The 72,089-nt window shown below is 36.4% G+C and overlaps 1 protein-coding gene across 1 annotated transcript; it reads left to right on the top strand.

The window, feature by feature from the left end:
- Positions 1-36,925: 36,925 nt before the first annotated feature.
- LOC149160817 (uncharacterized) lies at positions 36,926-51,985 on the top strand. The gene is made up of 2 exons (XM_089434714.1): positions 36,926-37,283; positions 51,385-51,985. The coding sequence occupies exons 1-2, from the start codon at positions 36,926-36,928 to the stop codon at positions 51,864-51,866; spliced, it is 840 nt and encodes a 279-aa protein (XP_089290840.1). The 3' UTR covers positions 51,867-51,985.
- Positions 51,986-72,089: the final 20,104 nt, after the last annotated feature.

The following is a 72,089-nucleotide window of genomic DNA, read 5'->3' as shown; positions in this document are numbered from 1 at the left end:
TAAGAAACACAGAAAGCCTTAAGGATGGGTAAGAAGATCAAGGTACTAGAAAAGGATTTAACTCTGCAAAAGCCACTAGGATAGACCAAGGAGATGCTCTGGGCCAATATCATTGACTCTGTCAATGATATTTGGCCATCAATTCGAGTAATATTTGAACAAGCTGAATTGGTAAAAGTGGCCACTAAAGAAATTGAAAAATTAAAGAAAGATTTAGGAGACCAGCCTGAGGATGCTAATCGACTCATCCACTTCCTGAATAGCAAAAACAGAAGTGAGCTTAATGAGCTTGGTGTAGAGGATAGAACTGAAGCCATCATAGAAGTGAAAAAGGTTCTTTCCAAAAGAAACCTTATGGTTAACCTAGAGGAAAAATGCCATAACATGGAGGTGGGGATTGACAGATTCATGGCCAAGTTTCAGATTTTGATGGATAAAGGCCTTCCCAGTCCTATGGTCATCCATGACAAACTTATGACCCAATTGGACTACACTGATAGATTAAGGAAATTTACCAAGGAACAAGCAAGCACTTCAGGTATCAAAGACTTGCCAACAGGGAAAGTATTGTATGATACTTTAGAGTATCTATTTTTTCTAGAGCATGAGGTGAAACATTTGTTTGTCACTAGGCCTAATTTTTCCCAATACACAGAGGTAGACGAGATCTTATAGAAGAATGCTCAAAGTAAAGTTACATGAGGATGAATGGTGGGAAAATATGACAGATTTAATATAAGTTACCATAGTAAATCTGAAGGCTACCAGATGAAACATGTAAGAGACAGATTAACGGGGTCAAAGAGTAGCAAGTTAAAGAGTATCAGTAAAAGATTAAAGATAAAGATGATTCCAGTGTACAAATATCAGCCAGCTTAAAGGGCTCAAATTCAACTGCAATAGCCAGCACTACCACAATAAGAGGGACAACATGATGCAGTTTTCCATCTATCTCTCTCTTCATGCTTGAAGATATTTTTATTTCCTTAATTAAATCTCAAACTGTTATGAGATATTTTGTAATATTTTTTGTATAAATACTTCACATTTCGAAGTATTTAGGGTGGATTCAAAGACATTTTTTTAGAATTTTATCTAAAATCAAAGTGTTATTGTATCAAAGCTAGATTGGCTTTCTGGATCATGGAATAAAGCTCAAATATTTTTCAGGATTCTTGTGTAAAGAGAAAATCAAATAGGTATTCTCTCATGTGTATTATTGTTTTTCCTTGTGTTTCTTAATAATCATATGTGTTTCTATGAAATCTGAATGGTAAACTAGGAGTGATATTTCAGAAATTTCTTTAATGCACTCTGTCTTGACTATTTACATTCTTAATGTTTTTTATTAAACTATCTTAGTTAGGGAATTCTTAAATGCTCCCTTACTTCCATAGTTTCTCCCCCTGGTTTATAGCAAAGGATTCTTAATTGCCCTTTGTTCATGATCACCTATTTTCTTTCATTCTGATCTCGGTCTAAGGATTCTTCATTGCCTTTTCACCCTGGTTAGAACCATCTCATCCATTAAGCCTGAAAATTTTCCTTTTACTTTGTTATCCTGCCCTGTGAACATTCCTTTTAATGATCTGGTCCAGTTAAGTTATCCTTTGATTGACTCCATAGCCCAATCGCTTGAATACCTAGCTCTATCCATATGTTCCAAGAATTCCACCACCCAACCTTCAATCCAAAATCAAAATCCTCATGAACACTAAGAACTAGCATAAAATCTAATAAAAAACAAAGTTAAATCATAAAGAGAGAGCCCTCTCTGGACTTAGGTTAGCTAGAACCTGAGTCTAAAATATTGTTTTGTGGTTACCACGGATTATTCCTTCTTTTGATAACTTCTAGGGAGAACTTCTGAGTGATAAAAGAAGCTTCGTAGAAAAAAAATATAGTGAAATTTCCACGATGACATGTTTGAAGAAATGAAAGCCTAGAATCCAAAGCTCTGAAACCAAATGTTATGCAAGCAGCTAACAAATAGATAGATCGATGACTTAAAAAATATTCTCTTCGAGGGGCAAACCTACTTTACATTACATAAATGAATAATTCTTGGATGATACCAATTATAAGACCTCCTTTGTATATATAGGAGTCAAGGGGTCACAATATAATTAGAGCCTACATAACAATAATAATGTAAGGGAACAACATAACAATAGTGGGCTTCTATGGGGCACAACAATAAAAATAATAGCGATACACTAGTATTAAAGGGACCTAATAGGAAATTTCCTCCATGCAGTCATATCCCATAAGTAACCATCCATACCAACCTCCATTTGATTGCCTCCTGCATTTCCAACTTGTGATGAAGAACTACTATTGTTGTAGTCATTCCTAATTGGTGAATTTGGACATAGTGGGAATTGAATACGTGGTTGATTCAACCATTCTTTGTACTCTTTCTCTCTAATTCTTTCTCTTAATGCAACCTTCTCTCAAGTTGATATTGTAGTGGAGTGCTCCGAAAGATGGTAGGTGGGTTTCTCATCATCACTAGAATCCTAATTTCAAAAAATATTGAACATCATTACTACAATATCAATGATATTAGTAAGTATGCCAATGCAATTGGTTTGTTGAAATTACATTATACTAAACAATCATTACCATAGTTGATCTAGAATTGCAGCTGGAAGATGTCATGTTCCAATTGGCAGGGTGAAGAGGTTGTCCATTTTCATCTACCAACTTCTTGCAACATGTTGCTCCTGATAAGAGTTTCTGACATTTTCGAAAATAATATGGAGTAATATTTTCTACATCTAAACTCGATTCTGAATCGGGCTCCTGCAAATTTGGATACATTTTTATTCAGACTGAAATGGATTAAAAAAAAATCAATTAGATAATCAAAATATAAATAAAATCTGAGCTTACTAGATATGGAAAGGGAGAACTCCGTGATGAGCCTCAGTACTGCAACAAGAATGCTGCAATTCCTAAGGATACCAACTCTAATTATCAACCTGGGGTTTGTACAAACTTAAGAGGTATCGACACTATATCTGTAACATACAATGTGTCATTCCTTCGCTGCCATGATGTAATGGATGTTGGGTGTGGAGCCTGATTATCTTTTGTATTCAAAGGTATCGCCACATTAGACCCCAGTTCCAAATGGGGGAAAAATATTCGCTGCAGGGGGGGTCCAGGGGGGGTGGCTGCGACCTTTGGGGAGCCCCCCCCCCCCCCCCCCCTTAGCGGGGGGTTTCGGGGGCAAAGCTAAGAATAGATGTAAAATTGCCTTGTAAAAGTATAGTAATTTCTAGTCAATCTGGGTCGTTCTTTCGCAGCCCACCAATTGAAAAACTCCCTGAATAACATATCAGCTCAGTTCCAATTGGAGAAGGCCTCTTCACAGGAAAAAGACACCAGAATTAAGTCCTTAGAGGACTTAATCATTGAGTTGGGACATGATCCCAAAGATGTAAAGGCCACCGAAAGATTGATAAAGAAGAAGAATGATGATATAGCTGCTTTGAAGAAGCAACTCAAGATTCCACCATTGCATCACCCACAGACAGCAGAGGTCCTGGAGACACAAAAAGGACAAGAAGAGCTTATGGACTTAGTCCTAAAGCTAAATGACCAACTGAAAGAAACAAAGAAAGTGTTGGACACATTGATTTAGTCCAAACAAAGTGACTTGGCCACCACTTCCAGGACTACCATTCCCATTATTTCTACTACAGTGCCTTCAACATTGGCAGCATCATTGGCACCCATAGCTCCACCTGCCATAGCAAAACCATTACTACTGAAACTACAACTACAGGTGCTTCAATAGAAAAGACAGCAGAGGTGGTAAAAGCCATGAAGGATATGTCAATAGCTTAAAAGGCTTAAGGAGAAAGTGGCAAGCTTAAAAACTGATTGTAAGCTTGCCCAAATACAAGAGAGATAAGAAACACAGAAAGCCTTAAGGATGGGTAAGAAGATCAAGGTACTAGAAAAGGATTTAACTCTGCAAAAGCCACTAGGATAGACCAAGGAGATGCTCTGGGCCAATATCATTGACTTTGTCAATGATATTTGGCCATCAATTCGAGTAATATTTGAACAAGCTGAATTGGTAAAAGTGGCCACTAAAGAAATTGAAAAAATAAAGAAAGATTTAGGAGACCAGCCTGAGGATGCTAATCGACTCATCCACTTCCTGAATAGCAAAAACAGAAGTGAGATTAATGAGCTTGGTGTAGAGGATAGAACTGAAACCATCATAGAAGTGAAAAAGGTTCTTTCCAAAAGAAACCTTATGGTTAACCTAGAGGAAAAATGCCATAACATGGAGGTGGGGATTGACAGATTCATGGCCAAGTTTCAGATTTTGATGGATAAACGCCTTCCCAGTCCTATGGTCATCCATGAAAAACTTATGACCCAATTGGACTACACTGATAGATTAAGGAAATTGGCCAAGGAACAAGCAAGCACTTCAGGTATCAAAGCCTTGCCAACTGGGAAAGTATTGTATGATACTTTAGAGTATCTATTTTTTCTAGAGCATGAGGTGAAACATTTGTTTGTCACTAGGCCTAATTTTTCCCAATACATAGAGGTAGACGAGATCTTATAGAAGAATGCTCAAAGTAAAGTTACATGAGGATGAATGGTGGGAAAATATGACAGATTTAATATAAGTTACCATAGTAAATCTGAAGGCAACCAGATGAAACATGTAAGAGACAGATTAACAGGGTCAAAGAGTAGCAAGTTAAAGAGTATCAGTAAAAGATTAAAGATAAAGATGATTCCAGTGTACAAATATCAGCCAGCTTAAAGGGCTCAAATTCAACTGCAATAGCCAGCACTACCACAATAAGAGGGACAACATGATGCAGTTTTCCATCTATCTCTATCTTCATGCTTGAAGATATTTTTATTTCCTTAATTAAATCTCAAACTGTTATGAGATATTTTGTAATATTTTTTGTATAAATACTTCACATTTCGAAGTATTTAGGGTGGATTCAAAGACATTTTTGTAGAATTTTATCTAAAATCAAAGTGTTATTGTATCAAAGCTAGATTGGCTTTCTGGATCATGGAATAAAGCTCAAATATTTTTCAGGATTCTTGTGTAAAGAGAAAATCAAATAAGTATTCTCTCATGTGTATTATTGTTTTTCCTTGTGTTTCTTAATAATCATATGTGTTTCTATGAAATCTGAATGGTAAACTAGGAGTGATATTTCAGAAATTTCTTTAATGCACTCTGTCTTGACTATTTACATTCTTAATGTTTTTTGCTAAACTATCTTAGTTAGGGAATTCTTAAATGCTCCCTTACTTCCATAGTTTCTCCCCCTGGTTTATAGCAAAGGATTCTTAATTGCCCTTTGTTCATGATCACCTATTTTCTTTCATTCTGATCTCGGTCTAAGGATTCTTCATTGCCTTTTCACCCTGGTTAGAACCATCTCATCCATTAAGCCTGAAAATTTTCCTTTTACTTTGTTATCCTGCCCTGTGAACATTCCTTTTAATGATCTGGTCCAGTTAAGTTATCATTTGATTGACTCCATAGCCCAATCGCTTGAATACCTAGCTCTATCCATATGTTCCAAGAATTCCACCACCCAACCTTCAATCCAAAATCAAAATCCTCATGAACACTAAGAACTAGCATAAAATCTAATAAAAAACAAAGTTAAATCATAAAGAGAGAGCCCTATCTGGACTTAGGTTAGCTAGAACCTGAGTCTAAAATATTGTTTTGTGGTTACCACGGATTATTCCTTCTTTTGATAACTTCTAGGGAGAACTTCTGAGTGATAAAAGGAGCTTCGTAGAAAAAAAATATAGTGAAATTTCCAGGATGACATGTTTGAAGAAATGAAAGCCTAGAATCCAAAGCTCTGAAACCAAATGTTATGCAAGCAGCTAACAAATAGATAGATCGACGACTTAAAAAATATTCTCTTCGAGGGGCAAACCTACTTTACATTACATAAATGAATAATTCTTGGATGATACCAATTATAAGACCTCCTTTGTATATATAGGAGTCAAGGGGTCACAATATAATTAGAGCCTACATAACAATAATAATGTAAGGGCACAACATAACAATAGTGGGCTTCTATGGGGCACAACAATAAAAATAATAGCGATACACTAGTATTAAAGGGACCTAATAGGAAATTTCCTCCATGCAGTCATATCCCGTAAGTAACCATCCATACCAACCTCCATTTGATTGCCTCCTGCATTTCCAACTTGTGATGAAGAACTACTATTGTTGTAGTCATTCCTAATTGGTGAATTTGGACATAGTGGGAATTGAATACGTGGTTGATTCAACCATTCTTTGTACTCTTTCTCTCTGATTCTTTCTCTTAATGCAACCTTCTCTCAAGTTGATATTGTAGTGGAGTGCTCCGAAAGATGGTAGGTGGGTTTCTCATCATCACTAGAATCCTAATTTCAAAAAATATTTAACATCATTACTACAATATCAATGATATTAGTAAGTATGCCAATGCAATTGGTTTGTTGAAATTACATTATACTAAACAATCATTACCATAGTTGATCTAGAATTGCAGCTGGAAGATGTCATGTTCCAATTGGCAAGGTGAAGAGGATGTCCATTTTCATCTACCAACTTCTTGCAACATGTTGCTCCTGATAAGAGTTTCTGACATTTTCGAAAATAATATGGAGTAATATTTTCTACATCTAAACTCGATTCTGAATCGGGCTCCTGCAAATTTGGATACATTTTTATTCAGACTGAAATGGATTAAAAAAAAATCAATTAGATAATCAAAATATAAATAAAATCTGAGCTTACTAGATATGGAAAGGGAGAACTCCGTGATGAGCCTCAGTACTGCAACAAGAATGCTGCAATTCCTAAAGATACCAACTTTAATTATCAACCTGGGGTTTGTACAAACTTAAGAGGTATCGACACTATATCTGTAACATACAATGTGTCATTCCTTCGCTGCCATGATGTAATGGATGTTGGGTGTGGAGCCTGATTATCTTTTGTATTCAAAGGTATCGCCACATTAGACCACAGTTCCAAATGGGGGAAAAATATTCGCTGCAGGGGGGTCCAGGGGGGGTGGCTGCGACCTTTGGGGAGCCCCCCCCCCCCCCCCTTAACGGGGGGTTTCGGGGGCAAAGCTAAGAATAGATGTAAAATTGCCTTGTAAAAGTATAGTAATTTCTAGTCAATCTGGGTCGTTCTTTAAGCGAAGATCTGATGGTAGAAGTTATGTTTAATTTAGGGTTTTTTGCCCTAGAAGGCAACCCCTCACTATATATGAGGGAATTGTATTGCGTCTAAGTAGATCTGTATTCTGAGTGAGAAAGAGAGAGGAGATTGAGAGCGAAGAGGGTGTTACAGCGGATCTATTGTAGGTTGCATCTCTTCAGTTTGCTGGATAATATAAAAGGAAGGACTAGCTATTTCTCCATGGACGTAGCCCAAACTGGGTGAACCACGTGTATCTTTGTCTCTCTTGTTTTATGTGTTTTTTGTGTTTATATTTCAGCAATATTTTATTTGTTCCATTGCTCCGTAATATATAACTTTCTAACAACTGGTATCAGAGCCGAACGTCTATTTGGTTGATAAACTCGCAGGAAAGAAGGGTTCCTCGTTCGAGTGGGAGCAATGGTGGAAGATAGTAAGTTTAGGGTCGAGAAATTTAACAGCCAAAACTTCTCACTGTGGAAGATGCAGATGGAAGATTATATGTATCAGAAATATCTATACCTACCATTGGGCGGAAAAACAAAGATGTCAACAGGTATGACAGATGAAGAATGGAACCTTCTCGATAGAAAGGCACTCGGAACAGTACGGTTGTGCCTCGCAGCGTCGTTCGCCTTCAACATTTCGAAGGAAACAACAACGAAGGGTTTGATTAAGGCGTTGGCGAAACTATATGAAAAACCCTCGGCCTCAAATAAGGTATTTCTTATGAAGCGTTTATTTAATATGAAGATGTCAGAAGGTGGATCTGTTGCAGACCATTTAAATGATTATAATACTATTACAAGTTAGTTAAATTCTGTAGGGGTAAAATTTGATAATGAAGTTAGAGCTCTATTATTCTTGTGCTCATTGCCAGAAAGTTGGAATGGTAATGGCCATTAGTAACTCTGTTTCTGGATCTAATACTTTAAAGTTTGATGATGTTGTCGGTGCTATCCTTAGCAAGGAAATGCGACGGAAAAGCTCTGGTGAGACATTGGGTAATGCTTTGAGTGCAGAGTCTAGGGGAAGAAAAATGGAAAGAGGAAAGAGCTAAAGATATCGCAGTAAATCAATGAAAGGAAGATCCAAGTCCAGATCAGGGATAGTCTACTGCAAATGCGGAAAGAAAGGACACCTAAAGAAATATTGTAGATCCCGGAAGGGAAAAGAAGGAGATGCATAGCAAGAAAACAATCATGAAGCAAATGTGATAGGTGAGGTGTTACAAGATGCTCTGATTCTTTGTTTCGAAAATATTACTGATTCCTGGGTGGTAGATTTAGGGGCCTCATTCCATCCACACCTGATAAGAAATATTTTCATGACTATGTTCAAGGAGATTTTGGATAAGTCCGTTTGGGTGATTATAAACCCTGTAAAATTGTTGGAATGGGTAAGGTTCTTGTAAAACAACAGAATGGAAACCAATGGCTACTAAAGGAGGTAAGGGATGTTCCAAATCTGAAGAAAAATTTGATTTCAACAAGACAGTTAGGGGGTGAAGGTTGTGTGACAACTTTCACAGATAAAGCTTAGAAGGTCAAAGGAGCCCTGGTAATAGCAAAAGGCGAAAAGGTTGGTACATTGTATATGGTATTTCTAACTTTGTTAATGCTTTAACTTCCAAAGGAGCAGATTCAACATTATGGCATCATAGGGTCGGACACATGAGTGAGAAGGGGATGAAGATCCTTCACACAAGGAATTTGTTGCCAGGTTTGAAGAATGTTGATTTGGACTTTTGTGAGAATTGCATTTATGGAAAACAGAAGAGAGTCAGATTTCTCAGAGTTGGGAAAGAAAAAAAGAGCAAAAAGTTAGAGCTTGTGCATACAGATGTATGGGGACCTGCTCAGGTATCATCTCTTGGTGGCTCTCGTTATTATGTTACTTTTATTGATGATGCAACTAGAAAAACTTCGATTTATTGTATTAAGAATAAATCTGATGTATTTGATACTTTCAAGAAATGGAAAGCTTTGGTTGAGATTGAGACAGGAAATAAATTGAAGTGTCTCAGATCAGACAATGGAGGTGAATATTGTAGCAACGAGTTTGATAGGGATGGTTCAGAGCATACAATTCATAGAGAGAAGACAGTTCCAAGAACACCACAAGAAAATGGTGTGTCATAAAGGATGAACAGAACAATCATGGAGCGTGCAAGGTACATGAGATTTCATGTAGGATTGCCTTTACAATTTTGGGCAGATGCTGTAGATATTGTTGTTTATCTAATAAACAGAGGGCCTTCAAGTTCCCTGGATGGTGGTGTTCCAGAGAAGCATGGACAGGTAAAAAGGTAAACTACTCTTTTTTAAAGCCTTTTGGTTGTGAGGCCTTTGTCCATATTAATAAAGAAAATAGAACAAAGCTTGAGGCAAAATCAAATAAATGTACCTTTATTGGATATGGTGTTAATGATTTTGGTTATCGCTTATATGATTAGGAAAATCACAAAATCATAGGAGAAGAGATGTAATATTCAATGAAAAGGTCTTGTATAAGAATTAGTTGCAGGAAAAGAAACAAGAAAAGGAAAACAAGGAATACACAGTTCTTGATGAGATCACTGAAAAAGTAAAGGTGCCTGAAAATAATAATAATCAACAACCATAACAACAACAACCACCACAATAGAAACAGGCACCCCAAACACCTGAAAGTGGTGTTAGAAGATCTACCAGGATAAGTAGACCCCATGAACGATGCTCTCCTTCATTATATTATTTATTGTTGACTAATTCTGGTGAACCCGAATGTTATGAAGAAGCAATGTAGGTTGAAATCAGGAAGAAGTGGGAGCTAGCCATGGAAAAAGAGATGGACTCCTTAATGCATAACCAGACTTGGGACTTAGTCAGGTTTCCTGCAAGTAAAACTACATTGCAAAATAAATGGGTTTACAGGCTGAAGGAAGAATATGGAGGAAAACAGAGGTACAAAGCTAGACCTGTGGTGAAGGGGTTTGCACAGAAGAAAGGTATTGATTTTGATGAAATATTTTCTCTTGCTGTTAAAATGACTTCAATCAGAACTATTCTAAGTCTAGTAGCAACTGAAGATTTGCATCTTGAGCAATTAGATGTAAAGATAGCCTTTCTCCATGGGGATTTGGAGGAAGAGATATATATGCAGTAGCCACAAGGATATGAGGTAAAAAGGAAGGAGAAAATAGTGTGCAGGTTGAAGAAGAGCTTGTATGGATTAAAACAGGCTCCAAGGCAGTGGTATCTAAAATTTGACAAGTTTATGTCTGAACAAGGTTATACTAGATGTCACTCTGATCATTGTGTTTATCTAAAAAAGCAAAATGATGGCAGCTATATTATATTGTTATTGTATGTGGATGACATGCATGTTGCAGGTCTAACATGCAGAAAATAAATGTGCTCAAAAGAAAATTGGCAAATTCATTTGCAATGAAGGATTTGGGAGCTGCAAAACAAATCCTTGGTATGAGAATAACTAGAGACAGAAAAAATCACAAATTAACATTGTCTCAGAATGAGTACATACAAAAGGGGTTGAAAAGATTTAATATGCATAATGCAAAACCAGTCAGTACACCTTTTGCTAGCCATTTTAAACTTAGTAAGGAAATGTGCCCAAAGTTCCATATGCATCAGCAGTTGGAAGCTTAATGTATGCAATGGTCTGCACAAGGCCTAATATTGCACATGGAGTGAGAGTTGTAAGCAAGTACATGAACAATCCAGGAAAGGAACATTGGATGGCAGTGAAATGGATTTTCAGATATTTGAAAGGTACCACAAATCAAGCATTATGCTTTGGTGGTTCAAACATTTCTCTACAGGGATATGTTGATGCAGATATGGCAGGTGACAAAGATAACAGGAGGAGCACTACAGGATATGTATTTACTGTAGGTGGAACAACTGTCAGTTGGGTTTCGAAAATCCAAAGTGTTGTTGCACTTTCAACAACAGAAGCAGAGTATGTTGCTGCTATAGAGGCTAGTAAATAAATGATTTGGTTACAAAGTTTTATGGGTGAATTAGGTAAGGAGCATGATATGGGCACGTTATATAGTGATAGCCAAAGTGCCATTCATCTTGCAAAGAACTCAGCATTTCATTCTAGGACTAAACACATACAGCTCAAGTACCATTTCATACGATCAATGTTGGAAGATGGAGAGTTGAAGTTGGAAAAGATACACACTAGCCAGAATCCTGCAGATATGCTAAAAAATGTTGTAACTAGGGAGAAAATGAGAATATGCTCAGTTTCAATTGGTCTTCAAGTATGATGAAGAAGATGAGAAACAGCCAGGTCCAAAGAGGAGTCATTGTCCAACAAATGAAGCAGCAGTGGAGTTGCTATAATCAGTCTCCAAGTGGGAGATTGTTGGGTGTGGAGCCTGATTATCTTCTGTATTCAAAGGTATCGCCACATTAGACCCCAGCGTTGCCGCCCAAAAAATATTCGCTGCAGGGGGGTCCAGGGCAGGGCAGCTGCGACCTTTGGAGAGCCCCCCCCCCCTAGCGGGGGGTTTCGGGGGCAGCGCCCCCGAAGCTAAGAATAGATGTAAAATTGCCTTGTAAAAGTATAGTAATTTCTAGTCAATCTGTGCCATTCATTAAGTGGAGATCTGCCGGTAGAAGTTATGTTTAATTTAGGGTTTTTTGCCCTAGAAGGCAACCCCTCATTATATATGAGGGAATTGTATTGCGTCTATGTAGATCTGTATTCTGAGTGAGAAAGAGAGAGGAGATTCAGAGCTAAGAGGGTGTTACAGTGGATCTGTTGTAGGTTGTATCTCTTCAGTTTGTTGGATAATATAAAAGGAAGGACTAGTTCTTTCTTCGTGGACGTAGCCCAAACTGGGTGAACCATGTATATCTGTGTCTCTCTTGTTTTATGCATTTTCTGCGTTTATATTTCAGCAATATTTTATGTGTTCCATTGCTCCGTAATATATAATTTTCTAACAATGGAGTGAATCTAATAAAATCATATCCTAAATTAATTGAAAAAATGGAAATGCTCGAAATGGAAAATAAATTAATCCCAGGTAAGTACAACAAAGTGTAATTGAAATCCTAAGAGCGCGAATTCAAATAAATAGGCCTCATCCACATTGTAAAAAGGCATGTCCTAATTGATTTTTTTTTCCCTCAACCATTTATTTAGATCCTAGGGGTAATTATGCAACCCTAAGGGACCAAAACCAAACTTATTGATCGAATATGGGCAAGTATATACACGTTGGAATGTTTTTAAGAGATCTTGTGGCTACTACATGATGTTACATATTTGCTACATGAAGTTATAAGTCACCGAATGACCAAGAAAATCAAATCGAAATTGGATGGGATAATTTTTTTTATTGACTATCATGTCTTAGGTCTCCATTCCAAGTGGAATCACTCAAAAATACCTCTGTTAACCCATGTTCAAAGATAGCATAAAATTACTAGTCTAAAACCTAGAAATTTGAGAACTAGTGAGCTAGTAAATCTATCAAATGCTTAACCTAATCAAGTAAAAATGCAAGGGGGTGAATTTTTTATTAAAAATAATGCTTTTTATGATCTAATACAAGTGGGATCAACTCGATTTAAGCTCATTAGAATGCTCTAAAAAATAGAAGAAATTTATTGTTATTTACCACAAGGGACTTCGAGAAATCTAGATTTGGGAATAAGAAAACTCAATGATTTGGGAAGTGGCTCAATGATTACTATGACCTTCCAAAGATGTTATAATGATGAAATGATACTTTTGATCCTGCAAAATAACTTACTTCAACCATTTAACCCAATCCTACAACAAGAAATCCTTAATACTAAATGCAGAAATAGAAAAAAGACAAGAACAAGAGATGCATGTGAATAAGAAGTGAAAAGAAGAAAATTAAATGATACAAAAGAGCTCTGAGGCTCCTGGGATGGCCAAGCCTAAGGAAACTCAGAGTCTTATGAAGGAGACCAAGATTTAGAAGCTGAACATGGCACCAATCTTCATTATTTCCATCAATACAATTACATCCTTGCAAGAAATGAAAGTGGAGCTGCAAAAATACGAGTTCTCTCTATAAGAAGACTAAGAAAAATCAACCCCTAGAGGAAAATTCGACTTGGTACTTATACAAAATGATTAAGAAGCATTCCCCATGAAAAGAGGAAGTTTTCCCCACCAAAATCCATCAAATAGTGGATTTGGTTCCCAATACTAGGAATCTGCATTAAATGATAGGGAACACATTCCTAGACTTTCTCAATCATTGGAGCTCCATAATCTATGCAATAATTTCATAATATCTTCTTGATTTATTATTTAATATTAATCCTCCTATAGTAGGGAGCAAGTCCCTAAATTATATCCTCCTCCAAATCTTCATAATCTGCCCAATATTCTCACAATATTCCACAAAAATATATGAAATTATCCATAAACCTTCATAATGAACATATTAAAGCTAAAAATACATTATCTAATGCAAAAAGAGACGTTTAATGTGCTTAAGGATGGTCAGATGGGTCTTAATTTGTGTCTATTTTATAGGCCCATCATACCCCCTGTTGAAAGTGTTGCTCATCCTCTAAGAAACTTAGTGACCTCATTGTGCCTCATTCATGGTCCTGGTGGCCTCCCTGATTTGTACATTCATGCCTTTTTCCCCTTATGAAAGATGGGTTCTTTAAGATTTTTCGGTTTGTCAAGGTCTTTCACATCCTTTTCTAATATCCTTCTACCTCTTTCCACCATTTGGACACCTTTGGAACCCTCAAAATGCCCTTAGATGAGATCCTGTAGTAAATTAGGACATCTTGTAGTAATTCCTCTAGTAACTATAGGAAACGTTGTAGCAGCCTGTTTAAACCTATTTTGAGCAGAACTGATAGTCTGAGCCTAAGGTAGGCCCTCAAATTGACTTCCATGCCCCTCAATGCCATTTTCGATCGACTTTTCCATGCCTTTCTCCCCTTTCTATAACATCTTCTAGGCATTGGACAAAACCTAGAAACAGGTTAGAGACCCTTTGGAAAGCTTATTTACATCATTGCAGTTTGAGTTCTATTTTCATGGTGAATGCCTTCTTTCCTTTTGTTGTCTTCTTCGTCTCTTTTGTGGTCTAGATGATTGCCTAATGGGCTTTAGAGATCTCTATTTTGATTAGGTCACTCTTAGGCACTGCCATTTTGGATTCTAGCACAATTTGTTTCTTTCTTCCTTCTTGGAGCAACATTTTTCCTTCCAGTAGTAGTCATTCTTTCTCTTTTAGGGTCTTCTAACTATATGGGAGTGATGAGAAATGATGTAGAGGGTCTGGAGGATGATTCTAGGGCTCAGAGGGAGTAGTGTAGGTTTGTGAAAATGGAGAGGATGTACTCAGTGTGTTTTTTTCAAGAAATTTTCAGGGAGAGACAGAGTATAGGGTTTTTTCTTGAAAAATGTTAATTTTTTTATTATGAAATGGAAAGGATGAATGATGGATAGATATTGGATATGAAGTGGATGGAGGGCTTTGAGTGCTTTCGTGACTTGGCCTTTGCACAAATTTCCTCTTTTAACTATTGTCCTCACTCCTTAAAATCATCACCCTTCCTAATTTGGCTTTTCCACATTGCATGAGTGATGGGGTTAGCTAAAATTAACTATTTGAGGGTGGCTGAGACTACTGACCCATCCTTAGATTTATAAGACCTCACCTCTCATGCATTGACAACAAATTTCTAACTATAATATGCTCAATAGAAGAGGTCAAGAATATTGCATACATGTACCTACTTGATGGTTGTTGGAGAGACATACATGCTATTGTTGAGTTGATGATCGATCCATGCTTCCCTGGAGGTGCTAATTTTCTTTTCTTGCTTTTGCAGAGGTCTTCATAACTTGCTGATTCTTTGATTGATAAGGTTGTTGTGTGCAATTTTCTTTCCAGCGTTCAATATTTTGCTGGTGGAGTGGATGGAGTGCTTGCTAAGGAGAGTGTGCCTCCTTTTCAATATTAAGAAATGGCTTCATTCTGCTCAAGGTGGCTAGATCTTCTATTGTGTGAGTGAAAAAAGAATTGATGTTGAGTTATGTTGTAACTGTGCAGGTTGCTTACAAGATGGATTTTGGTTAGATGGAGTGGACGAGTGATGAAAGTGGTGTTAGGGGAACTATATCGACCTTCCCTAAAGAATACATGACCGTTTGACCCCTTTCTCCAATCATATTTCCCCCTATAGCTTCTTCTCAACCATCTTGTAGTACTACAAGATCTTTTTGTAGTAATTCGGGACAACCTCCTGTAGCATACCTGTTTTGTCAATATCTCCCAAACGGTAGAATGGATTGCCCTGAAATTTTCTGAGCCTGTTCCCATCATCCATATACGGCTCCCCATAAAAACTCTTGGCCAATGGATGCACTAATCTCGAAAAAAATAAAAAATGGTTGTAGGTGATGGAGGTCGATTTCTTGAACATTGTGCACTGGAATTTGCTTAAATTTCTAGGGCATGTTACCATCATCGATATGCATCTCCCCATGAAACAACTTTCCAAATGGATGCACAAATATCGATAAAATTCAAAGTTGGCTGTAGGTGATGGAGGTAAATTTATCAAAAAGTGTGCACTAGAATTTGTTGAAATTGATTGGGCATGCTCCTAGCATCCATATGCATATCCCCCTAAAACAGATTGGAAAATGGATGCATAGTTTTCAAGATATGACAAAAATAAATTTATGCTCTATGTATTTTTGTTTCGTCTAGTAACTACAGGATCTTCCTGTAGAATTTCAGGACAACAAGGAAAATGAGTGGTAAAAGCTTGGGAATGATGAGTGGATGGTGGGAATAGATGAGGGTGATGGATTGGTATGGCCTTGGTCCTTCTAGAGAATCTGAGCAAAGGAGGAGAAAGTTCAAGTTTGACTTCCTTTGACTAGGCTTTTGATCAACATTTCTTTTGGTGGCTAACTTGTTTTTGTTTCTTGCAGAGGTTGAAGAACACCTGCATTCATGAGAGAGAGATACATGGAGCAAAATTTTTCATTTTTTGTTCTTTTTTCTTCTAGGCTTACTAGTCGCCTCAATTAGGTTTTCAACTAGTAGGTCTACCTAGGTGCCTGAAAGGAGGTTTTCACCTATAGTCTTTTATTTTTCTCTTTTTTCCAACCCATTGACTGCCTCATGGAGGTTTTAAATCAATGAGCCAATCTCGGGTGCCTCAAAATAGGTTTTCACCTTAGATTTTATTTTTTTCTCTTATTTTTCATTTTCTATTTCTTTTCTTATCCTACTCTAAAAAAAAAAAAAAACATTTTCAAGTGTAGGAATACTTCCAATGGAGCCACTTGCATAACTGCATGACAGATAAAATCATGTGTATGCTCGAAACATATTCTTTGACATGTACCTAAGTGCAAGAGACCAAATTATTTGACTTTGATGATATCAATCACAATTGAAGAAGAGAGTATTACTGCAACTTAGTGACTGTCTGGAACCATATTTCAATACAATTGTAATGCCCCTAGTCCACTTGCTGATTTGGATCATCTTGGATGTCTTCTCCTTCCATGAAATTCAGATTTTCTTCTTTTTAATGATTATTCTCTTGAACACATAGAGGATCTAATGATAAACATGAGGGAACTTTCCTAATCTCTGATTCTGATGTCTACTCTTCGTCAAGTGCAGCCCATGATTCTTTGGTCTTCTCATTTGAATCTTCTTTCTCTGCATGTTGTCCTTCAATGATATTAAGAGAATGTCTTTTCTTTTATACTCTTCCTGAGCTATGATGAATACCATTTAGATCAAGAGGATACGCTTGGAAGTGTTGTACCTCAACATTGTAAGTGGGTTAAGCTACTTCATTTTGTGGGTTCGGAAATGGAGGTACAGGTAGTTTAGTGAGAATGGATATTTGAAATGGATGTAGTTTGGGTTGTGCTTGTGGTGGAGGTGAATGATAGAGATAACATGGAGTTGGTTATGGAGGATATTTAGAAAAATATTCAAGAAATTGTGGATGACTCACATAATTTCCTTTCCAATGTTGTTTTCAAGATTGGTTTTGTGGTTGAGATAGTGAAGGTTTCCAAGGAAAGGGTGTGTTCCAATTACTTTTAGATGGATGTGAATAAGCTTGAAATTGTGAATTAGGATCATGCATCATATCAGGTTGAATAGGCTTCCATGGTTCTCTTAGAGCTACATAACATAGTTGCATTGGAAATTGACTTGCTCCATTGTCCTCTTAGTAAACATCTTTCAACCTTGGTAATGAGGGGCAATATTTAACATCATGTGATTCTGTATGGAAAACAAAAATATCAACATCTTCTTTTTGCTCATTTTGTATTCTTAACATTTCTACTTGTTCACTTAGATTGCCATGAATTTTGATTTTAAAGTTATCAAGCAAGTTTTTAAGTTTAGCTCGACTTACAGATCTTGATGTTGATTGACTTACTCTTGCCCTTCCTCTTGATATGTGTTTGCATGTTTCACAAATTTCTTCAAATGATAATTTGTATACATCACCTTTACTCATGAAATCAAGGAGATCAATCCATTCATCCCTAATTGTTCTAAGTAAGATGGTTTTTAGTGTGTTGGATCCTAAATGAATTAGTTTTTCCCTCTTAACATTATACATGAACCTCTCTATTAGATCCTCAAGGCTTTCATCTTTTTTTTATTCATTCTAAAGATTTATTCTTTAATGTCATGATCTTTATATTTTTCTAGAAATATATTTTTCATATCATTCCATGATATTATTGAATTAGTCATTAAACTCACGAACCATTTAAGATCTCTATCCTTCAATATTGCTAGAAACAATCTCGATTTTTGAGTGTTTAGTAAGTAACCATAAGATCTACAAAGGATTTCAAATTCAAATAGAAAGGTTTTCAGATCCTCTGACATCATACCATGGAATTTGGGAAGAAAAGATGGAGGGATGTTATTCATATGCACACTGACATCAATATCTTGAATGGGAAATCCAAGAAGATCTTCTTCATTGTCATCATCTCCATCCATTTCCTCTGCCTTCTCTGTGACCTCCTCTTCTTCTGCCTGCAAAAGTGGATGGTGATGTGGCTCTTACTGCACCATGTGAGCAAATGGAGGGGTTGGGTGTCGAAGAAGTATTTTTATTTTTATTTTTAATAAGAATGCTAATGCAATGCAATTTTCTATTCTTGAAATAAAAGATGCCTAATGAAATCTCTTTTTTTTGCAGAAAATAAAATAAATCAACCAACTAGGGAATAAAACAATGAATACTTTGACATCTCCCCGACAATGGCGCCAAAAAGTGATGAGCCTCAGTATTTCAACAAGAATGTTGCAACTTCCAAGGCTACCAACTTTAATTATCAACCCAGGGTTCATACAAACTTAAGAGGTATCAGCACTATATGTGCAGCATACAATGTGTCCTTCCTTCATTGCCATGATTTAATGGAGTGAATGTAATAAAATTGTACCCTAAACTAATTATAGAAATGGAAATGATCAAAATGGAAAATAAATTAATCTTAGGTAAAAACAACAAAGTGTAATTGAAATCTTAAGAACATGAATTCAAATAAATAGGCCTCATCTACATTGTAAAAAGGCATGTCCTAATTGGTGTTTGTTCTTTCTCAACCATTGATTTAGATCCTAGGGGTCGTGATCCAACCCTAAGGGATCAAAACCAAGCTTCTTGAGTGAGCCTGGGCAAGTATATACATGTTGGAAGGCCGCTACAAGAGATCTTGTAGCTACTACAGGATGTTACAATTTTCTACAAGAAGTTATAAATCACCGAATGACTAAGAAAATCAAATCCAAATTCACTGGGACAAATATTTTTATTAAACAGGATGTCTCGGGTCTCTATTCCAAGTGGAATTACTCAAAAATACCATTGTTAACCCATGATAAAAAATAGCAGAAAATTACTAGTCTAAAATCTAGAAATTTGAAAACTAGTGAGCTAGTAAATCAATCAAATGCCTAACTTAATCAAGTGAAAATGTAATGGGGTGAATTTTTTTATTAATTAGAATTATTTTTTGATCTAATGCAAGTGGAATCAACTCGATTGAAGCTCATTAGCATGCCCTAAAAATAATAGAAATTTATTGTTATTTGTCACAATGGACTTCCAGAAATCTAGATTTGGGAATAAGAAAACTAATCCAAGTAGCTCAATGATTACTATGACCTTCAAAAGTTTTTCCAATGATGAAATGATGTTTGTGATTCTGAAAAATAACTTACTTCAACCATTTAACCCAATCCTACAACAAGAAATCCTTAATACGAAATGCAGAAATAGAAAAAAGACAAGAACAAGAGATGCATGTGAATAAGAAATGAAAAGAAGAAGCGTAATGATACAAAAGGGTTCTTAAGCTTCTAAGATGGCTAATCCCAAGGAAACTTAGAGTCATATGAAGGATACCAAGATTTAGAAGTTGAACATGGCACCAATCTTCATTATTTCCATCAATACAATTATATCCATGCAAGAAATGAAAGTGGAGCTGCAAAAATATGAGTTCTCTCCACAAGAAGACTAAGAAAAATCAACCCCCAAAGGTAAATTCGACTTAGTACTTATACAAAATTAATAAGAAGCATTCCCCATGAAAGGAGAAACATTTACCCACCAAAATCCCTCAAATAGTGGATTTGGTTCCCAATACTAGGAATCTGCATTAAATGACAGGGAACACATTCCTAGATTTTCTCAATCATTGGAGCTCCAGAATTTGTGCAATAATTTCATAATATCTTCTTGATTTATTATTTAATATTGATGCTCTTGTAGTAGGGAGCAAGTCCATAAATTATCTCCCCCTTCAAATCTTCATAATCTGCCCAATATTCTCACAATATTCCACAAAAATAAATAATATTAGGCACAAATATGCAATTATCCATAAATCTTCCTAATGAACATATTAAAGTTAAAATTACATTATCTAATGCAAAAAGAGAGGCTTAATATGTTGAAGTATGGTCATATGGGCCTTAATTCATGTCTAATTTAGAGGCCCATCACTCCCTGAAGGACTTTGATCAGCGATATGGTGCAAGCTGGAATTTGAAGAATTGGCCATTTGCATATATTATTGAGATTTTGTCCCTGCATTTGAGAAAATTAGAAATAAAAAATTGTGTGCATATCCAAAATTAATGTTGACAACCATATAATCACAATTTGAATTTCAATATAGTTTTCAAACCATTTATCAAGAATAAGACGACTTTAAGTGGAAAATGTATACTATGAATTATTGTAATTCATGTGGATGCATTCTAAAGAATAATTTGAAATTAATATTTCATTTTATGTAAAATTAAAATTTCAAATAACTTTCAAACCAAACTAATGCACTTAACAAAACAAATTGCACCGATGCGTTTTAAACATGAACAATGCGTTAAAATAATACTCGCACCAGTTTCTAGAATTCTGAAGAAAAAAATATGTCATCATATCAGTGCTCTTCTACAAAAACACACTAATGTGTTTCAAAAAAAAATATCACCACTACACACCTGTTTCCCAGTTTTAAAAAATAAAACCAAATTCAAACAACCTGGTGCTCTTATAAAAATTAGAGTGCTGATGCTTTTAAATAGAAATTGCATCATTGCGTTAAAAAAAATTAATCACATCGTTTCAAGATTTCAAAAATAATAAAAAATTGTATCATGTCGGTGCGTTGAAAAACTTTGTCAACCCACCAATGTTGGTGTGTTTGACTATCAAATGCACCGATGTGCGGAGAAATTGAAAAAAAACAATCACGTTTTTTTTTTTTCTTTTTTAAATTAAAAAATGAGTGGTAATTGATTTTTTGAAATCTAATTTCATAAAGTGATTTAAATAGCAAAAAGTTATTTACCATTTAATTATTTTACCCAAAATTTCAAGTGAGTGATTTGCAAGAGAGTCATATCAAGAGCACTGTGCAATAGCAGAATACTTTGGAGTAGATAAACTCTTCAGAAGATTAGAAGTTGAAAGGTATGGCGATTTAATCTAAAACCTACATAAAACAAATAAGATAAAATTTGTTTATTTTACTAATAAAAAAAATTACAATTTCTGTTAGGCTTTAATTAAAAGAGAAATCATTTGCAAGAGAGACATACTGAGAGAACTATAGAGCTACAAAATATTTTGGATCCACTAAAAGATCAAAAATTGAAAGGTATAGTGATTCACAGATACCCTAGATAGAAAAAAACCTTAAAATTTACAATTTTGTTAGATTTATTCACAATTCAAAAAAAAAATAAAAAACCGTGTATAATAAAAAATTTACTAATATTTTATTAGTAAAAAAATTTGCAATCTGCTTTCCTATTTAAATCTAAAAAAAAAAACCAATATTTACCTTAAACCCTTGAGTCTTCCTACAAAATTTCACCTTAGGGTTTAACTTCCTCTACCACTTCACAGTTAGGGTTTCTCAATTTAAGGATTTTATATTTAATGTGTTTGTGTACATACCATATATAGGGAATTTGACATGTAAAGTAGGGGAATCAATTATTGAATTAGATCCAAACCCTATCGACCATTTCTATTTTTTTTTTAAGCTATGTGTTTCATGGTACGCCCTTTGTAATATGACACACTAGTGTTCCCTATGTAATACAACGCTCTGACATATTAGAATACTCTCGATTTTGTCTAGTCTGTTAATAATTTCTCTCGGTGCACTATAATGCACTAGCATGCCTCTTCCGAATATCACCTTTAAATCATTTCGCTGTGTTTATCATTAAAAATAGCACCGCAATAATCTAAAATTATTTATAAAAAAAAATCCATGACAGTGTGCCTGAAAAATTAAACGTTTGTTGTGTTTAATGTTCCAAATGCACCGGTGTGTTTATCTAAATAAACGCACAGGTTATGAGAGCTTTTTTGGCTGCAAATTATTTGATTTATTTGTGAAATATATTTAATAGCTTCAATATTGAATGTTGCAGAGTGTATATTGGTACAAAATGTCTCAGAAAGTCTCAAGTAACAAAAATATTTATCGACACAGTGATAGCACATCAAAAAAACTAGAGAAAGCAAGTTCTTTGTAAATTCTTTACAAAATTAATATGTTTGAGCTATATGTAGTTTTAACTAATATGTATTGGTTGGTGTGTGTCATGCAGAGCCACAAAATGAACAAGGTCGATAAGATTATTTCTAATCTAAGTGCAAAAGAGCATAAAATTTTGATAGAAAACTTGCAGAATGATGAATCAAATGAATGAAAAAATACTATTCAATATGAGCTTTTTTTTCATTAACAATATACTTAAGAATATTAGATAACATGTTTCAAACAATCTAAAGAAAATAATTTTATACAAATAGGAATATTACCTTTTGAATGGTTCTTTCTTGTTGTTGCATGTTTTTGATATTGCAAGTCTAACATGTCACATTGACCATTGCTCTAGAAATGCTCCATGTAGTTTAGATATAATTTAGTACTTGGAATCTGTGGATTGATTTTTGTAATGTAAGTGGAAAGTACATCTATATGTTGGTTTCACTAGATACCTCATAATTCTGTAAAAACACATCCCCCTTTTATTGACCTCCAACACCACTCAGATAAGCTAAGGATCAATTCATTATCATTTACATGTTCTATAATTTTTCTTTTCTTAGAAGAACATTAATACTTTCTTTCATTGTTTCTCTATATAGAACATTAAACATATATGAATTAATTAATTATATGTATATATTACTACAAATCATTAATTTATTATTATCGATTTTGTTATATTTATTTTTCATATATCATTATAAAAATAGTTTATTACTTTTTTCATAAAGATTATGAAAATCCCAAATTATCAATGCATTGATATGTGAAACATGTCAGTAGGAATGTCCAAAAAAGTGTATAAGGAGATGGCCAAATAAATGGACATAAATTCATCATAGGAGGAGTCATCTCAACAACAACGTGCTTCAAATGTATGTAATTATGATTGACTTTGTACATATAAAAAATTAATTTAGCATTAAATATTATTTTTCAAGTATTTTCTCGCAGAAAAGAAAACAAGATGGAACTCATTCAACACACAAAATAGGACAAGGAAGAAAATGTTTGATTTCAAAGTTTGTGAGTAATTGTTAATATTTCCTTATAACAACTCAAGGTTTCATTTTTGTATATTTTAATTTATTTTACAACAATCATCCTTGAATGTCTTAAAATAGGTGCTAACATACAAAGAAGAGCCATCGGAAGATTTGATTAACATTGGGTTAAAAAATGATTGTGACTATTTGTTCGCATATCAAAAAATAATTGTGGAATTTGTAAGTATCTATGTTGTTGTACTTCTATGAGTTTATAATTAATAGAACAAAAAAAATCTCTTATATTAAATATATGATTTATTATCGGGTATAAACTTGCAAGAAACAGAGTATGGAACTACGCGAATAGAAAAGTTGATGAAAGAAGGCATGAGATTTGGTTTTGAGAGAATGTGTAAAATTCACGAGTCATTTCTTACTATGGTTCATCTCTTTTCGATTTGCATTGATGTATATTATTTATTTCAATTTTCATTATTCTCACCAATGTAGATACACTCATTACACTTTATTTTTATGTTTGCAAATGGAACTACAAGATCAAGAAGATGAAAACAATCGATGCAATCAACAAAAAATTCATCTAGATAGCCTAAGTCATGGAAGTAGCTTGAGCAGTGACAATAGTTCTAGCAAAGAATGATGATTGATTCACATATCAATGCAACATGTATTTTTTGAAATAATTGTCTATGAAAATCACATACTTTGTTTAATGTAATGGACATAGTGTCCCAATTGAAAGACAAGGGGTTACCAATAGCAATCCCATTTTGTATGACAAAGAGCCTCTTATTGATATATGATAAAATACATTTTAATTTATTTTATTGTGTTACCCAATGTCACCTGGAAATGTTACACAACTGATTGAATATATGGATGATTAAACATAATAATGAAGAGATGTGAAATCTGATAATATAAAAAATTAATCCAAACATCATATACAAATGTACTAATAAATTTATAATTTATATGAATACCATTATAAGATACTGTCAATTTTTAGATGAATAACGGATTTAAAAAATTACAATAATTTCTCTGTCACAGGTTAATCTTTCCAAAAAAGAGAAAATCTCATTCAAAACACCGGTGTGTCTATAACACATAAAAGCATTGGTGCGTTGCATTATATAAAAGCACTGTGACGTCATATTTTTCATTCCCGGTGCCTTTTAAGAAATTGAGAGCGTCAATTCGTTTATAGCTTCAAGCACCGATCTTGTTTGAGACTAATGCCCCGATGCATTGTAATTCTTAACGCACCAGTTCTTTCATATAACTAACTACCTGGTCCTATAAAATATTATTTCCATCCCTTTGCTTCAAGGAAACAAATAACACCGATCCTTTTGTATAACGAACATATCAGGGCCTTTTTACTAACGATACACATCGACGCTGCAAGTTTAAAAAAAACATCGGCACAAAAATTATTTTTTGTGTGCCCCGGTGTCATTTCTTAGAAGAACCTCCTAGGGCTTTTGTATCTCTTAGCACCGGTGCAGTATATATTACGCATTGGTATTCTTTTCCTTCAATTCCTTAGGTTCTTTTAGTTATGTATATCACCCGATGCATTTATGTAAAACTCCCCTCGACTTTAAGACTAGGAAAAGCTCCAGGATTAAGAAAGGAAGGCCTCAAACTACCACTATAACAATTGAAGAATCCCCAAGTAGAAAATAGGAGGTGGGGCCCACTGAAAGAAAAGTTGAGAAGGTTACCTCTCCAGAGACCATATCAAAGACTCCCATAGCTGATGTGAGGAGGCCCTCCACTAGATCAACCTCCTTTAAACAAACCAAGACACCTACCACCCTCCAACAAAAAAGAAAAGGGAAGCTACAGGAAAAATAAAGCATGCTACAGGAAAAACAGAATGTGCTACAGGAAGAACAAAGGGTGCTACGGGAGGGGAAGAAATGGAAACAGGAGGGGTAGAAGGTAACACAATAGCTACAAGAGGGAGAAGATTACCCAAAAACATTTCAGAAGGATTTCCCAGAGCTACAAGAGCCTAGTCCACAACCTAGTCTGAGCTCCTATTATAAATTCATTGGAGGGGAGAGTTATTCCCCAAAAATTTGCAATCCCGCTTTTCTTTGAACTTGAAGAAGAAAGAGGAAGAACCCACAAATGGATATAGATTGCTAAGTCCAAAAAGGTGGAAGATGTGGGCCTCATGGAAGAGAAGGTTCTTGAAATGTTCAAAGAGATGAATGAGCTAATAGAGAAAGAGACCACAATGAGGGAACAACTACAGGCAGAGAACAGATGGTTGAGGGAGAAGTTGCAACAGAAGAAAACCCAACTAGCCATAATGGCAAGCCTCTCCATGGAGGCACTACAGTGCAGACAACCATCCAAGTCTTATGCACTCTTTCTCAAAGAGAAGTGGATGCAATTCCAAATAAAGACCCTAGCACAACATGGATCCATGCCATTTCAAGACTAAAAACAATTCATTGAATTATGTGACCAACATAACATAGAAGACAAAGAAAATTTGGTTGAGTTCTACATGCATAACCTCACCTTAACTGATATGAATATTTGGGATCCCAATGCAAAGTTGGGGGACATACAACTAATGGCCCTAGCATCTTGGATGACTCATGAGGAGGCAAAATTTGAGGAGGTAAAGAAAGTAATGGAAAGGGAAGAAAAAGAACCACTATATATCAGGGTAGAGTAGATAATCCCAATGGTTGTCATTAGTAATCATAGCATCATCTCCAATTATGCTAATCTAGCACCCAAATACATTACCACCTAAGAGCAGGCCATCTCACATTTTGAAGGCAGATTCAAGCTATTGGGGATAGAAAGCTGGCAAGCATGCTAGAGAAGATGGAATTCCTTACCCCATAGTCTCCAGATCAGGGAGTATCACTCTCCTTAAAGGTTGACTAATGCATTATAAAGGAAACCCCTATACAAAAGAATCATGCAAATATTAAAAATCAACTGGATTGGACTCAAGCTTAGTCCACCTTTGTTGTTAGGCCTACAGGAAGGAAGGGATGAGGAAGAAGAGAGGAAGCAGTGGACAAACATAGAAAATGGTGCATGCTTTTATCCTCAATAAGGTACACCACTTGAAGAGCCTTGGGATGTGAGAGAGAACACTAGGGACATGAAAGACATGGACATAGATGACTAAGTTGCTTAGAGGATGAGAAACAACTCCAATAGGGGGTAATGATGAGGCTCATCAATAGGTATATCATAAGGGTCACAATGTCATCCTCCAGCTTTAAAATTATCTCTTTCTCACATTTATTTACAATTTTTGTTATATTATACTTAGTGTGAGGGGTGAAAGATGTGTTGTTATGCCATGTGGCTTAATATGGTTTAAATGCAGGAATTGGAGCAATTTTGAGATAATTTCAATGTAGGAGCTTGGAGTAGACAACAGGGAGAGATTCTAGGAGGTTTTCCACCTCGTTAACTTCTTCAATCAATGAAGATCACCACTTTGTCTCTTATCAACTCGAATTCATTGGCAGACAAGCAGGACAAGGTCATTGGAAACCAAGCCAGTTCCATTCAAGGAAGATCTAGATCCACCTTTCTCAAGTTTTGGGAGATAAACATCTCTATTTTCTAGGGAATTGTTGGTAGCTACCCTTTTGTATGAATAAACATGCCAAGGAACTCATTAGGATTTGAATTTTATTGGCAACTAAGAAGCTATTGAGCTCAAGCACTTGTGACTACTATTTTTGACTTAATATGTGATGTATTTGACATTTCTGTAATGACAATGATTAGGAGCTCAAAATTTTTCAAAATAATCAAAGTCAGAATCTTGATAAGATTAGCTTCAAATCGAAGAGCTCGTCATTCTGAATCCAATGGTGTGAACGACACTCAAATCCGAGCTTGTATGCAGGAGTTAGAGCAAGTCAAAGTTCACGTTTGACTTGGACATGTGGGATGATTGGATGACATGGCAAAGGTCCCAACGAATGGGGAAGCACCAAGTGGTAGGTTGCCATTGGGTCCTGTATATCGCATATCAGAGGAGTTAAGGTAATTGGCCCCTGGAGCAATCAGATTTGTGATGTGATATATCGTAATCGCAATTCGGCAAAGGGTTAGTGTTACATAATCAACCCCCGACGCAGAGAGGTTGTGATGCAATCGCAATCACATATCGTAAGTGGATAAGAATCGACCCCGGTAAAAGCATGGTTGCAATGTGATTTATCGCATATCGCAATCACAAAAAGTCTCACAATACATTACCGTCAGTTCTCTGTCGATGTGAAATGCGATATGATATCCTAGATGTGATGCCATTATACGTTGTGATTTAATATCCCATCAGGTCCATGATATCGCAATCACACAAATCACTCGTTTTGTTTAGAGACCTTAAGACCACGGGGTTTTCTGTCGATTGCGAGTTGCGATAGAGTTGTGGAACCGTCACCTTTTCCATCAGACTAACCACTTTGTATGTGACCACTCGGCCTTAACTACGAGATAGGCTTGGAAGTTGGCGGGACTGCCAATTTCAGCAGAACTGCCAGATTTAACTCCAGATAATGAATCTCACTGGCAGTAAGCCATATTTGGAGGATAATATTATGGAAAGGCTGGCATAAGTCATAACTAAGGCAATGTTTGGCCAAATGGGATGCAAAAAGAGGCTAGATAGCCATTTTTGTACATTTTGAACTGATTGGAACAGGTGTCAGGATCAGAGGAGCACTTCTGGATAGGATTTTTGCAAAGTGAAGCCTATGCATGCCATGGTCAACCAAAGTGTTGATTCAGTTTATGGAGGAGTTTGAAGATGGAGATGACCTTGCAGGGGTCTTCCAACCTCCATGTGATTTCTGCATCAGCCATTACATCAATGTTGTAGCTTTATCTCTTCTTTTCTCTATATGTGTTTTGGAGAAGAGACTTATTAATGTACTTCAAGTGGATTGTGGTATTGTTTTATGCTCTTTGAAGTTGGATTATGGGGTCTTGGTGTAAGATTCCTGTGTTTGTTGAAGGTTTACATGTTTGATTGTAGGTTAACATGCGTATGGAGTGACAAATTTTGCAGAATTAGTTTCTTTGAAGGAGAAACTAACCATTTCATTTCAGCAGTTTATGTACTCTTCTTTTCTAGACATTGACCATAATGAGAAGGGGTCATGCCTTTAGAGCTGATCCAAGGAGATGTAGCCTAGGAGGGGTGAACTCCTTTAACAATGGCTGGTGTATTATTGATTGATGCATGTTTCCATTCAGTGGTTTGGCTTCATGGTTTAAGTTTTCTTCATGAAACTAACTTAAGTAAATACACATAAAATTCATGTTTTTACTTGCTATTTTAGAGTACAAACCTTAAGCACATTTTTATATTCTGAATGGGGAATTAGCAAAACATTACTAATTTTCTCAATTTCAGATCAGACAATGAGAAGTTTCTTATTGATCCATCATTGAGTTAGTTTAGAGTATAAGAATCCTATTCTAGGGTCTTCTAATAGATCTATTTCTCTAGAAGTTAAATGCAATAAGAGGCAATAATTTACTTTCTTACAAGACTTTTAAACAATGAAAAAATTACCATCTACATTCTAATCCTTATAACTTATAGTGAACATTTCATTTTAATAAATTTACATAAGTAATCTATAGAGAAATATCTGTACCGATGGCTGGTGGAGATGCCTTTGAGCTACTACTCCTGCTGAACGCTCCTCTTGACTAACCCAACTGGATTTACCTCCCGGCCAATTAGAAAATAATTCCTAGCCTAGGAAACCTCCACAGGTTTCTTAGCCCTCCGAGCCCAAGTCCAACCAGATGTAGTGTGTGTGTCAAAGATGAATGATCCAGACCAAGATGAACAATATTTCCCTCCTCTTAACAACCCAAGAAACCTCCACAGGTTCCTAAGGTCTCCAAAAATCACAGAAAATCCTAAAATCACAGCCAACCCAAATTACAGTCAATTCCCAAAATCAAGCAAGACCCCACATGCCCTTTTCTCCCTTCCTCTTTCCCTTTTATACCCTCCCTCTCTTCTCCATCTCAACCACCTCTCATTAATGTCATGAATTTTTCATCCATCCTTACAGTTGACTTCTCTTCTCCCAAGTAAATCTTGGAGTACATTTGGAAATGTGATATGAATATAAAATTGGGAAATTAATGGGAGAGGACCATGTCTTCTCCCAAGTAAATTTGAAAGTACATTTGGGAATGTGATATATATATATATATATATATATATATATATATAAAATGGAGAGGACTATGTCTTTTCCCATGTAAAAGTGAGAGTACATTTGGGAATGAGATGTAATTAAATGGCAAGGACCATGTCTTCTCCCAAATAAATGTGAAAGTATATTTGGGAATGTGAGATGTAATTGAATGGAGAGGACCATGTCTTCTCCTAAGTAAATGTGAGAGTACATTTGAGAATGTGAGATGAATATATATATATAATTTGAAACAATGGAGAGAGACCATATCCTACCTAAGATTCAATTTTAGAAGGCAGGTTGGGAATTTGAATAAAATAGAAATAATGGATTTTATATTTAGTAAATAAATTTATTGTTTTCAAAATGAAGGTATTCACCAATATTTCTCAATATTTTCAAGTAATGTAAACATTAATAAAATTTGCATGATAAGATTTAAGTGGGGCATCACATACACCCCTCCTTCAAAAAACTTCGTCCCGAAGTTAGAATGAAAAGATACAAGGAGTTCGAAAGCATAGCAAACCAGAGAGAGTTATAGTAGTAAAATTTGATAAGTCAGACAATGAAATTAATTCCCATCAAGAGTCTCCAACTGATCTATACCCTCCTATTCATCCTGACCTACTTCCATTCCCACCCTATCCATCCTCTATTGCTTTATCAGTGGCAACGACCATACTAACCACTGATAAAACCGACATGGTGGAAGCATCACATCGACCTAACTTCCCCAGTAGGAAACTAGCAATCGTCATCACACATCTAGGGGAACGTGTCCACCACTGCCCTCCCACGATTCTAGGTTTCGGAGGATACACGGTGGGAAATGCCTCCACCCCTCCTTCACAACTAGGGTCAACGCCGTAACACTGACCACACTACAGAGCTGGTTGGACTTGTCATCGAATAATCCAATCAGGTCGTCTTGCCACCTGTCATTTGCATTTTACTCTTGTCATAAGAGTGCATATCAAGTAGATACCAAATGTAATAGAACAATGTACATCGTACCTTTCCTCATTGGTCGTCTCAACCTTCCCCAATGGAATAGTAGATCTTGGTTATCATACGGTTCTTTCCAGTCTGTAGTTTAGTTCTCATCCATGCATATATATAACCACAAAATAGATATAGATACATGATCTTAAACATCGTGTTTATTAAGCCCAGTGTCCACGTGTCAATTTTTTTTGTTCATACTAGAAATAAATCTTACATTAGATAAATCATAATTTCACTACTGGAAATAAATTTACATTAGATAAATCATAATTTCACTAAGTCATTAATTAGATAAATCATATCTATATAAGCCTATAGGATGCAACAATAACTCTGACAAGTCGTGCACTAGATAATTTGTAACCAAGTAGTCATACATTTGGTCATACATCCAACATTTCCATCATCAATACCAAATCCATCAATTGATTTTCACGTGTCCAACCAAATGTATATAATGTTCATAAATAACAACATGGAACTGCAAAATAGAACCTTAACAGAGGTCGCTATCTATGTTAAAATGGGCATCATAAATGCTCATGTGACATCCTTGTGGAACCCCTCAATAACAATTAGAGTTGAAACAGATTCAACTGTCCGTCATGGAAAATAGCATTTGAACCCAGATATGCTATAAGGTGGTACCAAAACCAAAATAATAGCAAGCAATGGATTAGTGAACTATAAATTCCACTAGAAGGTGCTAGTATAAGTTTCATGCATATAATATCTTTAATACCTTAGTGAATATAAAAGTCCCACTCTTCCAATTTGTTGGTTTTTCATCTTACAAACCAATTAGTTAATCTTGAAAATAAAAGACTCAAAACTTCAAAAACTGTTTCCAGCATGATTTTCATACTTTTTTTTTTTGTAACTTGAGAGAAATGTCCTCTAAATGTCAAAGGTTCAAATTTATTATATTTTTAATCATTGTTTACTAGTATTAAAACAATTTCATGATATATATTGCAGCTCACAATATGACTAGACAAATGAGAAATAATTAAACGAACGGAATAATTGCCTTTGCCCTGTTGCTATTAGTATTTCCCTTTTAAATGGCAGCACATCTCTAAAGATGCCTACTCCTTTCACAAGTGGCCAGTGACCACAAAAGTTGCGAAGAAAGTTGAAGGTCCTTTTATCCAAAACTAGAGACGCATTATTTTTCACAGCATTTTTATTCAACACTAGAATAAGGGTAAAAGTGTATTCTAATATTCTCATTGGTCTTTTATTGACTAAATAAGCTTTCATTCTAAAATCCTAAATTCTTTACCAACTGACCTTCTTATTTAATTTAAGATCATTAAAAACAACTATCACAATAACCCTTACACAAGTCCATGGTATTCGATCTATGTTTTCACTAGAAAATTCCACCACCCATAGAATAATCATTAATGTGACATATAGGATATTTCAACACATCCTAATCTGAATTCCCATGCTTCATAGTTGTTTACTTCTTAAACTCGAGATTTGTTATTATGACTTCCTCTATGAAGAATGACAAATATACTATCTGAAAGATAATCCTACTATCCGAATGGAAAATCTACTTTATTTTTAATAAGAATATTGATAATCTACTATCAACAGAATTAAAAGCCACCCTCGTATGTAAAATAGAATTGACTACATTCTTTAGATTGGGACACATTTTTGGCATAAATTATTGGCTCTATTGTAAATCTATATATGGATGCTAATGGTTCTTGTTGTGCATGTTGAGGAAAAGGGGTTAGATCGGGTGAAAGTTTGGAAAATTTTGATAGATAACTCTGCAACCTATCACCTAAGCTAAAGGAAGTCCATGTTATGCATTGCAATGCTGACCTTGGGGCATGCTTCTCGAAACAATTTCAAAAAAAGAATCCTATGAAGAATGTGGTCACATCTTGCACTTGACATGTGGAACATAGGGCTGGATTGTACAATCCATCATATAGGAATCACACCACTAGGGTAGGTATGAAACCTACACAAAGACTCTCTTGTAAAAAAGTATGTTCTTCATTGTATTTTCATCATGTTGTATCCCCTGGATAAGGCTTGAGATTTCCTAATGGAACTCTTACCTGACTTCACATTTTGTTGCCAACCATGATGAAAAGAAAAGTTTTCCATAAAGGTAAGATGGATCTATATTTTTCAGTATTTTTCTTCATTAGTATTATATAACATTAACACATGTCCATGCATTGTAAGAACTAAATTGCTCTGCCAGTTATTTGTCCATAATGGAAACCACGTGGATACCTGGGTTCCTTTTGGATGCCCATGTGGATGCAAGCTATACATCCAACTCGCTCACTTAGACTGTATTTACAACTAATTACCATATATTTATTTTTTCTTAACAACCACTTTTTGAACAAACTTAGTTCTACCTTCCACTCAGATGCTGTCACTGAGGGATAAACCTTTTACCGAGACACCGCTATTAGAAAGTATCTGTTGCTTCTCAGCCATTCCCCACGACAGATGGTGTGTTTCAGCAGAGTGGGATAGCAAGTTAGAGGAGAGGCACAATAGTTAAAGGAAGAAACATGGTGCACATTAGTCCTCTAGATATCCACACACTGTTCTCAAAACTTTTTAGTATTAGCTGCTATTCTAAAATTAGCAGTTCTGGGATAAGGAATTATCGTTGTCCAAATTAGTTTTTTTTCCAGAATAGGTACTTTTAATTCAGTTTGACTTACTTAGAGTTATGAATTCCAAATTTAGGAGAGGAGGTGTTGATTTCAAGTTTGTGTCAGGGCACCTTGCATGCCCCTTGATAATGAAGTGAAACTGATTCGGGAGTTAAAACACATTCCCTCACACATATACGAGGGTTCCAAACCCACCAGGGTTTGAACCTGGGTTGTTTACATTGTGGTGCTCCATTCCAACCATAAAGTAACAACTCACGACCCAAGGTTTTGATCCTTGTTGATTTAAGATTACATTGGAAATCAGGTTGCAATTCTTAATATAAAAATATGTCAACCACCTGTAGACAAATCTGGCATATGTTTATAAATGATGTCTTTGGAAGTACAAGTTTCTTTCAATGAAAAAGTTTCAATCTAAATGTTTTTCCCAGATTTGAATATAATGATATTAGTTGGATAGAAGCTTTTGTAAGCTGAACACTAATGACATTTAAACCAAGGATGATATGATCTGCATTTAGTTAGAAGTTTTTTTTTTCTCCTCATTGAATAATGCTTATGACCGTTAAATAAGGATAAATTGGCTTGACATGATAATGTATCAAAACTAAATTATTTTCTCCCCATTCTTTTAAAAATGAAAATATGTGATTGATTTGATTGAAAAGTTGCATGCACAGTGGCATTGATATCAATTTTGTTACGCAGATGCTACTTCAGTCTAGTCCATCTGAGACAGAACTGTACAGAGCATTGGATGAGACGTTCAATGGAGGAAGAATGCAGATGATTCATCTTTATCAATGCTTGTCGATACCCTCATTAAAGAAGGGGATGAGAGCGAAGATGTTTTCAAATGACTTCTTTTCAAGTTTAAAATTGTCTCAAACACAAAGATCTTTGTTTCCCTAATTAAAAAGCTCATCAAAGCTAAGAAATTAACCACTACTTACTATTTATTTAGAGTATTGAGGAATGAAGGCGTTGTTCTGAACTTGGCAGTTTACAATTCTCTTTTGACTGCTGCAGGAGAAGCTGGCAACTTTAGTTTTGCATGTCCCATCTTCAAGGATTTGTTAGCTAATAGATCTCCAGATTCCATGTCTTATTTTGCTTTATCCAAGGCATTTGCAAAGGTTGGAGACATAGGAGTAACCCACAACTTTTTCAGGGAGTTATTGGAGAGCTTCGTTTTCAATACTACGGTGTTAAACAGAATTATATATGCCTTTGCTGAAACAGGTCAAACAAAATCAGCTCTTGGACTCTTTGAATATATGAAGCATGGGAAGTGCAAACCAGACCTGGTCACCTATAACACTATTATTTATATTCTTGGCAAGGGAGGTCAGGCAGATGCAACATTTCATGAATTTTTTACCGTGAGGGACTTGGGACATGTACCTGATATTATAACCTACAATACATTAATAAACAATTTTAGCAAGTTTGGTAGATTATATTTGTGTTTGATGCTTTTTCAAGAGATGGTTGGAAGAGGAATTCAGCCCGATTTGCGCACTTACACTGCTCTAATTGATAGTTTTGGTCGAATGGGGTAGGTTGAAGAAGCAATAAGGTTGTTCCATGAAATGAAAGAAAAGGGTTGTAAGGCATCAATTTATGTTTATAGGTCTCTCATAAGTAATATCAAAAAGGTCAGTAATATGAGCTTAGCAAACAACTGTCAGAAGAATTAAAAGTATGTGGTTCTAATTTGATACATCCCAATGATTTTAAGAAAAAGCGCAGATGATAACTAAATTTCTAGATCTCTTACATATTGAAATTATGCATGTGTGTTATTCTTTTGATGAGCAGTCTTGGTTCTTAGGGTTGTCTGTTGATTGATTGTTTTGTCTTCAGTTGTTATTATGAAGTTTTACGAGACCCCTACGGTAAACCTATATGTTGTAATGAAAGAAAACAAAGTTACATATAGTTTACCTAAAGAAACTTATCTGCTTACAAATTTTATCAAAATGAAGGGAATGCAAGATCTTGGGAAGGATACAATATGAAACATAGAATCTAAAATACAGGCGCACTTAACATGTACGTAAGAGCTAACTTGTTTCAGACATGTATGTATAAAACAGTGTTGATGCGATGGACTGAAGTTTAGAAAGTAGCAATTTCTAACGCATAGACTATGCAGGGATCATCAAACTGTTCCAAAAAAATAACAATGCATTTTGTGCATATCTTTATAAATGTTATAAAGCATCCTTATAGGACTTTTCATGACTAACACATTATTCAACATGTTTATATGAACGAGAACCTTGTCATTCCTAAAAAATACGTCTTATGTACTAAGGCTAGGCTATAACAGATCATCGCATTGTAAATATTTGTCCTTCAAACAAAAAAAGTTACACTCACTATAAATTTTAGATCAGGGAATTGATTCCTGCAAAAATAACATACTTTCACTTTTTTCTTTGCTGTCAGAAAACTGGTACACCAGTTTAAGGTCACTACATTCATATTATGTCTTTCTCCAAAATTGTTCTTGTGCTTGATGAAATAATTGTAATCCTCAAATTTTGACAAACATGAGGTTGTAACTGTGGAATAGGGAAAAATTGAAGACATTATTACTCTGATATACACAAGTAGAGGCCATTCTGTGATACATGCATTTACTGAAATAAAGCTTTCCTTGTGCAACAGTAAAATCAATATAGCATAATATTGTAGGAACCCAAATGATGAGTTGAAGCAACTCATTTTTTTAATGGTTCCTATTTAAATTGTTTAATATTGCTAAGGCATAATGTCACAATAATCTGTTTCATGATACTACATGGTATTACATGCTCATGTTTATTGATAGTCTCATTTGTTATTGTGTTATTTGTAGATGTTTTGAAGTATATGTAATGTGTAATAGATAAGTTCTTGGATTATATCAAGTTGTCTTAGATGCAATCTGAATTAATTGCCTCTCTCACCCAGGATTTCTCAGTTAAGCTATGAGACCTAAATTTGCAGAGAAACTTTGACATGAAATTACAAGCCCAACTACTTAGTGTTCCCTTAGGTTATTAATCCTTTGAATCGCCTGTCTCATGGCAGAACACTCTCTTTCCAGGTCATTCACTTTAAACTTACTTGTATCCATATCCATGCATACACCCAGCCAGTCCTTAACATGACCCCAGAGAAATGAAACACAACATCCAGAGGTTGTGTTACTACCTCTACAGTCTCAATCTTCACTCAAAACCTACATATGGCCTCCCACGACCTCTAGCTAACTTCTGGACTACAAAACTTATTAATGAAGGTTTGTACAACCCTTTGGTTCAGGGAGTTTGATGAGAGGGGCTATCCAACAGCCAATGGTCCCTTCAAGTAATGAATTATCATTCCAGCAATTTCATCAATTCACTGTTGCTAATTTAGCCGGATTCCTAAGGATTTTGTTTTTTTTTTGCTTGGGGCACTCTAAATCCATATTTTGGCGTTTCAAAGGAAGTATCGTGATCGTATTTTCAAGATTTCGGCCTTTATTTTCCAGATCCTGTAAGTTGCTTACGGTGTAAGACTAAGCAGAATGGAAGCACAAATGGAAGTTGTAGATTATCATAGTCTCTCTAGGAGAGAGCTTCAAAACCTGTGCAAGAAACATGGAATACCTACAATAAAACAAATGCTTACATGGCAGATGCTCTTAGTTCACTCTCTAAGGTTGATCACCACAATGGGTTTGGTTCAGTGAACTCTAGAACCTTATTCGAGGATGAAGGAAGTCAATCTGCCCCATCTCAAATAAAAGATGAGAATGAAATGGGTGATACTGTTACCTCAGCAGATACTAAGAAGAATTACCATTCACCTTCTAAAATTGGATCAAAAGGGATTGAACTAATGGAGGAAGATACTGCACCTGTAGTGAAGGATACTTATCTGGAAGACTTGGCTGGAAAAGATGCACACAGAGTAATGGGTTTAGGTGATGCAACTAGGACATCTGAAGGACAATGTTTGATGTTGCGTATTGAATCCCATGCTGATGGTGAGGATGATCTTGGTCAAGCGTATGAAGACGCTGATAAAAAAAAAATGCAGAGGGCTCACAAAATGGCATATCTAGGTCCTCTCCATTGAATCAATCCTGTTAAGATTTGAGGCTGAGTTGTTATAAAGGTGGTCTCTATGGTAGTTAATCCACCAAATTCACCTAGAACTTACACCTGGCCTGTGCTAGTCCATTAAGATATGCCACCAAATTCACCTAGGACTTACACCTGGGCTCGTCCATTAAGATATGTCGCATTAATGGGCTATCAAGGTCACTGAGATTTGTCATTTTTCTCCAAGATTTCTACTTGTATGCATTATATTTTATGAATAGAATCTCGATGAGTCTAACGCTGTTTTTCTAGATATTGAACTCGCACTCCATATGAAACAACCTAAGCTCCATAATTTCAATATTACATTAAAAAAAATGTGAACTCAAACAAAGAAACGAAACTGACTATCAGAGTTTATTCACTTTCTTCTCAACTGAGGGTCAACTTTCAGAAGGCATTTCCTTTCTTCTCAATTGAGGTCCAGTCAGTGTTCAAGTAGCCAAAACAACAACTAGCAGAATAAATGAATGCATGAATTATATAGTCTACCCTCAGACCAATTGGTCCCTCAGTTTCAGAGGTTATTCACTTTCTTCTCCACAGAGGGCCAGATAGTGTTCAGGTAGTTAAATGAACAGCTAGCAGAATAAATGAACACATGAATGATTTACTCTGCCCTTAGACCAATTAGTCTATCAGACATTCTGATATAACTGTGCCAGGTTATTTGGATATTCATCCAGTCCCAAATGCGGTATTTAAATCCAATGGCCACCACATTACTGTGGCAACATGTCTTGAGACGTTTTGACCCAGGTTTGAGTACTAAAGGTACTTTGAGCACAAAATGTGATAAGATTCATTCAAAAGCCTGCTTGATTTACTCATACGTCGCCTCTCACTATCATATCATACGTATGGGTATACAGTTATCAGGTAGCAATGCAAAATTTCAATTTAGATGACAGCTATGAGAACATAATACTTATCATATTACTATAGCAACCAACTAACCAACCCGCTCAACATCATCCCGATCAAAATCCTCTCACTTTTGGGTGCCATAGATTCCTGCATCCTCTGCATCAATACCATGTTTGCCTAACTTGAACCAGCACGTTACTTTCCCTTTACAACAACTTCCATTGGTATTGAAGAGCCATCTACTATCATAGAGGCAAAAAAAAAATGCCCCACAACCATCCTGTGGTATTGTAGATGAAATCGGTGGCAGAGTCCGAGTGGTTTAAGGAGACAGACTTGAAATATGTTGGCAGAGTAGACTCAACACACATCATAAGGAACCTAATAATCTAGATTGATGTCTCAAGGCCGCTACTATTCAAATGAAATCTCAAGCTCTGGGCAACTACAAAACGGGTTTCTATTGCTTTTCATGGCAATAATGAGGGTATCTTTTTTTTTTTCAATTTAAAAATAATTTGTTATATGAATATATTTTAGGATTATAATTCCTTACAAGCTCTTTATAATGGAATTTGGGGTTTAGTGCTTTGGGTCCAGATTTTGAACCAAAGCTCTGATACCATGTGTAAGAACCCTATTCTAGGGTCTTCTAATAGATCTATTTCTCTAGAATTTAAATGCAATAAGAGACAATAATTTACTTTCTTACAAGACTTTTAAACAATGAAAAATTTTCCATCTACATTCTAATCCTTATAACGTATGGTAGACATTTCATTTTAATAAATTTACATGGGTAATCTATAGAGGAATACCTGTACCGGTGGCTGGTGGAGATGCCTTTGAGTTGTTGCTCTTGCTGAACGCTCCTCTTGACAAACCCAACTAGATTTACCTCCTAGCCAACTAGGAAATAATTCATAGCCCAGGAAACCTCCACAGTTTTCTTAGCCCTTCGAGCCCAAGTCCAACCAAATGTAGTGTGTGTGTTCAAGATGGATGATCTAGACCAATATGAACAATATTTCCCTCCTCTCAACAACCCAAGAAACCTCCACAGGTTCCTAAGATCTCCAAAAATCACAGCAAATCCTAAAATCATAGCCAATCCCCAAAATCAAGCAAGACCCCACATGCCATTTTCTCCCTTCCTCCTTCCCTTTTATACCTTCCCTCTCTTCTCCATCTCAACCACCTCTCGTTAATGTCATTAAATTCTCATCCATCCTTACAGTTGACTTCTCTTCTCCCAAGTAAATCTGGGAGTACATTTGGAAATGTGATATGAATATAAAATTGAGAAATTAATGGGAGAGGACCATGTCTTCTCCCAAGTAAATATGAAAGTACATTTGGGAATGTGAGATATATATATATATATATATATATATATATATATAAAATTAAATGGAGAGGACTATGTCTTCTCCCAAGTAAATGTGAGAGTATATTTGGGAATGAGATGTAATTAAATGGAGAGGACCATGTCTTCTCCCAAGTAAATATGAGAGTACATTTTGGAATGTGAGATGTAATTGAATGGAGATGACCATGTCTTCTCCTAAGTAAATGTGAGAGTACATTTGGGAATGTGATATATATATATATATATATATATATATATATATATATATATATATATATATTGAAATAATGGAAGGAGACCATATCCTACCTAAGATTCAATTTTAGAAGGCAAGTTGGAAATTTGAATAAAATATAAATAATGAATTTTATATTTAGTAAATAAATTTATAGTTTCCAAAATGAAGGTATTCACCAATATTTCTCAATATTATCAGGTAATGTAAACATTAATAAAATTTCCATGATAAAATTTAAGTGGGGCATTACACAGAGGGATGGGGCTCTTGATTATTATTTCCCCCTCTCAGTATTATTTCCAACAGGGGCTCTTGGGTTTGGTCCCAACCCTAGTAGGATAGGTCCTTCTTATGTATTGATATTTATTTTAGCTTATAATGTTTGATTAGTTTCTTCCTTTTAGTAGAATATAATTCCTCAAAAATTTTGTCACTGTTGCCTCTATCTCATCTGTCTCATGGGAGCCTGATTAGAGGACACTACAATCACAACCCAAAAACACTAGGTGATGATTTCTTATTTATGATTTCTTGGAAAAAGGTCTACATTAGTTATCTTGTTTTACATATGATTGTTGTAGCTTAGAAGTTAATTCATTGCATATATTAGAGTTTTTAGCATCAGTTAGATAATTTCCAAATTCAACTCATCTTTTCCACCATTGGTTATAATATTTTGTAAATGAAAAGAAGAGCAGGTGCATGTGATATTGCAGGACTGTTGGACCTGCAGGAAAGGGACCTTTTCACCATCTCCACCTAGGACTTCTCCACTCTCTTTTGATGAATCCCAACCACTGTTCTTGATCTCTGCTTTTTAGGTCATCGTGAGCAACCCTCTTAGTCCAAAACTGGCCTTCCTGAAGTGTTGAGCTTGGCTAGGGGTGTTGGTAACCTTCCATCCATCCACCACAACCTTCATCCATCTTGATATCCCTTGATCCCATCATCCTTACCTTCCAAACCCTCTCGGTAGCCTTTATGTAGCATTACAGGACTTCCTGTAGCAGCCTATTTTCCCCTTGTTTTGACCTGCAATGCCACTATGGTTTAGTTTAGGAGTAGGTTGACCCCCCATCTTGGACTCCATTATCAGAGGTACCACCTAGGTCATTCCCTCCATTCCTTTTCCTTCACCGCAAGAGAAAATAACATTAGTTTCTTCATCACAGATTTGGAAAATAGGATATTGCTTCATATGCAAGCGTGAATTAGATAGATGATGCATGAAATCTTAAGTTGTGAGTTGATAGAATAATTTTGTGTTTTCAAGTGAATTTGATAGCTTGATGGTTGATTGCAATTAATGTAGTTTCCTTTTTGCGGGTAGCATAACTCTTGTGTTCTTTCATGAATTGATTAAATGGAATTAATGTAGTTTCCTTTTTGCGGGTAGCATAACTCTTGTGTTCTTTCATGAATTGATTAAGTAGAATTTACAAGTTGATAGCATTCACAAGTTAGATTTGAAAAGCATTTACTTTCTATACACTAGGGCTAGCTTTTTAATTTCACTTTTAGTAGTTAATTCCCCCTAATTCAATAGAAGAATGTTCTTGGAGCCATAATGATCAAATGATGTAGTTGAGGGTGGCATGAGTAGAATTCCATCTATTGTGTATATAGCACTGTCACCTTGAAGTTCGTACGAACCCTAGCTTGATAAATAAAGTTGAGCCTTTGGGAGTTGCAACACTCTTGGTGCAATACCAGGGCTCACCACAAAGTGCCAAATTGAGTGTAGACTAAGTCTAAGTACTAGGCACGATCAATTACCTGCTCTTCCGTAACAACACCTCCCTTAGCAACATCCTCCATGATAACAGGGATAAGTGAATTTGTAAACCACTCAGCTAAAATATGATCTGGAATAAAAACCTTGACTAAGTGATGTCTATGTCTCCATTCATGGATATTATCAGAAATGTGAGTCGATTTTGATTGTTTTAAAGAATTCAAAAATTCAGTACCAGTATCATAACATATCGGTAACTAAAAGTGGGTTGAAAACATTGCCGCTAGGGAGTTAAAGTTATGGAAAGAAGTGCAAGGTAGCTCAATGTACCATTTGGCTACCGAACCAGTTAAAGTTCATTGGAAAAGGCAAAGACAGATGGAATCATCAATTAAAGAATTCGATGCACACCAAATATGACATGTCATCACATGATTGGATGGGTCTTCTCCCGATTTGCCTTGAAATTTGGGTATGTCACTTGGTAAATTGGTAGGAATCATTGACTAATAAGTATAATAATAAATAGGATCATTGGTTAACCAGGATAAATCTGGTAGATCTAGGGTTGCAATAAATGGTAACTGTCGGTTGGGGTCTTGCGATAAAGATTGATAATCTTGCAGGTTAATACCAACCCCTGGAGGAGGATACACAGGATATCCTAGAATAGCCTGTGCAGTTGGAATTGGAATTCCACCAGGGTAACCAGGGTGAACCATATTGGGTTGAGGTGGAACAAGGAGTTGATAAGTATGAACGAGGTACGATTCACTCTGAAAAGGTTGAGCTTGACCCATTTCACCTACGTAATATTTCCCCTGTATAGGTTGAGCTTGCAAAGGTTGACGTTGAACAAATTGACTTTGAAGAAGTTGAATTTGAATAAATTGACCTTGAAAAGGTGGGTTTTGCAAAGTTTGACCTTGGAAATGTGGACTTTGAAAAACTTGTCCTTGAAAAGGTGGAACCTCATAAGCTTGACCTCGAAAAGACGAGCGTTGGAAATGTTGACCTTGAAAAGTTATTTTCATTGTTCCTATAATGGGTTGCCTTATAGGAATATGTGGTATAGATTGGACCATAGGAACAATTTAATGAGCAGAATCCTACGAGATTGCTTGAGTAGTCTGAGGAACATATATTTGAGGGGTTATTGGAACAATCTCTTAGGATACTCGTAGAATAGGTGTCTGAGGAGAACTTGGAACCGATTGTGAAATAGATGTTTGAACAGGGGTCTGTGGTGAACTTTGAATAGGTCACTGAATCGATTGTTGAACAGATGTTTGAGGAATTCCTTGGACAGTTTTTGGACAACTGTTTGAGGAATCCCCTAAACAGATTGTTGGACAGGTATGGTAACACTTGAAACAAATATTTGAGGAATAGTTATCTAGTAAGCTGAACAGGTTGATGAAGTGGCACTTGTGGAGCAACTAGACCATACTTTTGAGTAAAATAAGGATTCCATATAGTGTTTGTCCCAGGATAAGGAGTACTAAGTAAAGGTTGATTTAAAATAGGTTTATCTAGGTCGAGCTAAGGTATTAGACCATAAGTTATCGTAAAAGGTTGATCCACAGCAATAGCTTGTCCTCTAGGTGAAGGATAAGGTGGTTTCCCCCCAGGGTAGTAATAAACACCAGCCAGAGTTACTTGAATTACTAGAAACCATGTAAATTTGTTGGTCTAATGCCATAAGCGCTTCATGCATGGAAGTCATGCTCTGAACAATAGATGTAGATAAACCAGATGACCAAGTAGAAGTTTTGGGAGAAGAAACAGCTCCTAAAAATGTCATAGTAAGTGAATGGTATGCAGGAGGAACTGATGTACCACCATACAATAGTGATTCCGGAGAGCTAGTAAACATAGATAAATCAATAGGTTCGCTCCCAATAGGAATTTTTGACATAGTTCTTTCTGGTGAATAAAAAGGAATGCGTGGTGGTGAAAAAATCTAACCTAAAAAACTCAAAGTGGTAGAATATCAAGGGTTAGGTCAAAAAGGAAATAAAATAACTCTTGGGTCAAAAGGCTCACTACCAGTAAATGGAGAATGAGGTGTTTCTGTCTCTTCGGTAACATATTCAATGCTAATTAACCCAGGAGGTAATTCACTCGTAACTATTAGCTTCCTTCTAGGTGAAGGTGGTTCAGGAGTAATAACTAAAACAACTGAAGGTGATTCAAGTTGAGAAACTTCAGACTCGGGATGGTCTACATCTGGTTCGATTATTCAGTAGCTAAAACTTCACTGGTGTCAGATTCTGTGTGAACTACTTTGGTAATCTCTAGACCAGAGTAAACTAAGCCCGATTATACTTCTTGCGTTGGATTCACTTTAGTTTATACTTTCTCAGCTTGTAAAACTTTTGATGTTAAAGGTTCTTCTGAGGCTTTTGATCATGTTGACTTTGACCTTTCAATTTTTATCTTTTCCAACTAACTTGGTGTGTATTCAGGAGGTTTACCATGAATTCTATGTGACTATCTTGGTGATTCAGCCAGGATGAAAATTTATCACAAAATTAAACAATACTCATAATCCAATCCTAAGGTCTTTAAAAAAAAAAAAAAAACAAACAATTAGCACATGCTGAAAAGTCTAATGATTCAAACCATGCAAATAAGCTTTTCATAATGAAATTACTAGTTGGTAATGAAATCCAACGTCGTATAAATAAAACTAAAAAGTGGTTGTAGATAGAGAGAATGGAACCAGTTACACTCACAACCTGCTTGATGAAACAATCTGGTGCAAGTAACTTCACTTATGCCATCTCGAGTGAAGATTACCCTCCAAAAATTCCAAGTGAGTCTAGTCAACGTATGTTATAGGTACAACATGACCTTCTCTTTGTCGTCACATCGGGTAATAGCCCTAGGATTATGGTGACTAAGGTTACCAACTACAACAATTCTACCTGGGGGGACAGCCGCAGATCACACATACACACAAGAGAAAAGTAACAAATCTCAATCCCCTTGAAATCTCCTCAACATGGTTAATTAGAGATTTACATTCAAATGACCCCAAGTACTTTTTGTCACCATTGTAATATGTGTAAATCACTGTACCATAGCCAATGAAGTGAGTACGATCACTTCACTAGGTCGTGCTTGACTCCTTTCTAAGGGGAGCTTCCCAAAGAAAAATTGAAATAATTGGATTTATCTGCCTATCGCAAGATTCTGATGTTTGTCTACGGCTTTAGAAAGTTGGATCACTTCCCTATTCCAAATCCCTACAACTTAATCTACTATAGGTGAAAAAGAGCCCTAAGAACAAAGCTTTCTAGATTGATTTTAATTAGCGTTGGTTTTAATAAATGTTGTTTATGCAAAGGTAATGGATGTGAAACTTGATGAAATTAATACTTGACACAATCCTAATGCAATAAAAAATGATGATATAGTATTTTGTTTCAATGTAAATCTATCTAGAGCAAGGAAAGAGTCTTTCACTTTTTTCAACTGAAATGTAAATAAAAACTCTAAGCCCCACTATAACCCTTTTCCTAAAATTCAAATATCCAATTTAAAATCACCCAAATATTGAAAAAAAATTCAAATTTTCACTTTGCCCAATAACACAAGCAAACAAGAAATTTGTCTTTTCATACAATCACTCATAAATTTGAAAAATGAAACAAGAAACCAATAATAACTAAAAATGAATTTTCTTTAATGAAATGTTATGAATTCACTTATAGAGAAATTACGGTTCAAGAACACTTCAGCAACATAAAGAACCTCATGAGTTCTAAATGCTATTTTTGGAATGTCTTCAGTCTTCATTCTTATTTGATGATATCCTGAACGAAGATCCAACTTGGTGAAGTAAATTGCTCCATGTAATTCATCCAATAATTCATCAATGGAAGGAATATGAAATTTAACTTTAATAGTGAGCTTGTTGACCTCCCTATAATCCAGACACATGCGCCATGATCCATCCTTCTTGTGCACTAATACTACTGGAGTAGAGAAAGAACTTTAACTAGGTTGAATTATACTAGCCTCTAGCATTTCTGCAACCACATTTTCAATTTCACTCTTTTGGGCACAAGGATATCTGTAAGGCCTGATGTTTGGAGGAATAATTCTTGGAATCAAATGAATAGCATGATCATGATCACAAATAGGTGGGAGGCCTTTGGGAGTCCCAAATACCTTGGAATGATTGTCCAAGACTTTTTGGAGGTCTGGAGAAATAAATGATTTTAATGTTTGAACCTCTAGTGAACATAATTGTGCAATTACGCCTTGTTTCTCTTTATTTAGAAGCTTTGTCATGCCATTAGAGTTGATTATATTTCTTGGTTTCCCTGCGATACCCCTTAATTCAACTTCCTTTCCTTCCCAAAAAAATTTCAAGAAAAGTTCTTAAAAATTAAAAGCTATTGTACCCAAACATTTTAGCCATTGGACTCCTAGCACAACATTATCACCACCCATTGGAATATTCAATAAATATTCTCCAATGGATAGCTTGATATTATGGCAATTTCCAGAGAAATTTATGGTTCCTCCATTTGCAACCATCACTTGACACTTTGGGGTTGGATATAGGAAACAATTTAATTCCTTGGCTATCTTACAATGAACAAAATTATGGGTACTACCCGAATCAATCAACACTATTACATTTTTCTTCTTGATATGTCCTTTTATCTTGAGAGTTTGAGGAGTGGTAATTCCTGCCAATGCATTACAAGATATGTTCGTATTCATTTCTTCTTTCTTTGGTGTTGTTCCTGGTGTATATCCTCTTCTTTTGACATTTCTTGTTCTTTTTCTTCCTCCTCTTCACAATTAATGTAAAATAATTTCTTCTCAGCACACTTATGACCTTTAGTGTATTTGTCATCACAATTGTAACAAATCCCCTTTTCTCTTTTTTCTTCCAACAGATGTGGTGTCAACTTGTAGATTGTGGAAGGCTAGGAGCAACCACACTTCCATCTTTATATTTGTGAGTGGTAGACTTCCTTGTTGCAATAATTTCACTTTCAATTTTTCTTGCCAACCTGAATTCCTTCTCCAATGAATCAGGTTCCCAAAGGCGAACCTCATGTTGGATGTTATCTTTTAGAGTCTCTATGAAGACATTAATCCTATGCTCCTATGGAATATCATTTACCCTTACATTCAATTTTTGGAAGTCCTCAATGTGCTCCACTATTGAACCCTTTTGTTTGAGATTTATCAATTGGCTAAAGAAGGCGTTTCTATTTGTATCCTCATAATGTGCTATCATTTCCACCATAAAAATTGACCAAGTGACAATTTTTTTATGAGAACAAAGCCATCGATACCATACAAACTGATTGGGTTCTAAATATAAAGTTACAATGCGTACTTTTTGTGTGTTTTGCACATTATAGAGATCAAAATATTGCTCCATTTGTAGTATCCATGTTACGAGATCCTTGTCATCAAACTTCCTCATATCGATCTTTGGAATATGGTGGGTCTTCAATCCAATGTTAGAGTCTATGAAATCATGATTACCATTTCTTTGTTCTCATCATGAGTTTCCTCTACTACCTTTTCGACATTAGGAAGCATTTCTTGTAGCAACTTTGCCAAACCTTCCTTCAAACCTTCCATGTCTTTCTTCAAATCTTCCATGTTTGCTTTCAAAAAATTCTTCAAACCTTCCATGTCTAATTTTAAACCATTCTTCATACCATCCATCTTAGCTTCCATTTCATTTTTGGTTAATCTTTGTGAGAGCAAAATTTGTTGCACTTGGTCTTGTAATTTTGATATATAATGTTGTATTTCTTCTTCTTCTTCATGCATCATAGTAGAAATTTCGGGTTGCTTACTAGGTGTTTCCATTTTATTTCTTCGGGTCATCAATTAATGATATTTATGCTTCACTATTCCCTTTGAATCACTTCAAACTAATTTTTCAAACAAAACTTATGCAAATTGTTTAAAAAATACACACCTTTTCCTTTCTTTGTAGGAGCGGAATATTGAATCAGTTGCATCTCGGTAAATTCGGATCCCCAAGGTCTAAAATTTCGTCATGTGGTAGCCCTATGAGTCCTCTTTCCAACCCCACAAGTCTTAGTAGGATTGGATTCTTCAAGAAAGAGTTATGCCCAATCTCCCACAATGACCCGATTATAGACTGGTTCAGTAGAGCGAACTTGTACGAAGTGCCACGTGTCACTTTTTTGACCTTTGGCCTTGAAAACGATACCCAACAAATTAATGTCCGTCCTATTTCTGTCACTCTTTATAAAATTTGAATTCGGTGCTCAGAGAGAAATTTATGAATATTTTTTCAAGGTCACATGTTTGAGATGAAATTCGGGAGCCTGCAAAAACCCTAACTTCCTCAGTTCATATCTCCAAAAATTTAGTAAGAAAATATATGAAATTCAGAAAAGAGGTTCATCAAAATTTCGGCTCAAATGGGTTTTAATTTTAGCTACTAAAGTTTCGTATAAAACAAGTTATAGAGAAAATTCCACAATGACATGTTTGAAGCAGTGAAACCTTAGAATCAAAAGCTTTGATACCAAATGTTATGCAACTAGCTCAAAAAATAGAAGAATAGATAGATCAATGACTTCAAAAATAATCTTTTTGAGGGGACAACCTCCTTTACATTACACAAATGAACAATTCTTGGATGATACAAATGACAAAACCTCCTTTCTATATATAGGGGTCTAAGGGGTAACAATATAATTAGAGTCTACATAACAATAATAATGTAAGGGCACAACAATAACAATAGTGGGATTCTATGAGGCACAACAATAATAATATGGGGATTACATGGGTAAAACAATAACAATAAGGGGGCTACACTAATAACAATGAGGCACAACAATAACAATAGTGGGATTCTATGAGGCACAACAATAACAATATGGGGACTACATGGGAAAAACAATAACAATAAGGGGGCTACACTAATAACAGGTTGTGTGGAAAAAAAATGTAGATGGAGTCGATGGTGCTAAGGGCTAGTGAAGGAATCAATGTGTTACAAACTGTTGCAGTTGTGCATGAATACCCTAGAGGTTTTTGGTCCAAGTTGTAAATCCTAGCTTTAGGCAAGTTGTATTCCCCAACTTTGTTGTAAGATCTGTTTATAAGGCATATGTGTAGAGTGTGGCTGTGAATGGAGTTATGCATGATAAAGTTGTGAAATGGACCACTTGAATAGGTATAGGGTTGAAATGTTTACTCTTATGCTAGCTTGAGGGGGGGAATGTGAAATCCTACAATGTGAGATGGTTGGCGAACCATGTACGAGAAAAGTTATCCTAGAAAATAGTGGATATAATGATTGGTTACCAATGTATTCCAGTGGATGGTAATGTTTTATATGGACTTTAACATGGTTATTGGGACCAAGTTAATCTCCCCAAGTTATGTTTAAGATGGGGATTGTCAGGGTAGTTCAGGTAAAGTTGACTAGTTCAAAGAGTCAATTTACCATTAACGGTTTTTAGGCTCTAGTTTTTTGTAACCCATGATTTTTCCCATGGTGTTCTCATGTTATGTACTGTATTTAAAGACATGGAAAATCAATTGCAAGATGCCTTTATGTGAGGAAAAATAGATCTATTATTAGCAATTGGTTTTTCCACTAGAGTTCCTAGGTCCATGTGTTATTCTCATTATGTGATTGTCATATATTTATTTCTCTCTCATATTTTACTAATAAAGGGAATGAATTGCAATAGTGAGAGGTGCTAAAAGGAAATGTTAGAGTTGTGAATAGTAGAATGGGCCAATGATAAAATGAACCAATGATAGTTGGAAATGGGTTTGGTTAAACGAGCTCCAAGAATCTAGTATAACCCAAGATAGTGGCAAAAAAAACCATAACAATGAAATATATAAACAACTTACCAAAATTGTTGAATATAGAAACCTAGAAAATGAACCTAGAACTTTCTTGTGTAACAACTTATGCTTCACCTTTGCCATTAAATTAGGGGTAATTAAAAAAAACCTTGTTCCCAATGATCACAATTCTATATCATTTGAGGTCCTCTCAGTTTCAAATAGAATAGGATGGTGTAGCAATGAATATCAGAGTAATGCTCCCATATCCTAAATAATTCCACAAATGGAGAAATCGAGCTCGTTGAGCCGAGAGGTTCATTCTACAACCCAGTATGAGAGGAATGTATAAGTTGTATAAGTTTGTCCATCCGTCTGTTCCCCTTTAAACTAGAAATAAAAGTTAAAATTTATGTTCTAAATAGAAAAATAATGTCCGCTATAATAAAAAAAATGAATATGTTGTAAAGTAATTAGAAGTAAAAAAAAAAGTGTGAGTAAGATGTTTAAATCTTATAATTTGGTTATCTTATATATATTCTATTTATCATTCAAAAACACAATTTCAACAATGAAAAATAACACATTGTATTTTACACTCTAAAGAAATTTGATCCCTCTCAACTCATATTAGATCAGTGGAAAATGGATCTATACTAATATATATAAATACTATGTAAATGTAAATCCTATATAAACTCTTTATAATCTATACTAATATGTAAATACTATGTAAATGTAAGTACTATATAAACTCTTTATAAAGGGATGAAACATCACATCCACATTTTTTTTCATCAAATATGGAATGTTGTAATGTTACTTTATTTTAAATGGGTAACATTAATGTAATAAAATCTCCCCTTGCCTTGGTTGTTATATCAGCTTTATTATAGCCATGGTTTTTAGATCACCTCCATGTTGTAAATGTTTTGCTTTTTAGATCACCATCATTACAGCCATGGATTTTAGATCACCTCCTTCTTCTTAACATTAAGCGTTTTTATATACTTGTTTTTTATACACTTGTTTCTGTGAGTTGTTTTTAAACAAGGTAGGCGTTTGAAGTTTAGTTGGAATAGAACTACCGATGGTGTTGCAGGATGATATCATGCCCCGCCTTCCCAGGAAGTCATTAATCTGTGCCGTGCCTTAGTGGTCCATCTCCTTTGACGAACCCTATGTTTTAGCATTAGTTTACTTTTTGAAGTTTTCTGGAGTATATTTTTAGGTTGAATTTATTACAAATTTGGGAATTTGGTAGGAATTTGTTATAAGAACTTTCCACAATTTAGTTTATTTATTAAAGATTTTGAGGTTTCATTGAGCATATTTTTCAGCTAAATTTACTTTTAGCAAAAAAAAAATATTAAAATCACAATTTTAAAGCGTGAACTCCTAATCCCAGTGTCCCACGCTCCATAATCCCAGTGTCCCATGCTGAATTAATATGATTGGACCAAAACTTATTTCACCCAAAATTCATATGATTTGACAAAAATTAAATTGCCCCAAAAAATCTCCCCAACGCCTATGTTTTTCCCATTCGTGAATAATATCATGTCCACAATAAATCCAAAAATGGTGCAGAAAGATTGTCAAAGATTTTGCTCTTTAAGTTCAGCCAGGCTGGCCTGTACTGAGAAAAGACCCGTGACAGCTGTCAGCAGTGCGGAGGAGGACTGAGAGTTAAAGAGGATGGGGGTCCATCCCCAGATGATTTGATGAGCATCTTCGAACACACCTCTTCTCAATTCATTGAACCTCAACTCTCCCCCTATAAATAATTGCCTGGACATCTACCTTCTTGCAACCTGTTACACTCAAAAGCTTTTCAATTTTTCTTTCCCGAGTCGTTATTCACGATTTCTCCGCTCGTTCCGCTCCTTTTTCTTTTAGAAATCGCTACTGTGTATCACTTCTCTACTGAATATTGCAAAAGATAAGCTGCAGCCCTGGAGGTGGAAGAGCAGAAGACGTCATTGGCGGTTGTGCGGCGGCTCTACGCTGCGCTGGCGTCGGGAGATGCAGAGGCGGTGGAAAAAATCGTGACATCCGACTTGGAGTGGCGATTCCACGGTCCCCCGTCCTGTCAACATCTCATGCGAATTCTCACTGGCCACCCTGAGTCTTCATTCACCTTTGTTCCCCACTCCATCACTGCACTCGGCCACAACCTGGTGGTGGCGGAAGGTCGTGAGGACGAATCCGTGTACTGGGTTCACGTCTGGACTCTGGACAATGCGGGCTGCACAATCACTCAGCTCAGAGAATACTTCAACACCTCTCTCGTTGTAACAGAGTTCAAGGAGCCTTCTTCATCTTCTTTGCTTTGTCAGAAACAGCCGTGCTTGCAGTCGCCTCTATGGCAGAGCAAGATTGAGAAATCGAAGCAGAAGTGCATGCCAGGCCTTGTCCTGGCAATTTGAGTTAAAACTTATTTGATGTTTTTTTCGAGGCTTCGAATTTCAAATTTATCTCGCTTGTACAATGGAAATTTGATGAAGATAATTTGTTTTGGAAATTTCATATAGGCTTTTATAGTTTATATAGATTCCAAGGTAGGCCTGCAAGAAGTGATATTTAGAATAAAAATATTCTATGTACAGTAACTCAGTACTTTAGTTTTATAACACCCAAAATTTGTTTATGAAATGTATGTAAATGATTTTCAATTAGAGAGGGCCACTATAATCATTTTCAGTATTCTTTGTTAGTGTGTATAAAAATCTTATATCTAACTAATCTACCAATAAGAAATTGGTGTTGTAGCATTCTCTATTTTAAATTCATTTTCTGTATTTTTTGTGTCTATAAATTTTCCATATTTTACTAATATATCAAAAAATGGTGATAGATAAAAAGTAATTGTAAGTAGCAATTGTCAAATTACTCTCTTAGTAAAATAGTTCATTAGAATTTAAATCATTCATTAAAATTTATAATAACCAACTTAAAGATTTACATGTCAAATTTACATTGTTTTGGAAATTTGATGAAGATAATTTGTTTTGGAAATTTCATATAGGTTTTTATAGTTTATATAGATTCCAAGGTAGCCCTGCAAGAAGTGATATTTAGAAGAAAAATATTGTATGCACAGTAACTCATTACTTTAGTTTTATAATACCCAAAATTTGTTTATGAAATGTAGGTCAATGATTTTCAATTAGAGAAGGCCACTACAATCATTTTCAGTTTTTTTAGTGTGTATAAAAATCTTATATTTAAGAAATGGTGTTGTAGCATTCCCTATTTTAAATTCATTTTTGTGTATTTTTGTGTTTATAAATTTTTTATATTTAACCAATATATCAAAAAATGTGATAAAATATAGTTGTTGTAAGTAGTAAATTGTTAAATTAATTTCTAGGTAAAATAGTTCATTAGAATTTAAATCATTCATTAAATTTTAAATAACCAACTTAAAGATTTACTTGTCAAATTTACAATTTCAAAATATTTATATATATATATATATATATATATATTTTTGTCACTTTTGAATTGTCACAAAATTTCCTGATCATCCAATAAAAAAAATATATATTTTTTGTAGTGTCAATTTGCACGCCTGCTTCTCTCCCTTCTGTTTGTACGTAGCATCACGTATAGGTCTCGTCGAGATTTCAATATATGCGTGCAGGAGATAATTCGCCAGACATGGGTACAAATAGATTTGAAAATTCTCGTGGAACAGTAAAAAAATCATAGTCATAAGATATGCTGATCCTGTCAACCCAGGCTGAAGTGATGTTTTTATGGGTTAGCGAAACTGTGGCCTCTGTACTATGTTATTATTATTATTATAAGTTGAGACAGTAATTTCAGAGGGATGTAATGTTCTAAATTCATGGTTAGTGTAACTTGTTAGTTGAAGATGCGTACGATCATATATTCAGGATTCTGAAGTGGTTTGAAAATTTGCCAGAACCAAATAAACAAAAGGAAATTCACCCAATTAAATGGGGTGGGGCTAAGTGGTGATTAAAATTTCCAATATTTTTGGTATAGAGATATATTTAAAATAATAAAAAACAGGAGAAAATGTTATTTGAAGCCGTAGTTTATAATTTGTTTGGTCTAGAAATTATTTTAAAGCAGTGATAAAATCGGATAAGGTTTTAATGGTTTAAGTTCATATTTTTCTAAAAAATTATGGGTTCCAATATAGAGAAGTAAAATATGTTTATATTTGTATATTTTAGCATGCTCTATTAATTGCTCACAATGTCCTTTTAAGTGACATGTGTAACGTCACCCAAAAGAAAATAATTACAGTTTCCTTAACCAACAAAAACAATGTTTTTGTGGCCATTATTGCTGGACAAACCCTTCACATGAGAGCCCACTAAAATGACTTAAAAGGATGTGCAACAAACATGCATTTAAGGATCTAAAACATAAAAGGATGTGCAATAACCATGCCTTTAAGGATCTAAAACATGTGGAATTTTAAAGCAACACTTTGTAACAACTTATAGATGTTACTTAAAAAAATACAATGAATATCGAGAATGTGATGGAAAATATTTTGTAAAAACGATACAACAGAAAATTGTTAACAAGGGTATGGATATCTATATATATAATCAAGTGTTTGACTAATTAAATTTATTTCATTATTGAAAAAAATGAGAAACAAAATATTTAATTTAAAAAATATTCATCTAGTTTAATATTTTAGATTTTAGTTATACTAAACTATAAATGTGATTTATTTATTTATTTTTACAAGAAAGATTTAATAACTAAGCAAGAGCTGAAATGTCTTGCTTATTACTTGAGCTTAATCAATATAGGCTACAACATGCCTCAAGAAACTTGAACTTACAATCCCAACCACTTGAACTAAGAACTACTGTGAATGTAAATGATTTTCTTAACACCTTAATAATAAATGTGCCTAAATATACTTTCCAACTTGGAATTGAAGAGAGATATTGTCTTGTTTTGTATTTTGATTTGATCAAGTTACACAAATAAAAGTGAAATAAAATAATAACAATAATAATAATGATATTTATAATTAATAATAATAATATTTATTATTATTATAATTATTAATTAAAAGGTTTTGATTTAATCAAATTTATTAAAAAATAAAACAAATAATTCTAATTAATAATTTGATCTCTTCATATTAAGATGGATTCACCCAAGATTTGATCTCTCTTTGCTTTAAGAGGGATTCACGTTGATTTAATTTCAGACTTTAATTAATTAAGATATGTTTCACATGAATACCATGGGTTCTCATAAATATGGAGCTCAAAAACCACCAAATAACTTCAGTAAATAAAATTTACCTTGACTATCCAAAAAAGTTAATATAAAAAATAATAATGAAAATAATAATTTTTTTTAATTTTTTAATTTTTTATTTTATCAAATTAAAATGAATCTAGACTTGTAATTTTATTTTAATTGAATCAATTACATTACATTTCTAAACCATAGTGCACAATAAAATCATATATATATATATATATAAATTTTATTTTAAATTGATGTGATATATATATTATCAAATAAAATTTTCGGAATAATCATATCATTGTTACGTTTCAAACCATCCATTGTGATTAATCTTTATAGCAAGGATGAAAAACCAGATCTGAAATTAGGTATAAATAGCATAGATGCCCCATGTGCCAAAAGTAACCTAAACGATATCATCTCTCTTATTTATATCTAATTTGAGATCTGGTTTTTCATCCTTATTCTGAGAATAAACCAAAAAATAGTTCCAAACATGGACTCCCAAATAATAATGTGATTATTCTGAAAATTTTATTTGATAATAATATAGATCACATGAATCTGAAAAAAAAAAGTGATATATATATATAATTTATCAATTACTAAAATTTTTAAATTAACATAACGATATCGTTTAGGTTTATTTCATTTTCTCACAAACCCCATCTTCGCCCAATAAAATGATATATATAAATATAAAGTTTATCAATTACACCAATCTTTAAATTGACTTGATGGTATTGTTTATGATTATTTCATTCACACTATCGTCATTTTAATGACATATCCGATTATCACATTGGTAGGATCGCCACATGAAGATACTAACACTGAATTTATATGATTTCGATTCACAAATTGATGAAAGATTTAAAAAATACTTACATTTTGTCTTTCTTTATGATTATGATAGTGATATTTGTTTTTATTGTATGTTTGAGTAGTAGTGTTTGTTATTATCACAGGTTAGAAATATCTTAAACGATATAATAATAATACAATTATTATTATATATTAAAATAATTTTATAAATATAATAATTATAAAATAGAGATTTTATGTTTATAAAATACACTTATATTTAAAAAATGGATAATATTAATAGTGATTTTGAAATGAAAGATTCCACATTGATATGATAGTATTTTTTTTCAAACTTAGTACCAACATAATTCATATTATTATAATAATTGTCTTACAAAAATATCTCTATTATTTTAGTGGTAGGTTGATTTTGATTTTACGTTTAACATTATCACGCGGAAATAACAAACACCTTTATTCATTTCAATATAGGAAGTAAGTACATTGTTTCTGGGGGTTTTAAGTATGTAGTATAATCAATGCACTATTTTGGGAGCTCATGGTTTCAGCAATATTACAGATGCTTGGTGGTGTAAAGATCTGTGTTGAGTCTATTTTTATGAACTTGTGTAAATTTAGCCATAGTGTTATTTTTAGATGGATTGAAAAGGATTTTGTCCGGGTGTATATTTCATATAAATAAACAAATAAATGTCATTTGTCATTTGATTGGGATTTTGATTTTGATTGGGACTTTTTTTTAACGTATTAATCATTTCAAAATATTTGCTAATTTGAAAATTGTGTTTAAGATACAAGTGTTAAATCAAATAACCACAGCCATTGATGTTAACAAAGGAGGGAAAGACAAATAAAATAGAATTAAAAGCTTAATAAAGAAGGATAATGAACTATACATAATTTCAAACTTGCAATCCTCGCATACTTGTTTGCTTTCGCAATGAAGCATTCACACTATATATAAATAAATGTGGCTCAATTGTGAAATAAAGATTTTCATTTTTAAGATTTTTAAACTTTATAAATTAAGATAAAATATTTTTATGTTTTCATGTTGGAAATGTTGTTGTTATTGATGTAAAAGATAGGGGAGACTATAGATGTCCAAGATAAAGATTGCAAGATGAAAATTGTTGGAAATATTGTCACTGGACTTTTCATGCTAGTTTGTATACCTTATATCTAAATGTCTTTTTACTCTAAATACCTAGCTCCAATGGGAGCATATAACACATGGTTGAAGATATTATTCCAATATATTTCCAATGGCATATGAAATTCCCTCTAACTGCATAAGAATGATGAGATATGAGATATTTTGTCAGGTTGACTTACCAAGAAAGTATAGGTCAACTCAACTAGTTTTACAAGTTAGCCCCATAAATGAACACAAAAACACTATAAATAAATGATAGATTAGTGTGTTTGATGTGTATCCAAGAAAAAAGGTCAAATACAAGTACACAAGAGAGATATGAAGTTCACAAAAGGAGTCGGGGTGTATTCTTGGGGTTTAAGGTGTGCAAAAGAAGTCCAAGGAGTTTTCTTGGAGTGTTGAAGGTGCGTTGTGAAGGACTAAGATCTACAATGTTGTGAAGTGCATTGTTTTTGGGTTGTGATACTATGGAGTGCACTGTTATAGGTTTATATCCAAGGGAATGTGTTGGGAAGGGGTCCCTAGTGTCAGTTAAGTCAAGTTTTGAGTCAATTTTGAGAAAATTTTGTAATATCTTTTTGTAGCAAATGTAAAGTCTCTACGAAATATGGAAGCAGAACACGAAGTTAGTAGAAGTCAAAGGGAGTTTAGTCCCGTAGTTGGGTAGGTGATAAGAGTTGTTTTGAGACCCACCCATGGTCAGCGGACCATAGTATTGTAAAGCAAATGCTATATATAGTTGAGTCATAATGAGACTAAGAAGATATCAGATAGTAAATAATCATTGTAAGGGAAAGGTGTTAAGGCAGGGAAAGTATGTTTCTTGTACTTAGGCCAAAGGGGAAGGCTCCTATAGCTGATTGAGCGAAGACCTTGGTAAGTCCGCAGGCTGAGTGCGCTAGCCTTTGCCACTGAGTGCGCAGGGAAAATAACTCTGTAATTGAACGCTTATACTTAATAGACACTGTTTTGCGCTGAAATTGATGTATCTGTGTCTTATTATTTACTTCTGCTAAATTCAAGTATCTTCGCTCTGTGATATATTTTATGTGATTTAATGCTTGTTTACTGTGCGAAGGTGGTAGATCTGTAATATTTATGTAGGATGAGTACAATTAAGTACCTTCGCGAAGATCTAGAAGTCGTTTAGATATATTTGCAGTAGATATCTGTTCGGAAGGGTTAGAGCTACGCTAAGGTAGATCTAAGTCATAGGGACTTCAGGAAACCATCACATAGGCCTCTGGATGCAGAAACCTGATTCTAGCATCCCCCAATACTACCTCGGGTGACACTGCAGCATGCACTATGCAGGTTGTTGTCGAAAGGGCCAGTAGTTAGGTTTTTGTTGGTTGGTGCAGATAACGTTGACCCTGGGTCAGGCCCCATCAAGCCAACAAATGGTTCTGTTCCTAGGACCGAGATCTATCTGAGGAATGTGTGATGTTGAATAAGTGGTTCCCTACTAAGAAAGAAATCAAGAAGTGGCTCGATCGGAAGTTGCACGCATTTGCAGCTTAGGAGAACAAAAACCCGCGATTATCCAAGGGACATTGGTTGAATAGATTCTTGTACATAGACAAAACTGAAGACTTTTTTTGTTTCTTCCCTTGCGAATTGCACGAGTGACTGTCTAGATTAGCGGACAATCAGGGTATGTGGAGGCTTGACGACATTATTGTGTGGACTCCAGAGCTGGTGAAGCGCTTAGAAGTATCAAAAAATAACATTACGCGGGTTGTTGATCACTGGATTGATCGTATCTTAGGAGGATTCGTCACTGATCTTATGATTGATACAACCATCAGCGATAGTGAAGCAGAGCACATGCTCTTCAAGGGACTGCGGGGTAAGTATTTAAAATTTCTGAAAACTTGGATTAAGACGCTGCTGTGTGAGAAAAATTGTTATGCCATTACCTTGAAGTTTGGGACTACGCGAAGTAGAAAACCCTTCATAAGGAACGAAGAATCAGGGTTTGAATACAGTCCGTTGTTAGGATCCTCTTCCAGCGATGACGAAGGAACTATTCTGAGTACAACGTGAAGTGCACTGTAGATAGTAAGTTGGGGTATCTTGAGGATACCTCACCCATCCACTCCACCTCCACCTTTGCCATATACACCTACACCTCCACCTCCACCTCCACATCAACCATTCAACATGGCGAACGCAATGAAGATGTCGATCTTTAAAGGGGTAGGAAGTAAAGACCCCGAACAATTTTGGTTTGTTGCAAATGTTGTGTGGAAATCGCAATAGATCACTGATGATAATATAAAGAAAGCACAGTGGGTCACAATGCTACAGGATAAGGCGCTGACTTGGTATATTAAATTCTATCAAGATAGCCTTGGCACGACGTTGGAAGAGACTCAACAAGCGTTGAACAATGAGTTTAAGAAGCCTAACTCTTAGACGCAGTTTGTAACAGAGTTCAAGGAGATACAACAAAAGGTAAATGAGTCCTCGTGGGATTTTGATCAGAGCTAAAATGCTTGATCTCGTAGGGTAATATGAAGATCATGGATGGTCAATATAGAGACTGGTACATTTCTTTGTTTTTGCCTCATCTAATATTACCATTATCACAGTAGAAGATAGGAACGCAAGCAGATGTTGTGGATATCATGATGAGGTTGGAAGCCTTGCCAGTACAGTATACAAACGTTGGAGTACAACAAATTCAGTTGCAGCTGGCAAGCTTTCACATGGAGTTGTAGATCTTGAAGACCGGGAAGGAAGCTTAGCCAGAGGTGCACACTGAAGTTTGGTGTATAAAATGCAAAGACAAGGGACATGATAAGGATCACTACCATGTTTATTAGAATAACTTGATTGGAGGATGTCTTGTGCCTCTGAACACTGAAAACATTGCGGGAACGAGCACGAAAGTACCATTATGGTGCATTATCTGTCATATAGCTGGGAAGCACACGACGAATAATTGTCACCTCTTGCAGAAGTTTGTTAAGACACCGCAACAATTGTTTTGTACTTTCTGTAAATCGGTTTGATATGATGAAAGAAACTGTTGAAGCTATGAATTGATGATGGAGTGGAGCCATACATATTGAATGCAAGCAGAAAATCTACCTCGGGATCAGGGCATGGGTGCAGTGCGCGAAATATTTCAATGTTGTGGAAGAGGAAAAGGAGGGGTTGCCAGAGATTGTGGAAAAATCATCTGTTATAACTGTGGGGAAGCAGGGCATTTTGCGTGCGACTATCAGAACCCTATGCATCCTTCTTGTCAATATTGCAGATAGTTTGATCATGTGATAGAAGATTTCCCACTGCTGATTGCCAAGATGCAGGAGAAAAAGACACAACAACCTGAACAAAACATACAGATGATGAGGGCGGAGCCTTGTGAAGAGGATCATAGCATCAATATTTTATCGCGAAGTGGTATGGCCACAGGAGAAGATAATGGAAATCAACCAGAAGCCGAAGGATGGGTGCGCAAGGCTGCTGAAAAGGAAGTCGGGTTTGATCTCAACCGGGCTATAGAAACTTTTATGGATGCCAAGAAGAATTTTGTTGAAGCTTCTACGCCAGTGAGTCAAGAAACATCAGCTAGAAATAGTGAAGTACAGGACGTGGATCCCTCGCTATTGGCTACCTTTCTGAAAACTTGCATGAAGTTGTTGCGGGGTAAGAAGGTGGTAGAAGGGCTTGAGGAGCTAATTGATAATTGTACGGGTAAAATCAAGACTGCTTCCGAGCAATGCGCTGTGAGGAAACTGGGTAAACATAAGAAGCGAACAGGGCATGAGATGAGGCTAATTGCACAGATCAGGGAGTATGAAATGGATCAAGTCATCCTGGATTTGGGTTCTGATGCGAACATACTACCTAAGCAAACATGGGAGAGGATGGGGAGACCTGCGCTACAATGGTCCCCTATCTACGCATGGCCAATCAGCAGAAAATCATTCCTATGGGGCGCCTATATGGGATAACAGAGGACATTGAAGGAGCAAGTGCTCTAGCTGATTTTGAAGTAATTGAAATAGTGGATGACAACAATCCTTACCCCGCGCTATTAGGAATTGATTGGTTCTTTGATATGGATGCAGTAATTAATCTGAAGAAGTGAAGGATTACATTTGAGAAGAAGACGCTTAAGGTCATTGTGCCACTAGACCTCGCTGAGGGAGCGCGCTACACTGAACTGGTCTGCGACTATGTGGAAGATGATGACTTGGATCAAGTATATAAAATTACTGCGCGTGATGAAGATTGGATCAATCCTACTGTATATGGGTGAATTGCATGGGATAGAGATAAATCTTGTACCTCAAATTCAAATGAAGAGCTCGAACACTGGAAGAATAGATTGCATAAAGTTTCCACGCTACATTGCAATATGATGACAAAATCACTGCGGTGCGTATGAACGGAGGTAAGGAATCTTCCACATTATGATGACTTAGATGATGTTATTTTATTTTTGGATAAGTTTGAAAGGGAGGTGTTGGAAGAGCATCATTTCCAGGCACTCGAGTTGGCACTGTGCACTACGTATGCCTGTTGGTGGGGTACGCGTAAGGATAAATTCACTGACTAGAAGGAATACAAGCGAATGATGAAGTTGAGGTTTGCATACAAAAATACCCGTATGACTAAAAAATACAACGGAAAGGATGATCTGTGCGAGCATTTGGCGTGATGGACTAAAGCTTGGGGAGAAGAGCCACAACTGGAATGGGTGCATATCTTCTGTCACACCTTAGATACTATTCCAATGAATTGGTACTTGGAAATAGAGCTATGCCATGGGACGATCGAATGGGATATCTTGAGGGAAAGTTTCTTGTTAACTTTTAGCTTTGAGGATGGATTTGAATGCATTGATGAAGCGCTACAAGAAATTAAGGCCGCTATCTTTAAAACACCTGAAGAGATGATAGAATGGGTTCAACCAGACTGGAATACATAGTTGCACCATGCGCTGGAATGCTACAATGTGACTGCAGAAGAAGAAGAAGAGGATCCACGGAAGATCAACATTCCAGAGACCAAAGGACAACACGAGGTTGAAGGACCCAAAGCAGTGAACCCTGATATAACAGAACCATTGAAGACTAGGCAAGTAAACATTGGGTCTGACGCGCAACCTAAGTTTGCAAAGATAGGTGATTATTGGGATGAAGATATAGTTGATAAAGTGGCGGAACTGTTGTGCGAATACCAAGACTTGTTTCCCACCAAGTTCTCGGACCTGAAAGGAATAGTAGGGGATATGGGAGTGATGAAGATCACCTTAAAGCCCAATGTGAAGCCTGTAAAACAGATACCTTACCGTATAAATCCTAAGTATAAGGAGAAGGTGCACAAAGAGCTGGACAAAATGCTGGAAGTTGGAATCATTGAGCCAGTAGAAGACTCTAATTGGGTAAGCCTATGGTTGTCCAGGAAAATAAGCAACAAGGTGAAATCAGGATATGCATAGATCTGCGGAAGCTTAACGATGCATGCATTCATGACCCATTTCCAACCCCATTTATGGATGAAGTTTTGGAGAATGTTGGAGGGAAGGAATCTTATTCGTTCATTGATGGGTTCTCAGGGTACCATCAGATTAAGATCACGCTGGAAGATCATAGCAAGATGACCTTCATGACAGAGTGGGGATGCTTCCAGTACACAGTAATGCCATTCGGGCTTAAGAATGCACTCGCGATCTTCTCAAGGGTTGTAATTGCAGTGTTTAAAGAGTTCATCCATAAATTCTTAGAAGTGTATTTTGACAATTGGACTGTGCTTGGATTGGTAAAGCGCCATGTTGCAAATCTGCGCCTTATGTTGGATACTTGTCGCAGATACCAGATTGCCCTGAATCTGAAGAAATGTATATTTTGTGTGCCTTATGGGATATTGCTCGACCATGTAGTTTGCAAGCAGGGATTAATGGTAGACCCTGTGAAGATAGCTATGATTGTCAATTTAGAAGCCCCAAAGAATGTAAAGCAGTGGCATGCAACGCTGGGGTACACTGATTATTATAGAAAGTTTATAAAAGATTATGTATAGTTAACTGTGCCGATGGAGAAATTACTGAAGGACGCGACTTTCTGCTGGGATGAAGAGTGTCAGAACAGTCTGGATGTGTTAAAGGAAAAGATGGTGACTGCACCCATTTTGGTGTTTCTAGATTGGAAGAAAGAATTTCATGTACATGTGGATGCCTCCTGTATTCTGTTGGGTGCAGTGTTGACCCATCTAGGAGAATGCAAAATTGATCATCCTATAGCCTTCGCAAGCAAAAAATTGTCAAGGGTTGAGAATAATTATTCAACTACAGAGCACGAAGGACTGGTGATGGTCTACGCGTTGCAGAAATTCTGACATTACCTGTTAGGTGCGCATTTCAAAATGTACACAGATCACTCCGCTCTCAAGTACCTGGTCAACAAGCCTATGTTGGGGGGAAGATCTGTAGGTGGTTGTTGCTTTTTTTAGGAATATGATTTTGAGCTAATTGTGAAGCCTCGATGATTAACCAGATCATCTATTTAGGATCGAGATAGGTGAGAACCTACTAGTCTAGAAGACGGGTTGTCGGATGCGCAACTCTTTGCGGTGCGTGTCACAGATGCTCATTTCGCTGATACAATCTAGTTTTTTACTACTGGCATAGTTCCGAAAGGATATTCTACCCAGCATAAAAATGAATTAGTGGTCCGCGTGGCTGACTTTCGTATGATCGCAGGACACTTGTATAATATGGGTATTGATGAAATATTAAGTTGATATATTCCGTAGTTTGAACGAACTAGCATCCTCGCTGAAGCACATGGAGGAGTAGCGAGAGGAAAATATGCAGGTAGAGAAACCGCGCATAAAATTTTGCGCATAGGATTATGGTGGCCAATAGTGCATAAGGATTTTAAGGCATATTGTAAGGCATGTGATGCTTGTTAGAGGACGGGGAAGCCATCGCGGAGGGACAAACTATTGTTAAATCCTCATATTTCATTACAAGTCTTTGACAAATGGGCGATTGACTTTGTAGGTCCGATACAACCACCAGGGAAAAAGACGGGCGTGCGATATATTATTACTGCGACTAATTATTTGACACAATGGGCAGAAGCACAATCGATGAAACACTGCAGCATTGCTATAATTGTGAAGCTCCTGTTTGAATATGTATTAAAAAGGATCGGGTGTCCGAAGACACTGATGAGTGATAGGGGTAAGCATTTTCTAAATGAAACTATTGCCACGATGCTCGAATAATTCTAGGTCTATCATTGAAAGAGTACACCCTATCATCCTCAGGCAAATGGTATAGTTGAAGCATTCAATAAAATCCTAGAGAACACGTTGACAAATATCTGCAACGCATAGAGGAACGATTGGGATGTATGCATACTAGTAGTCTTATGAGCACATAGTACGACGTGCAAACAATTTACAGGCCAGAATTCGTTCAGGTTGGTTTACGAGATAGAGGTTGTGATGCCCATGGAGTATATTGTGCCAAGTCTGTGGATTGCAGCATTAACGGATATGGTGGATCGCAAGACTATGGAGGAACACCTCGCACAGTTGTTGGAATTAGAAGAAGACTGATTTCTAGTAGGATTTCACCAACAGGTGAAAATGGAGCATGAGAAGGCTTGGCATGATTGACATATTAAGCTAAGAACCTTCAAGGTGAATGACTTGGTCCTACTTTATGATAACAAGTTTACAAAATTTCCTGGGAAGTTTCAAATGCATTGGATGGGACCCTATGTAGTCAAGGAAATTACAGATGGTGGCGCAGTTCAACTCGCGAAGCTGAATGGGGAATTATTTCCTGGAAGAATCAATGGAAGTCGATTGAAGTTGTATCAAGGGGATCCTGCCCCTGCGCAATGACTATGTTGGCTTAGGGGGTCCTACCCTAGGTTTAGAGTTAGTTGCACCAACCAACAAAACCCTACACTTATGGACCTTTCAGAAACAACCTACGTAGTGCAAGTTGCAGTGTCACCTGAAGACGTATTGGGGGATGCAAGAACCAAGTTTTTGCATCCAAATACTAGTGCGATATCTTCCAGCACCTTAAATCTGCTTCCACGCAGATCGATATAATTATAGGGATCTTTTGTGTAATTAAATTTAAATCTTCCTCCAGACCTTTGTGAAGGCTTGCAATCAGTCCTCTTAAATAGTCAATTTACCTACTTTCGCGCATCAACAAGCAACCCTAGATTGGAGTTCGCATAGATCTACTTAATTCGTCAAAAAACATAAGAGAAAGAGCTTTTAACTTCACGGAAGTAGATAACCATTCATGCCATGTAATATTAAAATATATTCAATGAAATCACGCAGTATTCATTCATTACTTCATGAAACATATCATTCAATCGTCGAAAGATAACATAAATAGTCTCAATGGAAATACACAATAATTATTTAAAAATACGTCTTTATTGATCTTTCATTCACAGATTACAGACTCTCGAACTTGTGCACATAGTTGCAGGGGTCCGCGCACTCCGCTGTAGACTCTACCTAGGCCTCATGTGCACACATCTGCATGAGCCTTCCCTTCTCTAACTAAGCACAGAAAGCGGAGCCTCCCTGCCTTACCTCTTGCTCAAGACACAAAACTCTTCAATGTACCCAATTCTCTATCCAAATTTACTTCTAAGACCCGTTATGACTTGGCTATTTATAGCTTTTCTAATACAATACCATGGCCCTCGGCGCATGGGCGATTCTTCAAAACCAACCAAAAGCAAGGGGCTAAGGCCCCTTTGACTCTATCTATTTGTGCACTACGCATCCACATTTTGTAGAAACGTTACATATTTTACAAAATTATTTACAAAAATGCCTAAGTTAATTCAATTCTACCCCTAGGGACCCCATACCAATAGGCACCCAACACAAATATCGTGACTTGCCCTCGAGTCACTTAGCTTGTTGTTCCACTTTCTGGCAGAGTTCGTTGAATGCCTTGGTCAATGCCTAGAGCTCCATGGTACTCTGTTCTGCTGCTTGTTGCACCTCTTGGACTAGTTTCTCTGTGGTTGGCCACTCTACTGCAAGTTGCGTAGTCCTCTGGGTCTGTTGCATGGCCTTCATCTTCTCATGCATGTTCTGTGAAAGTTGGATGGATTCCTCTGTCCAAGGATGAAGTTGGTCTCTTAGCAAGCACTGCTTTTTCTGTAACTCCTGGATCTGTATCAACATCGTCTTTCCTTCCTGCAAGCGCGCGAAGCACTGTACTGGTGCCAACGTCTGCGCCGTCGTACTGATCTCATCATATTGTCGCTGTGCTTCCGTGATCGTTGTGGCCAACCGTTGCAGCATAAGATCCTCCTGCAGTGTATCCGATAGACCCATGGCCTAAGTGAATAGATGGTCGCAACCCTGGACTGCAACATCTAGTTCACCCATGGATCCTTTTATAGTTGTGCCTCTTTGTTCCCAAACTTCTGGCGGTGTGGTTGGTTGAAGCTTGAGCTTGAGTTCGGATATCTGCATCTGGAAGTAAAAAGTGACTCGCCCAACCTCATCTTTGGCATCACAAATCGAAGCAACTAAATTTTTGACTTTTGTTTTGGCCTGTGCATCACCTGGGATATGAAATTCTGGAATTGTTTGACAGGCTTACTCAAGTATTGTCTCTAGGTGTGTGCTTTGCGCTTGCATCTCCTCTTTCTCCTTCAGTGCCTATGTCTTCTCCTTATACATCTGTGCATTGCTGACTTTTCATTCACTGAGGACCACAAGGACACACTGCTCTCTCATTTGCAACTCACCAGAAACTCCTTGAAGCAATGCGTGGAGGTTTGGAAGTGGCAGCGCAACCACATTGATTCCAAGATCCTTGATCTTTTGGAGCATGGCATGGTCATTCTTGTTAGCTGTTCGCAAGGATCCTTTTGGTAAGGGAATGACCCTTAAGTCCATGGTCCATTCCACTACTGAAACACTCATGCTCGCTTGAGTTTGGCTCGCTTGCACCCCGCTCGCTTGCCCCATGCTTGCCTAGATCCTACTGGCCTTAGCTCGCGTAGATCCTTCTGGACACTGCTTAGTGTCTGCATATACTATTGTTGGAAGTGTGTCCATAGTTCTGACGTGGTATCTCTCACTTTTTCATTGATTTCATCTAAATCACCCTCTGTGAGCACAAGAGGGTCCACCTGCAATTGCTTATCGGACTTCCACTTCTTTCGCGGACCTGTTGTTGCCTCTTTGGTGCGCTTCTGGAATTTAAAGGGGGTGGACACCTCTTCACCCCCATCGCCACCCTGTACAGATAACTCTTGTTCAGTAGTGCGCTACAAGGCTGATCTGTTGGTCGCTTTTGTATATTGTGTTTCTTTCTCAGCACACTCTTTAGCAATGCACTCATTCGCAACCTTTCTTTCTTCGCAACTTCCTTAGCATAAGTTTCTTGTTTCTTCTGCTGGAAAGCTTTCTCCCGCGCGACTCCCTGTTCTTGTTCTTTCTTCTTTTTCACTGCAGAAATCTACGGGAAGGAGCTTTCACCTGCCTTGCTAGTCCCAACATCCAACTAAGTAGGCTCGCCCCATTCTGTTGGCCATCCACCCACAACCTCCTAGACATTCGTGTTAGCGACCAAGTATGGCAGCTTGTACCATACCTCTTGAGGGTCTTTCCTTGCACGGATCCAGACATTGTGAAAGTCCACCTTAAATTTAGCGAAGGCCCTCAGCTACTCAAATAGGGTGGGAGATAACCGTGGCCTCTGGTTCACAACCATGAGGATGTCCATCTCCATGAAGACCAAAAAAACCTTGGATTTTGTACTTCGTGCCACATCTTTTGTCTGCGATAGCGAAGTGAACTTCATTGCCTTTGGGAGGGTCTCATTCAATAGAGGGAATTAACTGTCCTCCGGAAGCCTCCATGCCACCAAAACAATTAGCAATAAGAGCCAAGCATAGTGGAATGACTGGCTCTTCTCTTGCGCCTCACGACAGTTGACCAAGAATTCCTTACAGAGATATTGGGCCCAGTTGTACTGGACCCCGTTCGCACACTGCGTGACTAACCATATGATCATCGTGGGAACTTCATCCGTGAGGAAATTCCGCATTATCTTGCCCGCGAGGATCTGCACGAAAAACTATACTGCCTAGTCTGTTATGGAACACATAGAATATCTGCGCTTTCCCTTTACCACCCAGTACTCGGTCTTTATGCGGTCTGCAAGTTGTTTTTCTAGGGATTCGCTGACAAACTCCTTTGAGAGGTCCACTCCTTTATATGGCAGCTTATTAATTCTATGGATTAACATATCCGTGATGGGGATAGACTCACCTAGCCATAAACACCCGTCATGCACTAAGGTCAGAAACTGGTGCACACATTGTGTATTGATATTAGGTCAGTGAAAATGAGGTACGAATAGCATGTGTAAGAGCCACGCCAACTGAACTCCATGAACCCATTTCATTGGTTCCAACTTTGTGACCTATGTGTCTTTATAGTATATGTAGGTCATATACTGATTTGTCGATAAATGTGGAAATGTATCCTGGTCAGCGAGGTCCTAGTGTTCCATCTTGAGCGTTGGTATACACGCTAAGAGCGTAACCTCAAAGTGAACTTCCGCTGGGAGAAGTGGCATAACAATTGAATATTTGTTGGCATTAGGGTCTTTAGTCACCTTCTCCTGTCCTCGTCATAGAGGCACTTATGCCAGAAGCATAGTTATTGGTTTGGCTTCCTCGGCATCCAACTCCTCAATCCGCTGTCATAGTTCCTCTTCATCTAGGGCTAGGGGCACAAAAGGTTGTGCTTTCTTATCCATTTTTCCCTTTTGTGCACCTCCAGCTGATGTTTTTAGGGTGAGTGGTGCACTAGTTCGACAACCGGCTTCTTTTTCTTTGCCTTAGAAGCAGATTGTTTAAGCCTATGCGACCTTGGCATTGTAGGTACTACTGGTGAAGCTTCGATGCCCGTAGCTTCTGAAGCTGGGGCCTTAGATACCGTGGCCTCAAAACTCATAGGCTCAAATCCCTTCTCCATAGAAACTTGGTGCAAGGTATCAGAATACTGAACTAGCCCGGGATGCTTGAACAAACTCTCCCACTCTTCTCGGTGAATGCAAGAAATTCTTAAGAAACAATGTGTTTCTTTGCAAACCAACAGAACATATTTATAGCGATTTTTGGATTCAAATCCGACCGTTCCCTCTATAATTTGGTCATAAATTCACCTTTGGTGGCATATTTTCAAATATTTTTTCCTTAATTGCCACCTACCTGCTCCTCTTGATGGGATTTTCTTAGTCCAATCAGCTACAGTGACTCCAACAACTATTTTTGGGCTGGGCTATGCGACACCCTCCTCCATGGCGCAACGTTTGGAGCGCACCTTCAACTAGTGCACCTTCATCAATCTTTGTGTAGCCTGCTGCCACGTCCTCCTAGTTGGGCAGTGTATTTTAGAGTCCTTCACTCCCTTGGAACTGCCTAGAGCATTAACATTGTCCTACTACCATATATTCATTGTACCGGGTCCCTCGTATACAGCTTCAATCAGTGCCCTTTGACTCTTCCCAGAAAAGGTTCACCATTCATCTTCGTGAGTTGAATTGTGCCACCCTCTGTAATTTCCTTGACAATATAGGGTCCTAACCAGTGCATTTGGAATTTACCCGGAAATTTGGTGAACTTGCTATCATATAATAACACAAGATCATTTATCTTGAAAGTGCAAAGCTTGATATGGAGATCATGCCATGCTTTTTCACGTTCCTTTTGTACTTGTTTGTGGAATCCTACTAGAAATAAGTCTTCCTCTAACACCATTAGCTACGTGAGATGTTCCTCCAAGGCCTCACTATCCACCATATCCGTCAAAGTTTCTATGCGCAGATTAGGTACAATGTACTCCATATGCATCACTGCTTCGACCCCATAGACTAATCGAAACGACGTTTGTCCTATCAGCTTCTTACAGGTTGTCCGATAGGCCCATAGTACTATAGGGACGTGCACATCCCAGTCATTCTGCTGCGCGTTACATACCTTTGTCAACACATTTTCCAAAATTTTGTTAAAAGCTTCGACAGTTCCATTTGCTTGCGAGTGATATGGTCTACTCTTCTAATGGTAGACATGGAATTCATCTATCATCGTGCTAATCATTTCATTCAGAAAGTGCATTCACCTATCACTCATTAATACCTTCGGGCATCTGAACCAGGTTAAGACATGTTCAAACAAGAAGTTAGCTATCATAGCCCATGTACAGTCCTTTACCGGCTGTGCTTCATGTTATCACTCCAGGAAACTCTCCTAGGTTGTAGCTCGGAGATACCTGGTAACATATACTCTTCAATATTGTTCTCTAAACTATTGGAATGGGTGAAGGTTTGGATCAAGCCAGATAACTGTTTCAACTCTGTTTTCACTCCAGACATGCATGAACACCCTCATCTTTACAAGGCTTTAGACCACTAATGCTCAATAGTTTGTAGATTCAATAGATAGATGGAGAACACTGGTTGTACCGACAGATGCATATATAAACACATATGAATGACTAGCTACAGGCAATAAAAGAAACTTACAAATCTAAGTTATCAATGCAAAGATAAGATGACAATTATCTGGCATTAGACACGGAAGAAATCATGAATAGACTATCCAAGTGAAAACTTAGAACAAAAGAGAAATGGATATTGAACATGTAACAACAAAAGAATCTTGTATTACTGGAATGAAGATGAGAAGCTGCAAGGAACAGAGTATCAACAATCTCCAGAAGTTGAACCCTTGTTACATTTAACTTTCAGCCATTTATAGGCCTTTTACAATTCTCCTGAGCCTCAAAGGCTCGAAGTGTCTTAATCTATCCTCCCTGTTTTTTCAACAACTTTGATGCCATGACTAGGCACACATGGCTCGGAGGTTTCTTCCTATGATAGAAGAGTAATCGCATTTGGGTATTTTATTGCACTGGTAGGGATCTCTCTTGTGCCATAGATGCCCCACAATCACTTTTGTTGTTTTGGATGAGCTGCGCTGTTTGCTCCATGATATTTCCGTTTCGGGCTGGATTGTGCTGTGATGCTCCATGATCACTTTCCGGCCTCTATCTCCCGACAACTATTTCCCGGGCTTTGTTATGTGGTGGAATGCGCCTTTGGGCCTCTGTGATCCCTTTAAATTTTTATAAATATTGTTTTCCTATTTTTACACATAAAACACTGCACACAGCAAAATCCCACCCATCTCTGTTCTTCCAGACTTCAAAAGTCCTTAAAACTGGGCTATTCTACCGTCGGGTCCGCCTTCTGGGTTGTTATCACAGGTCGTACAGGGCCTATCCCTGTGTTCCCTTTGTATTTTGAAATACTTAAAAAACACTGGAAATACATTGAAAATGGCTCCCTCCGGACTTCAAATATTATATATTTCCCTTCCCAGACCCTTTCAGGTCTGGTTCTTGTCACATATCGCAAGTCTAAGGTTCCCTTTGTATTTCTTTGAAATACGAAAAACTGTGAAAATACATTGAAAATGGCCTTCTTGCAGACCTGAAATATTATGAAATAATACTTATAATGCCATCGGGTCCAGTTCGTCGGGTCGCAATATGTGTATATGTCGGCTCCCATGTGTAGCCGATGTGATATAGCGATGCGATCAATCGCAATCACATGTTGCTCATGCCAGAGGTCTTCCATATAACATGGCATATGTCCCCGCCGATTGCAACCCTGCGACATGATGTGGGTTGTCGATCTACGCGATTGATTGACGGTCCACATTGCATCGCTGATCGCCATCACTCTGCACACTTACTCTGCCTGCTTCCTCCACCGATTGCGACTCGCCGATCCGATCATCGGAGATCGCTGATCGGGGGTGTCATCCGCCCAACCTTAAGTCCTCCTCTGTGTAGCGCCGATTGTGATTTTCCGCTTAGATCTGGGCCGTTGATCGGCTGGATCTAACAACTGCTGTGCATTGCACTGTCTATGCCTGCGATAATGGTTTTTCACTATTTTTTGAGTGTTTTAGCCTCCCGATAGTGCTTTTTTGCCATGCTAAGGGTTCTTGGCATGTGCTGGTTTTTATCTTTGAATGATCCTTAAGAAAATTTCAAAGCCTTCAATAGTGTTTTGGATCCATTTTTGGGCCAAATGCTTCCAAGGCTAACACTGGCTCCTTTTGGGGATGAAATCCTTCCTGTGACGTTTCAAGAATCACAGATCAATGCCCTTCCTGTAAAAACAACATCAAACCTTCCTCCTAGTGTTCCATTAGGCATGGAGTTTATTTTGCAATGAAAATAAAAACTGGAAAAAACATATTTACAATACCAAGGCTTTAAAGCCTTAAATGAAATAAAGTTTCAAAAACTGCCCATTGATTGGGCAATCAAAGACTTGTAAAAGCCTATTAATTTG

Source organism: Pinus tabuliformis, chromosome 5_2 (assembly GCF_031772625.1).
Source record: "Pinus tabuliformis cultivar Carrire ecotype Pingquan chromosome 5_2, CPIR1, whole genome shotgun sequence".
Lineage (NCBI taxonomy): Eukaryota > Viridiplantae > Streptophyta > Pinopsida > Pinales > Pinaceae > Pinus > Pinus tabuliformis.
This window is presented reverse-complemented; position numbering and strand designations above follow the sequence as displayed.

What these genes read in the sequence shown, in the direction of transcription:
- LOC149160817 (XM_089434714.1), top strand. Translation starts at nt 36,926, where the DNA reads ATGGCAGATGCTCTTAGTTCACTCTCTAAGGTTGATCACCACAATGGG. An exon ending in TATTGAATCCCATGCTGATG is followed by an intron (nt 37,284 to 51,384) that starts GTGAGGATGATC and finishes GCAAAAGATAAG; the next exon opens with CTGCAGCCCTGGAGGTGGAA.